The sequence below is a fragment of the Abramis brama genome (genome assembly GCF_963993115.1).
Source record: "Abramis brama genome assembly, chromosome: 1".
In the NCBI taxonomy this organism is placed as follows: Eukaryota; Metazoa; Chordata; class Actinopteri; order Cypriniformes; family Leuciscidae; genus Abramis; species Abramis brama.
This window is the reverse complement of record NC_139963.1, coordinates 22,296,720-22,364,326: the sequence shown is the minus strand read 5'-3', so window position 1 is coordinate 22,364,326 and position 67,607 is coordinate 22,296,720. Positions and strand designations below refer to the sequence as shown.

The window sequence follows — 67,607 nt, the reverse complement described above, 5'->3', positions numbered from 1 at the left end:
GCTAACTTCACAAGAGAGAGTTCAAATGTTAATTTCCTCTCTTCCAGTTTTTCTAGTCTTACAGGTGAAGTATTCCTTTAATAAACACAAATTAAATATAAAAAGAACATTGTTTTTAATGTAGCCTTCTCTTTGAAAGAAAGAAGCAAAAAAGAGAGAGAACAGAATAGCCAGAAAGAGTGAGACTCCTTTCTTACACAACAATTGTGGAGAACAAGGGCACATTAGACACACTCTCTTCTTGTATTCATCTAGGGATGCATGCAGGTTAAAGCAATTTCCTTGGCTGTGATATCACACCTCTGTGCTGCTCTCAGCTGTGAAGAGAATGTGAGAAAAAGACATCATGAACAAAGAAAGTGAGGAAAACGAAAAGAGAGAAAATAAATCAAAAGAAATGACAGCGTGTATGGGTTTCAGATGCCTGAGTCACTTTTGATGAGTTAGTGTGAGTGAGCATCTTTGCTTGAGCGTTATACAAATACACATCTACTTCTCATTTCACATGCACATCATTTGTCTCAATGCATGGATGCTCCCTAACTGCTCCCATGAATCATTTGAAAGTGGCCCTTGCTGGGGGATGGAGACCCAAAATGACATCACCCTGAGAGACAGGGGGCTTTGTTTGGTTGCTGTCACTCAGACAAAGAGCCAGAGGGGGAGACCCCACCTCGGCCATGTGCATCTCTACTACAAAACAATGGATGAGAGAAGAGACACGTTAAATATGCAGAGACTGCCAACTTAAAGCATTAAAAATGCATTGGTGACAAAAGCTCTCAAAGAAGGCTCGCTAATTGTGCAGACTTCATGAGTTTTAAATGTATGTGTATCTTTTTCAAGGTTTTTCTGAGTTGTTCAGTTTGTCTGAATCTTTGAAATCCTAAAGTTTGGGTTCAGTTTAGGGTCATTTTCTCGGGGGTCAAGTTCTTTAGGGTCATTTTCTCGGGGGTCAAGTTCTTCCATGAATACTAATAGGAAAGGTTTCACCCTCATGTAGTTCTAAAACCATGTTTTTTTTCATAAACACAACATGATGATCTATATATCTATCTACACACACACACACACACACACACACACACACACATATACACACTCACATGTACACATACACACATTCACACACATATACACACATATACATATACACATACACACATGTGCTGAAAATAACTCAACATACAGCCATTATTGTCAAAATAGCTGGCAACAAAAGTGAGTACACCATAAGTGAACATGATAAAACTGTGTCCAAAGTGTCAATATTTTGTGTGAGCACTGTTGGTTATCTAGCACTGCCTTAATCCTCCTGGGCATGGAGTTCACCAGAGCTGCACAGGTTGTTGCTGGGATCCTCTTCCACTCCTCCATAAAGACATCATGGAGCTGCTGGATGTTAGACACATGGCGCTTCTCCACCTTCCGCTTGAGGACGCCCCACAGGTGCTCAGTAGGGTTCAGGTCTGGAGACATACTTGGCCACTCCAACTCCATCACCATCACCTTCAGCTTCCTCAGCAAGGCAGTTGTCATCTTGGCTGTATGTTTGGGGCCGTTATCATGCCGTTCGCCCCAGTTTCTGAAGGGAGGACATCATGTTCTGCTTCAGAATGTCACAGCATGTTGCAATCCATGTTTCCAGCATCAGCACTCATCCAGCCCTCATGCAGCCCTAGACCATGATGCTACCACCACCATGCTTAACTGTAGGCAAGACACAATTTTCTTGGTACTCCTTACAGGGCATCGCCACACATGCTGGACACCATCTAACCCAAACAAGTTTATCTTAAGTCTCATCAGGCCACAGCACATGGTTCCAGTAATTCAGGTTCTTGGACAGGTTGCTTTCAGCAAACTGTTTGCGGGCTTTCTTGTGAGTCAGCTTCAGAAGAGGCTTCCTTCTGGGATGATGGCCATGCAAACCAACTTGTTGCAGTGTGCGGCGTATGATCTGAACACTGACAAGCTGACCTTCCGCTTCTACAACATCTAAAGCAATGCTGGCAGCACTCATGCGTCTGTTTTTTGAAACCTGACGCACAGCACGAAGACTCAACTTCTTTGATTGACCCTTGCGAGGCCTGTTCTGAGTGGAACCCATCTTGGAAAACCTCTGTATGACCCTGGCCTGTACTGTAACTCAGTTTCAGGGTGTTACCAATCTTCTTATAGCCTATAGGCCATCTTTGTGGAGAGCAGCAATTCTAATTCTCAAATCCTTAGAGAGTTCTTTGCCATGAGGTGCCATGTTGAACATCCAGTGTTCAGTATGAGAGATTTGTACTCCAAGCACAAATTTTAACTGCTCTAATCCAAGATACACAAATTTGTATGGTCCTGTCAAGCAGGCAAAAACATGAACATGATGAATAGGACATGTGGCTTTGCATGGTTAAACGACATACAGCTTAGAGTGTACTCACTTTTGTTGCCAGCTATTTAGACAATATTGGCTGTATGTTGAGTTATTTTCATAGGACAGTAATACAAGCAGCACATTGACTACTCTAAAATATATCCAAGTTTCATTTCTATAATATTGTCCCTTGAGAAGATAAAATGTCTAAAATGTTTGCTGAAATGTGAGGGGTGTACTCACTTTTGTGAGATACTGCACATATACACACACACACACACACACACATATATTATATATATATATATATATATACTGTAAATATCTATAATACATACACACACATATATATACAGTATATACTTATTGTCTATAATATATACACACATAAACAAACTTAATTTCGGTACCATTCAGTACATTCCAAAATATTTAACCTGTAAATAGATGTTTTGATCTGTAGAAAAATAATAACATATTTAAGCAAATATGGTCCTGCTTAATGTTTACCCCACGACAACTTGGAATGAGTTTCTGCAGGTCATCTGCAGCCTGAAGCCAAAATCAGGCCACGTTTCAGTGAACACAGATGCAGCGTACAAACAAATTCAGCCACATGATCAGCATCATTCATGTGCTGTGGGAAAGCATTGCTGCGAGTGTGTTTGTACACTGCATCAGTCTGGCAGGAAAAATATCAAGGCTTATTGTTTAGCAAAAAAATAAAAAAATAAAATAAAAAGGGAACCCTTCAGAACTTGAGGCCCCATCACATTTGGCTAGTCTGTGCAAGTCACTGCTGACAGAATGAGAGAGATTCCATACATAATAGATGAGGAGAGATGAGGTCAGTCGATAAAGATGTATGCATGTGGGTCGCTGTCAATGAAAGAGTGGGAAACAGGAGGAGAGGGAATATTTTGATCTCTATATGTCTCGGGTATATCTTTCAATGCAAGGCAATATTTTCTGAGAGAGTAGAAGTCATATAAGAGCATTTTTCCTGCTGATCCAACCTGGTTTAAGGTATCACTGAATTTATAGTTAAAGTTTAATACTGGTTTAAAACAAATCCTCATTCTATAATATAAGAAATACTAGTAATACATGCCTTAGTACGTGTAACGCGCGTCGCAGCGAGAGTGCAACCCTCACTCTCAAACAGTGAAATCCGGAAATGAGCGTGAAGGGAGTACACCGTTTCTAGATTTGGACCAGAAGATTAGACTTGCTCAAGAGACGGTGTCAACAACAAGAGGAGAAGTAAATGGTGACAACACTGGCTGCGTGATAAATAAAAATAAAGCAGTGAAATTCAAAACATCATCACCACATAAGACAAAGGAAAATAATGGCCAGGATGGCAGTAAAGACTTGTTCCAAACTAATTAAATGTTACCTTCTTATAACCCTTATTTATATAGATTTATTTTTCCTATTTAGTTTGTAACTATTTTAAATTGTTTCTCTCTTTTTTGACCTATTTAGATTCAAGCTAATAAAGTTAATTGACCCTTACTCTATTAATATGTGTATAAAATGTATTTTTACCTATTTATTCAAATTGTTTCTAGTTGGCTTATTTAATGTAGAGAATAATTTTAAATTTGAATACAATTCTTCCAAATGATAACCCTTTGAAATTCCCTTTTCACTTATGTTCTCCAGAATAAAAAAAGAAATATAAATATATATATAATATGTAAGGGATAATGTAGAGCGAGGCAGTTGTTATAGCGAATACAACCCCGACAGGCTGATCTTGAATCAGCCTGAAGGGGTTGTATTCGCTATAACAACCGCCTCACTCTACATTATCCCGCTTATCAATAATTTGATACAAAATATTGATTTAAAAAGGAGTTTATTGATTTAAAAACGATTGTATTGCTTCCGCTAAAGAAAACAGTCCGTTCCTTCTCTACGGTTAGAATCCTGCGTCCATAGCAACGCTCTGTTTTTCATGGCAACGAACGGTGTGTTATACTTCGCAGCGGTCTACTCTGTTATCAAGAAATAACAGACCGCATTCTACATTGGAATTCAACCAAGCCATGTAATATATATATATGTATATATATATATGTGCCATGATAAGTGGCCTGATTTCACTGATAAAATACAGTAGAATTTGAAAGTAGAAAATAACAGTAGGGAAAAATAAATTCACAATAAATCAAATTTACTGTTCACAATAGCAGTCTCAATATGAATTAGGATTTCATTAAATCTCAGTTCCAGTTCAATGCTGCTTGCACGAGATCCTTCTTCCGCATTCTGAGCAACACAGTTCAGTCAGAAAGGGAGGAAAAACATATAAACAATCCTACCACTCTGTTCATTCCTTGATCCACAAAGCTCGGTCCTTATGGGCATGGCTCGCCAGTTTCTGCTCGCAATCGTTTTCCAATAAAGAAGGGACAGCACACGTTCAAAATCTTCTTCAGAAATCGTCCAGTGTCCAGTAAACGTGCAGCATCCGACTCAGGAAATGATGAAAAATAGAAAAGAAGGGGGAAAAAATGGGAAAAGGGAAAATACCTTAAAAAGCCAAAAATACAATTAGACATTCCTTCCTTACAGCAGTTAATCTGCATATAAACAACATTCAACATCTTTGACTTTCATCTAACTTTAGCACACTGAATTTACATAGATGTGCGAAGAGCATTTTTCAAATGACGCGCTTAGGCCTCATCTGCGCGTATCACATATGCGTCATGATCAGCCACTAGCTCATAGCTCGAATAGGCCTGCATGACCAAAACCATTAAAATAACACTTGTTAACTGCTCAAAGTAACTTTTAACTCTGAAACATTAGTTATTTAACACATTCACGCATAATTCTTCACATTTTAAAACAGAAGATTATTCTTTATGCTGCTTTTACATGATACAGCTGCATATAATACATCAGCATTTAATATCTGAACACCATTTACCAAACATTTACACCCCTCCCCCCTCAAAAACCTCAGTAATAGAGAATTTATTTAGTTCACTTACCAAGAGAATTCTATTTTCAATTATGAAGTTTTCAGAAAGGTAAAACTCCAACTTTAGGCCTGCATTTTCCCCGTAGCATTCGCTCTGACATTCACCCGTAATCAATGACTGATGACATTCAATCCACACTTTTACTTTAAAATCTCTCTGTTATCTCTCTGATACAACTGTTAGTTTGTTAGTTTGTTTTTATTTTTTCTCTTCTTTTCAGGATCGCGCCAGCTGCTTCTCTGTCGCATCGTCTGTGTGTGTCCTGTCTAATTGGACCAATCTTCATCTTATTAAATTAAATGACTATTCTAAATGAGTTTTACGTTTTAATTGAATCTATTCATTTTATCTTATAAAATAAAATAACTGTTTTACATATTCAAGAGTGTTTGTCTTTTTTCTTTTTCTTACATCAACAGGATTTTTAGTGACCTGGGTTACATGCGCTATATTCATACATGCACCTTAGTAAATTAAGAAATCTGGTTGGCCTAACTCAAAACCCTTGACTTCCTGTTTTACCCTTTCAGCAGTGACACTGTCACTCAGCAGCTCACGTTTTGCAGCATGAGCCTAAACACTTCTATAAGTAGGTCAGTGAGACTTTCACTCTTCCTTTCACCTACTGTGCATAATAATCACATTATGATAATTCACAAACACAAGGCAGAAGAGGGTATTTTCTGCTGGGGTGTTACAGTCAAGATGATGCAGCAGCCATATTGCTTCAACCAGTCGGCTCAGCACAATTTGATCGCTTTTAATATAATTGTTGCCCCAAACTGAGTCCCTTAGCAAGTGTGATTTGGTTTAGCGAGGCAGTTGATGGTTTCAGAAAGCAGAGTGTGAATACAGAAGCTCCATGTGAGGTTGACACTCTGGTAAAGGCCATGGGTTATTCAGAAATGTGACTATTTATAGACTTCTAGTGAAGCTGAATCTTGTCAAGCTGATAACTTTCATGTAGAGTACAAGTATCGTTGGTGTTCTTAATTGTTCTTCTTCTTCCACCATGGAAGTCTATGGCAGCCCATAGAACCGTTTGCGGGAAAGTTATGAAATTTGGCACAATGATAGAGGATAGACTGAACTGTCACCATAGCAAATTTGAGTCTTTAACTCAATCCCTTTAGCGCCACCAACTGTCCAAATTTTCCAAAAAATCTTGTTTCATCTGATTCCTTAGCTCAAGCTGATTCGATTGCACAATATGACGTCATTTGGCGTCATGAAACATTTTCCGCCATTTTGAATATTTTAAAAACCTACTTTTTCAAACTCGTCCTAGACGGTTGCTCCAATTTTCACGAAAATTGAACCAGATCATCTTCAGACCATGCTGACAAAAAATTATGGAATTCAAGTTGATTCGTCAAAACATTCTCGAAAACCCCACAAACTAATTTTACATAGCGCTTGCGAAAACAGACTTAAGGCTGTATCTCTGAAACGCTTTATCGTATTCAGACCAAACTTGGTACATCATCACAAGCATGACCTGAGGCGAAATGCTGTGTTTCGGCGCAGCGCCACCTACTGGTCCGGAGATACAAAAATTGGCTATTTTTGCTTATTACTTCTGAACAATTTATCCAAAAATATAACTAAAAGTGGTCTCGTTAGATTCAGGATGTCATGCCGAGTCGACTGATATCCAATTTTCCCATATCGGCCATTTTGGATTTTGTACTAAAATGCTGTATTTTATGAACGCATGAATGTATCGTTATGAATCTCGGTGTGGGTCATCAATACGATGTCCTGAAGGAGCCTGAAAAGTTTCGAACCAGCGCCACCTAGTGGTAAAAATTCAATTTTCAAATGCTTATAACTCTGGGTATGGTTTACTTTTTTTCACTGGAGTCCTCTCCTTACATTCCTGAATCCAACGATACCAAACATGCTAGGTGTCGCCTTACGGTTTGTGTAGCGTTGTGATTTAGCGCTTAAAAAACATTTGCCAATATCTTCGAAACCGTTAGACCGATCAAGACGAAACCACTGTAGGAAGTTAGAAAACATAGGTCATTGGCTTAAAATGCCCAAATTTCAAAATATTAATAGTAAGTAGCATGAAAATGCAAACAAAGTCAGGTGTGGGTCATTTTTTATGCGTTTATACATATAAATGTCTATAACTCCAAAACGAAATTAGATATTTTCAACTTCCTTGAAGGTACTCAAAGTTTCAGGGCAGATCAAACTTTTGGTCAAAAGTTATAATGAAATTTCCAAAAATGCTAATAAATTTTGAATACATTTGCCTATTGCAATGAAACTGGTCTTTATAGATCTATTGGGTCACGCTGAGAACATAGATACCAATTTTGCCATATTTGGCTGAACTTCTTGTCTGCAATCTTGATTTTCATTCAATACCTACTTTTTCGAACTCCTAGACTGTTTGTCCAATTTTCACCAAAATCGAATCGTGTCATCTGCAGACCGTGTCGACTAAAAGTTATGGATTTCGTGTCGAGAGACAAAACAGTTTTCGTATACCGCAGCAGTAAAGTTGAGGCATGATGCCAAAATGACTACTCAGGCTTTATTTTTGCAATGCCTTGAACATTGACAACAAACTTTGTATGTATCATGTATCACACCACATCAATTTCATAACTGCACTACCTTTAGGTCGAAAGTGATAGTCCATTAAATCATATTTTGCATAAAATATGTAATTAGTTATATGTAGTCCACAAGAAAAGAAAAAAAGAAAAAAAGCTGAATTTCTAAAAAAATTACCCTGTTCAAAAGTTTACATAGCCTACCCTTGATTCTTAATACCATGTGTCGTTACCTGGATGATCCATGACTGTTTTTGTTTTATGATGGTTGTTCTTGAGTCCCTTGTTGGGCCTGAGCAGTTAAACTGCCCAATGTTCTTCAGAAAAATCCTTCAGGTCCTGCAAATTCATCAGTTTTCCAGCAGTGACTATGATTTTGAGATCCATCTTTTCATACTGAGGACAATTGAGGGACTCAAACACAACTATTAAAAAAAGTTCAAACATTCACTGATGCATTAAGAGCCAGGGGGATGAAAACTTTTTGAATTTGAAGATCGAGGTAAATTGTACTAAATTTGTCTTCCGGGAAACAAGTATTCTGTTGCTTCCAAAGGGCAGTACTAAAAATATATATATAGGCCTATATATAAACAAAATTAAACAATCATCCTGTTGTACGTAAACTTTTGAGCATGACTGTATATTTTTACTAACTCACATTTACAAAGATCAATAAATGCTTTAAAAATGTATACTCATTGTTAATTCATTTGTAACATTTTACAATAAGGTCTCATTTGTTAACATGAGTTAATACACTAAATAAAATGTAAATTTAATGCAAAGAAGAATATCAAACATACACCAAGAACCCGGCTTTAGATGAATAGATAGTTAGGCTCATTGACAGCAGTGTTATTTTAGTATTGATATTTACACTCATATAGTATTAATATTTTGAATTAGCTTTTATTTTATATAATAATTTTTATATTTATATAAAACTTAAGTTATCATTAATTTTTGCTTTTGTCATTTTTATTCATTTCTTTAAAATATTTCTAGCTTATTTCAGTTTTAGTACTTCAGCTTAATTTGATTTCAGTTAGTTGCTTTTAAAGAGTTAGTTTTTTTTCCCATTTTATATTTATATAATTTCAGCTTTATTTCGAATAATGACAATTTTGAATAGTTTGAGTTTACAATTTCAACTTTCAATTTCATTGACAGGCGGTAGGCTAGGCCTACATTGACTACGCTACCTTAAAACTCACATTTGAGTAGCCTACTAGCCTACATTTGTTAAAACATTCTACAAAATTAATAAATAGAAGTTATATAAGCAAATATATAAAAAGGATTTAAGAGGGGAAAAAAACGTTCAGGCAGCTACTGCAGTATTTATTTTAGGTCTGAAGACTGCTGTGAGTGCGGTTTGTGTGTGGAGAAGTGTGACAGGGCAGCACTGAAGAATAAAGCCATTAGTTCCCTCAAGTGGACATTCTGAAGCACTGACAACGACGCCACTAAACTTTTTCTGTGGGGGAAAAAAACTCTTGGTTTGGTTTCACATTCTTCTGCTCTTGGTCTATGATTAAGTGTTTCTCGTATATTTTAAAAAAAGGCTATGCATGTTTACTGGTGAACACAAACAGTCTAGGCCGTCTGCTTTCGCACAGGCGTTGTTACGGCCTGTGGAAAAAAGACGTTTTATTTTGCATTTCTCTAAATAACATGTTGCAAACGCGACAATGGCAAGTTAAATGCAATAAATCCAAAGGAAAATGTCAAATGAACTCAACGAATATTAAAGTTACGGTCCGACTATTGCGCTCGTGCTGGCTGAAGTGTAATTTTGAGGCGCGCTGTTCTAGAAGAGTTCAAGCGGCAGCAGCATCACTCACACACACTCACTGTCTCACTCACACACTCTTCTCTTGGCAGGGTTGGATGCAGCAGAAGGCGACGCTTCGCTTTTGGCAAAGTCAGAGTTTAGCACACAACCACAGGCGGCAACTCAGACAAACACAGAGTGCACCGTTCTCTGCATTTACAAACTAGAATGTTTATACCACTAATAATATTACTCATATTTGATTTTGGTTACTCTTCATTTTAGGGTGTCATTGTTACACTGTAATTATATATTTAAAGTACGGAGTAATTTTAATTAACTACATGTAGTTAGTAAGGATTAGGGTTTGGTTGAGGGTTAGTTGCATGTAATTATGCGTAATTTACTGTTATTACTATGGTGAGTACATGTAACAAGGACACTAAAATAATGTGTTATCTTGATTTTTAAATGTCTTTGAAAATTTAATGTAAAATGGAGACATTTATCAGATGGGAGAATGTAACAGAAGCTGCATAAAGGAACAATTAAGCAAAACTATGTACATTGATAATTATGGACAAAACAAATAAGCAGATGATAATAAAATTGTAAAATTATTGTCCAAATAAATAAATAAAAATTAACTTTAAAAGTTATTGGTTTCTAATCATTTTCAAATGCTACAAGTGAACTTAAGTATTATACAATTTCAGACACTGCTTAAATTAAACCCTAAAAAACCCAATATGGTATTCAATATATTGTGCATCCCGAGTTACAGAAAATAAATAAATCACGATTAACAAACCAAATAGCAAGGACAAGTTGAATGTTATATTCAGTTCTTGTTTAATTTCATCTCCTGACATTGCTCCACAAAACAAATTTGAAAAAATGAAACACTTAATATTATTCAAACATCTATGAAACATACAAGCCCTCACAGTGTTGTCAGGTCTAATCAAACAAAAACAGATATGTCAAACCAATGAACTCTTTAAGGCATAGAAAGTAATACAACATCTTCTAATAGTCTTTACAAGCCAGGTCTAAACAACGCAGGGAACGACGAGATCTCAGTTATACTGTTAGGTTTAATTTGGGAAACAATCATAAAGGGAACGATTGAAAAAGATGCATCCATAGCACTCCCACAGAGGGGCAAAGAATAACAGCTCACAGCCAAAGTTGCCATCTAGAATTGCTTTCACAAAGAAATATATCTATAAATCCATGCATGCCTGTACAGTGTGCCTCAAAGGAAACAATTGCAAACATAACTATTTATAAAAAAAAACTGAAATGAATAACTGCAAATCCATTTAAAAATGTTTAATTCAAAGTCAAAGAGGCTTGGCTAGGTTTCCCTGCTTGCTTTGTTCATATTGACAGCATTTCGTAAATGACTAGTTCTTAGTATTATTCGTTAAACCACTGGCTTTAATATACTTTAATATGTACACTTACAATAGAAAGCTAATCAAGCGAGTTTCACTGTCAAGTAGGTCAGTATCTGGCAAGGTCAACGGTTCGCTTCGATAGAATTACAGTAATGAATTCAACAGTACAATGTTAAAGATCCAAGGGACAGCCAGACAGACGGGGAAAGAGGAGGTTTGAGGGGTTCAGGCCCATTCTGAAGTGGGACTAGCACCATCACGGCAAGTTAAGCAGTCAGAATGATAACAGCGGTCTTAAACTGACAGACACGCGAAAAGGGATTTGTGCATTTGAAGGTGTACGACAGACGTCCGCTGGCTGATTTCAGACTCTCTTAACCGCTGGTTCAGAATTAAAAACACGGGTCCATCTTTTCACATACTCAAGTTTGTTGTAGTGCTTTTCTCCTTTAATTAAAACATTCGCACAACAGAGCAAAAGGCAATTTAAAAGTAAGAGAACCAACTAAACCACTCGATTCAAAAGTCCAGCCGCCTAGCACAATTTATATTAGCCTGTCAGCAGAGACATCAGGGATACAGGAGCCAATGAAAAATGAAATGTCTCTCCGTTTAAGACTGCATATTTCATTCCTAGCTGAACAACGGTAAAACACTTTGTCGGTTATGAATGGAAGTACAACAGGAAGGAACCACCTGCAAACAGAACCTTGGATGAAGACAGTGAAACTAAGCAAGGCGGAAAAATAACAATAAAACAACTAAAGGTAAAACCTAAATGATGAATTCAATTTATACAAAAGCGGTGCTGGTCCTGACACGTTGCCTCCTCGCCCCCTGGCAGCTAGGAGTGGATTTCCTCAGCGGGATTTCTGCTCTGGTCCTGATGGATGGAACATCAGCTGTTAATATAATACTCTACAGAAATGCAATGTAAACTGGCAACCCTAAGTAATTAATTCATAAATATACATGCATATATAAAATTGTTATTAGTAGTAGTAGTAGTAGTTTATCTTGGTGCAAGCAAACAATTGTATTTTGTGACTGAAATGTACAGTATGAAAGACGTATATTCATTTTAAGTCATCTAAGCAGAGTAATTAATCATTAATTAAATATTCAATACTGAACAAACTATAAAACATACAGCAGGCAACCAATATGGTAGCAATGCACATCATTAGAAATCACCTGATTGAGCTCTCCTTGCTGAATGTAATATGCTGTTACCTCAGGAGGGGGAGGTCTGACTGTAACGGGATGAGAGGAACGTCGCGGCGGCGAGCGTTTGGGTTGAGCTTGCTGCTGCATCGTGTCGTAGTACGTCACACCACCGTAGACCTGTGACTGTGCCTGAAGAGAGAGACGCACAGAAGGAAGTCAAGCATGCAGAGATGCACGACAATCTAGATATTTACTAGGAGTATCACAGGCGGTGACTGATTACATGTAATCAGATTACAAAAGAAAATACTTGTAATTAGTCTACGTTTTAAAATGATCATAAGATGATTTAATATTCACAAATTTAAGTAAATTATTCAGAATTGATTTTATCCCCCAAATTTTTCTGTTTTAATTTTCCCTCTCTATATTTATAAAAAAAAAAAAAAAAAAAAAAAAGTCTATTTATGTTTGAAATGGCACACAGACGGCTATAATTACACAATTGAGAAGCCACAGCATAAATAAAATATTTCCTACTTTTAGTAAAGCATTTTATTTTGATTGTCTTTATTTTAATTTATCATTTGAGATTTCTTTTATTTTAAGATTTATCATCAATTTACAAACCCCCTGCAGTTCCTTCACAAATCCCAGTTTGGGAAACCCTGACATAATTTTGTTTAATACACCTCATGTTGTTAATAAAGAATGGAATAAATGTTCTGTCTCGTATTTTTATATATTACAGTTTTTCTGAAATACTAAAACACATTTCTCAAAACCTTTTAAACACAAAACCAAATCTTCAAACTACATCTGATTCTTCTGGCAAAATAAAACAATTGCCTCAAAACCATTTTATCTGCGCTCAAAATCAAATGATGCTTTCAGTTCTTACACATAGCCAGGCAATATTTAAACACTACAGATCACTCCCTAGACACTACATACAATTTTAGAACAGCATTCAAAGCATGCGGTTACAGGAAAAAAGTATATTGTAACAGTAAACAAATTTTGCAATTTCGTAAAACAGTATAGTAAATCACAACTTACAGTAGTAAGGTTAATAAATTGTATACTGTATGCACTGCAAGTATAGTATTGTACTGAATATTACTGAATGTCTATATTCAGCACTTGCATACTGTAAAAATACAGTAGTCCAACTGCAAAAGTCAAAGTTTAAAAAAAAAAAAAAAAAAAAAAAAAAAACTCTAAATGAAAAGCATGTTACAGTACACTCAAAAGATTTGTGCAACTACAAAATCTAAATCAGCGAGAGATTCATTCTTCCTCAGCATCACGTCTTCATGCTGGGTCCAGCCTGAGGACTTTGTCCACATCACAGGTAATGTTGTCTCTTATCAGGTAAAGGGAAAAACCCTCTGCTGTGTTGGATTAACACCGTCCCACTCTCTCATCCTCTTCCTCCTCTCGTTCTCAGATTGTTTTTATCAACATTCATTGCACCTGTACACTTTGTACAGTTGTTTTGATGGCATCATTAGAAATAAGTGTGAACTATTTTGAGTCGTCGTGTGTAAACGATGACAACTGTTGTAGTAGTTTAACTTTTGCCTGTCTGTTTAACGTTTTGCAACAAGTGCATATCAGTGTGATATGTGTTTTAGTGAGTGAGAATTTAGAGTTTTGCAAAAAGAGTGAATGTGATTTGCAAATGGTGTCTAACTGCCTGAACTTGTTTAAGATTTTACAGAAAGAGTGATTTATTCGACAAATTGATTTAGGCTATTGAGAATTTGGTTCAGAGAATGGTGATTAGCATTTTAGCAATACATAACTGTATTATGGTACAAGATTATCCTATTCAAATTTGTGAGATAAATTAGGTTAAAAGTAATCTAAAATCAATCCAAAAGTAGTCAGATTATATTACCTAAAATGTGTAATAGATTACTACAATTTGTCATCATGTAATTTTTATTCAGTAATGGACTAATTCACCCAGCACTGATCACAGGAAGCAAATAACACTTATTTTATAGTCAAACTGGCTCACCTGGGGGTTGGGGTACATTGGAGGTAGCGTAGCTCCGGCTGGATACGGGTAGTTGGTGTTCCCAAAGGTCATGACACCTGGTGGAGGGTAGAAGGGTGGGGGTAGCAGCTGCTGTGGAGGTGGTTGCCCGGGTGACATAGAAACGGGTGGGGCAGCGTAAAGAGCTGGGTTGGGAATGGGCCCTCCCGACTGGTGCGGATGCAAGCCTGAAACGGAAAATATTTGAAATGTTAATGTTGAAATTATCATATAATATATTCACAAAACATCATAAATATGAATCCTTTTGGGGTATTAAAATCAACACAAATGAGGAATCATACATAAATGACAGAGGCAGACAAATCTAAATTTATGGACTTGGTTATATCCGTTGGTGGTTTGGATGAAGGCAGATCTGAATGCGAGCTTGCTGTCGATTGTAATAAAGGGGCAGGGTTTAAGCAGACAAAATTATTTGAGAAGTCCTGTATACATCACCAGAGAGAAGTCAGTAATTTCAAGATCAAGTTGACATTTTGAATAAAAATGTAATGAATATGCTAATTAGCCCCACCTCCCCTCACTCATACAGGTTCAGAGATTGACTTGCTAGGGCAACTTACTGAGGTAAACGCTACACAATGCTATCGCTCTTTACAACAGAGACATAACGGTAATTAATATGATTAGCCTTTTGCTTGACTTTTCAAACAACTAATAATGTGTTGCTAATGTTACACAAACCATGTTCCCGTTCGCCATCTCAGAGTCAGACAGCTCTAACAATCATCATCCTTAAAAATGCTTTCAACAACTCAGAACGTCAGTGGAGAAAGACATAGTTCATCATAATATATTATACATCATTCACCCGCTATATTGCTAAACAATGGTGTATCGTTGATAAATACCGATACCGTTTTATCGCCCAGCCCTAACTTTAAGTCAAAATTATCAAGAAATAACATGGATGGACGAATTGTTCCCAATAAGATCAGTAACACACATTTAGCAAAGAGTCAACTTTAAGCAGAAGTTCACATCTTTCACCTGGGTGTCCGGGGTGGGTGGGGTGTGGCAGGTGCATTTCAGGTTGAACAAGCATGCCTTGAGGGGGCAGGGCTGCTGGACTGTCCCCATGCGTGTAGATTGGTCCCTGGAAAGACACTGCACGAAGACATGATAGTTATCTTGCATGTATGATCATCATAAAAATAAATCTATTAATATTACTACATTCAGTAGGTGAATTTAGGACACACAAGTGACCCATTTAACTTAGAACTGCCCTCTACAGGCCAAAAGGAGTACTGTACTCACTGGGATCATAATAATGGCCCTCCATGACTCCTATGTGCATGGGCGCAGGCTCAGGAACTGGCCTCTGGCGCTGTGATGAATACCGCTTAGCCCGGCCACCACCAACACCCTGAGAACAAGAAATAATTGATGAAATGCAAGGTTGTAATTTATCTCTCTAATCAGCGTCCTTTGTACATTTCAGCTGTGAATCATTTCCATGTACTTTGAAATTAGTTGCTAAACACATTTGCTGAATTGGCCTTTACTGAGGAAGCTCTAGGATCAGTGTTAAAGTGGTGATGAAATGGAAACCGAGATCGATCTTTTCTTCCGTATTGTGATGTTCATGCCCTAACCCAAATGGACGCAGATAAACGCGACCTTGCAGCTGTGTGGTACGTTTACAAACATTAGAAACACTAAACAAATTGTGAGTTCCCCTCACTCCACAACAAATCCTGTGTACAAAACAGTATTCAGAACTGAATTAACTATAGTGGCATTCATTAAACAAAGCCTAAATACATTTATTTGCATCGAAACAAATCCAACTGTGCACTTTGCACACGTTTTGCGTACTTGACACAAATTATTATACAAGTTTTGGAATGAATGTTGCAGCACCTTTAGATGATAAAAAAACAAAAATGCAACTTATATTCCAGAAAATATGGAACATGGATTTTTAATTCTATTTAGTCTTTGTAGGCAATTATTGATGGACCAGCTGACTCACTATATCCTCCATGTTTCCGTACTGTGGAGGGCCTCCTGCCATGTGCATAGAACCACGGATGCCTGTTAGGGACAAAAATGCAGGAATTGTAGAACCACTCTTCTTAAAAATGGTTGTAAAACATAATTATAGAAAAAGTAATTATTACCTCTCATCTCAGCCTGCAGGTAGGAGGGTGGGCTCTGGGCCCAGTTCTGCCCTGCTAGGCTGAGGCGGGCCAGGTCCTGGTCGAGCCCTGTTAGTCCACCTTGTGTTCCTGCATCACCTTGCTCTTGCCACGACTCGCTCTTCGCTGGCGCTGGGGTTTGCTGGACCGTGGGCGAAGAGTCATCTAACGACGCCTGCTTACTGAGATCAGACGTTCGCGTTCGCGTCGCCCTCCGCCCAAGCGAGTACGATTTCTTCTCCACCGGCCTCTCCTGCGGCGGAGACGATTCTCGCACCTGACCGGCTGCACTGCCCCCGTCCATCGCTGGGCCTGGATCTTGCTTTCGTGGTGACGGAACCCTTTCTCTCTCCGTCTTGTAGTGGTGAGCGGTGTATGTGGTCGTGGCTGTTGGAATCTCACCCTCTTCCTCTTCTTCCTCACTGCGGATGTCCTCCACCACCACGGCTGGGCTACGGTCAGCATGAACAGCATGTGAACCACGGCCCCTGAGCCTCGGGCCCCTTTCACCCTCCACAGGCTGTGGCCGCACACCTCGAGGTGGCGGGCCGTCTAGACTGGGCTTCGGGTATCCTCGACCTTCTGTCCTGTGGGGGGCCGACGAGGCTCGACTGCCCTGGAAGCTGCGCTGCGGAGGTTGAGTCGAGGGTCGCCCGGAGGGTTTGGGTGCTGCTGGGGGAGCAGGAGATGGACCTGACTGTAGGGTAACAGACTGAGGGCTATTGCGGTGGCCAGGTGGAGGCCCCTGCCATGTTGTACGCACAGACTTCTCTCCGTCACGGTAGCGCCTAGGCTCCCGACTGGGTGAACCAGCATATCTGCAAAGAAATATTGTGAAAATATTCATTTAAAACAACTGTTTTTGTATACATTTTAAAATGTAATTTATTCATGTGATGTCAAAGCTGAATTTTCAGTTACATGAAAATGTTTCTGTTACATGATCCTTCAGAAATCATTCTAATATGCTGAAAACAGTTGTATTACTTTTTTTTTTTTTACCCTGATACTTTTTAGGACAGAATAGAAAGTTTAAAAGATCACCTTTGAAATTTGAAATATACATCTTTTAATATTATAAATGTTACTGGCATTTTCCTTGACCAATGTAATGCATACTTAATAGATAAAAGTATTAAGTTACTCAAAAAAAAAAAAAAAAAAGTATAATCTTACTGACCTTTGTATGTACAAATGATATGCATATAAAATTGAAATATTAGTATATAAATATTAGGGGTGTAACGATATTCAAATTGAACCGAAAAAACGCAATGCACCACCCATGGTACGCATCGTGATACTCTCATGTCGTACCAAAATCGCCCAGCCCTGGCCCATTGTTGAGGTTGACCTCACTTATGTCACAAAACTAATTTTTCTTCTTTGACATTATTACTTTTTCGTATCTTGTGTACAAGACGAATACAGTGTTTTAGCCAAACAATAAGAGACATTGTCACTTTTCAAATCATGTAAATTTTAATCACGAAATTCAAGCAAATGCCATTTTTACGCTCTTTAATGTGGCATGACAGATCATATAGGCGCCTTAGTTTAAGCAACACGTGTGGAGCGCATGTGAACGCGATCATCTCTTCCTAATAAACATGAATGAACATCTGAAGGTATGTTGAAAGATACAGTACAACATACTGAAACGTATTATATCTTGTGTAATCGCTCAGTGTTTCAACTGCGGAAAGACATCAGTAAAACAGCTTGTAAACAATATCCCACGCAGCATTATATTAACCTCTGGCAACTCATTCAGTGTCCACAGCTTGTTATTCAGCTATAGAAATGAACTCTTTCGCTAAATATGCACTATATTAGCCCAAATAATTCGATTTTACTTAACCTGTAAGTGATGTCTTTGTTATTAAAATGTACGTTTAAAATATCCGTCATAAAAATGACAGTCAGCGTGTAAATGATAATATTTCAACAACGAATTGGAGTAAAAACAATTAAGTTTAGAAGTTGAACTGCCTTATGTGCAGTTTACACGTTTGCATACAATGTTATTTAAGTGTTGAATTTATCTAAAACTAAATAGCAACTGAAGCAAATAAGATGATATTATATAGGGAGCATAAAGTTTACAGCATTAGCAGAGATAATTTTTTTATCCTTAAACTTTTCATTATAACTGAATTAATTTAAAAGACAGAGACACAATTTGTTCAGGAAACCACTGTTTAATAATAATAAAATAATAAAAAATACCACCAAATACCAAACGGCAAAGAAATAAACATGACCTCACCTGGGTTTTCGGGAGCGGTAAGATCGTCCATCACTCTGCCCTGAGCCGTTGCGGATGTCATAACCGTAAAGAGCGATAAGCTCTTCGCGGGATTTCGGCGCCTGCTCCTCTTCACGGAACTTGTCGTGTTCCCATCGGCCCTCGTCCTTCCACAACTTCCTGTGTCTGCCTTTAGGCCTGGTGACAGATGGGTGCATAGAAAATGAGAGAATTACCAACCATTTGCATCAGATTCAACACTTGAAACTCATCTTAAACTAATTCCGTTCATTAAAATATGATTTTATAGTAGCAAAGATATATTTTCCCTGAAAGATAATCCATCTGGTCTCTCACCTCTCCTCCTCTGTAGCCTGGCCTCTTACGTCATGCTCAAAGAAAAGGCCTTTTCGGGGGATGTAGGCTGGATTCTTCCGGTCCTCATCATCATCCAGCTTCTGGCCTTTACTTCCTGATTTATTCTCAGGGTCTTCTGTGCTTTCCTGTAATCATTTAGGAGTCTTAACTTAAGCATTGGCTTAAAAATAATTTATAATTAAGAACATCAGTGTGATTTAGCATCGTCTTGGTCCAGCCTGTGGCACTGTGTGCAAGAACTGTTTTAATTATTTGTTTCAAACTAAAGGTTCTTGCTAATACAGAGTTTAAATGTCATTCCTGCCACACAAACTGAAACTGGACCCTGCCAGAAATTTAGCTTAGGAAAAGATAGGGCTGGACAACATGACCAAAAAAACGTAAATCTCTATATTATTGTGGTTGATATACGGTATATATATATCTCTATATATATTCTCTAGGGGTGTAATGATGATACTCATGTCATGATTCGATACATATCACGATACTGAACTCACGATACAATATTATTCCAACACTCCAAGACATATGGTAAATGGTTAACAAATTTGTGTTACAGTTGATTAAAATGCTACATTTGGTATTACATTGGGGGTGGAAATGAATAGGCTTGAACTTGGTGATGGAAACCCAATGCACAGGACAATAGTGACACCAGAATAAAAAATATTCATGATTCTGAAGCTGAAAATACAGAATTATTGTAGACGAAAATGCTTGCACTCTGCCATTGACTAGATGTATTTAAAATAATATAAGCCACTTTTTACAGGTAACATAAGACATTTGGCATTATCACAAATATTCCCACATTGCATTATTCTACATTATATATAGTAGTTTAATGTAGTAGTACAGACACTAAAACTCTGTAAACTTGAATTGTTTCCCACACATTCATTTTCATTTTCTCACTATCTACGGTACATATTGTTGCATTTTTGTATTGCTTTTAAATTGTGACACGATATATAGTTACACCCCTAGTATTCTCCTTTTCTAGTATTCGGATTAAAAAAAATCTGCATTTAAAAAAATAAAATAAAAAGTTATGACATTCTGCCCAATATTGTCCTACAAACAAAGTTTATATGGATAGCTATGAAAGCAAATATAGTGAATGTAACCATCTATGCTATGTGCAAAAAAGGGTTAAAATCACATTACATTCTATTTTAACAACATTACAATCTAAAAAAAATAATGCATTTTAAAGCAGAAGTTAGAAACTATACACTAACTATATCTTACGAGTTATTTTGAAGGCCAAATGTTTAGGACAAATTGGATTGTGCACTTTCCCCAAAGCAGCTCACTCTGTGTCCTTCGCTAGGCTACTGTATATTAACATAAACGATATTGCCTCATCCTATATAGTTTATAAAAAATGTAACGTTCTGTTCTTCCATACCTGTCCATCCCCACTCTGTCGTTCCCCGGCTAGATTCTCCTTCTCGTCTGTTTTAACTTCCTTGACCCCTTCTTCTCTCTCCTCCGCTTCAACAAGCTCTTCTGTCGGGGCATCTGCAGCGGGCTTCGGTTCGGCAGCAGGACGTGAGGCTTCGTCGTCACTAAAATGTTCTCCTTCCTCCTCATCCTCTCCTCCCTGAGAGGAACACAAATGCCAAATAACAGCAAATTCCCAGGTCAGGAAAGACAAACCAAAATGCTCACACTGCACATCAATCTCCATTTGAGTGCATTCACAATTTTTAAAACCACAAAGCTATAAAACTACAAGAACAAATGTTAACACTTTTTCACAGTGTGCTTGTTACACGTTACATGTGCTTGCAAGAGAAACAACAGTAAATGATGCATAATTACAAGCAACTAACCCTAAAAAACACATTGACAATTAATATTACTCTGTACTTAGTGCAATTACACCGTAACAAGCGAAACCTTAAAATAAAGTATAACAGAAGAAAAATATCAGCATATTTGAACCAGAAGAAAATAATTCCATTAGAAAAACGAAAACCTATTTAAAATGGTTTTGTTAACTGAACTAGGCTGAAAAAAAAAAAAAAAAAAAAAAAAAAAAAAAAATAGAAATGTTGCCTAATTTGAATATAATGATGCATTTAAAAGTACCAAAATTATTAAAATGGAATAAAAATCTAAATAGAAATGACAAACACAAACCCCCCCCCAAAAAAAATACAAAAACTTAATTATATAAAAATAAAAGCTAAATCCTATAAATAGTATTTAAATAAATGTTTTTTTGAGAAATATTATCATCAGTTGATTTCACTGAATCAGAAATAGGGGTGGACTATATAAATTAAACACTTCACAAACAAAACGTTCTTGATCTCATGCGTTTATTTTCACTATTTATATAGTATCTGCACCACAAGACATGGTATAGCGTATGTTATTACAAAACAAAATCATTCCCAACTTAAAAGAATAAATAAAAACACATTTGTCATGGTTGTTCCAGTTTTGAAATCTCTCCTAAACACAGCGTTCTGAAACCGTGAGCAGTCTGTGTTAGTCTGCAGTGAATGAAAGACAGCTTTACGTAGGTCTGAGCGATCGGGTTGCTAGGACACCAAACAAAGTGGAGTGAACATCAGCATCCAATGGCGCTTTTCCACTGCATGGTACGGCTCGGTTCGGCTCGGTACGGTTCGACTCGACTCGGTACGGCACGGTTCGGTTCGCTTTAGCTCGGTTGCTTTTCCACTGCAGTTAGTACCGCTTCAAAGTGGGTGGGACTGATCGTTATAGTTGCCGTCTCTACTGCCATGACATCATCATATTAAATGCGAATTTTTCATTCCGTGTTTCCCCATCCACTCCTCGGCAACCAACGAGAGGAACGTCTGCACCTCGTCCACTGACCACGATTCAGCCATTTCTTTTTTTGAAGTTTATACTTTTTTTATTTTTTTATTTTTTTTAAAGCAAATACTTTTAAAACAGGCGCTACAGCGCTGGCTGTTGTCTACTGGCTATTTAAATCTAGCGGGTTTAGCGTCTCGTGTCGTAAATACAATGACGCTGGTAGTGATGATTCTGTCTGACCAATCAGTGATCTTCAGTGTTTTCACGTCACATTTTAGTATCGGTACGGTACGCTTGGAACCTCAACAGAGGTGGTACCATTTAAAGCGAGCCGTACCGTACCATGCAGTGGAAATGCGCCATAAGTGAGCCGTACCGAACCGAGCCGTACCGTACCATGCAGTGGAAAAGCGCCCCAAGACAGCCCAGACTGAACCCGATGAGCTGAGATCAACAACCCCATCCAAGTCCACTCGGCAGGTGCCACCACCTCACAACCAATGAACCCGAGCGCTCTCTATATGCCTAAATTGCCTGATGACAAGTCCTGCAATCATCAAAATGCTACTTGCATAAGGAGGAAGAGTAGCAAAAAGTGTGGATGGTGCATCATACTAGGTCTACTAAAATTAGAAGAGGACTACAGATGCACTAACAGCATGGGGTTCGACATTGGCAGTACTCATAATGTCCCGAGAGAGGAGCAAACCACATTTAATGCTTACGAAAACCTCCCCAGCTGAGTCTCTTCTAAATCAGTTCTTTCTAAATCATAAATTAGCCAGGTCCATTTCAAGCTTCACATTTAAAACGACTAAATTAAACCATAATCACACTCTCAAATCCAAATTCTCCTCAAAGAAAGGGTAGTGCTCTCTCACAACGACTGAGCATAAAAACAGATTGCCTGTAATGGAGACATTCTGTACCCCCACACACACCCCAGCAAGCAGTCCGACAGCCCAGTCTGGATCTGTACGGATTCATCGCCGCATTGTCTTTCACAGAACTGATTGAGTCCCCCCCCTAAACTGTGTTGCCATAGAGACTTACCTCCGTGTGCGATCCATTCTCCTCCAGATCAGCACTGTCATAGTCTGATAGCACTGCTGAAGAAAAGAAGTCAGCCATTTCAGCAAGTCTGTTCATTTCTGAGAGCAAATAACATATGACTAGAGAACTAGTCATCAAGAGTGACAGTTAATAACATGGAATCACAGATCCAGACTGAAGTGGTAGCAGTTCATGAACCTATTTGACTACAGGCATAATTTGAAGGCAGATACTTGTGGTCACAAAAAAAAAAAGTGAAAGATATACACTCACCTTCACCAACGCCATCTTCACTTTCCTTAATAGAAAGAGATCAGAATCAAATATCCAGCCAAATAAAGCACACTTAATCAACAAAAGCCTGGTCTACATCTCCAACCCAAGAATAACCAACAACTTGATAGTTCATAACATCCCGTTTAAAAACAATGCTGAACTTCCTCTTCATGGTCAGCAGATATTTCTCTTCTCGTTGCGGAACGGCACAGTCAGAGTGACAGACCAGATCAGAAGACAAATATCTAGGATTCTCAAATGTCATCCGGTTTGCTTATCAAAAACCTAAATGTCTTGTGCAGCATCTTCAAGCCAACCAGATGTATTTGCCATTACACACAAGTAGTAAGTATCAGGTTAGATCAGTGTTTCTCGGGCCTGCTCCTGGAGGTCCTGGACATCTCCTTAACCTGACACACCCAATTCAGTTTAGGGAGCCCTGTTTAGTGAGCCTACTGAGCTGATGAGTTAAGTTAGGGGTATAAGATAGAGGAGAGACATCTAAAACATGCAGGGCAAGGGAACCTCCGGGGCCAGGATGGAGAACCACTGGGTTAAATGATGGAGCGCTAGTCATTTTAAGGTCAAAAGAGATCAGCACTAAGTTTACATTTAAGCAGAACCACAGACACATCAGAAATTGTACAGGATCCCCGTAAAAATCACCAGGAATAGGCGACTGTTACACACTTGAACATCTACATCAAGGGCTGGAGACGAAAACCCCACCTCAGGAAGCGTCTACGTTTATATCACGTCTTAACCCACATTTAAAAGTGTTTAGAGCGGTAGAAACACTACAGCCCGCACACACTCAGATCGGCCCTGATTATAAAAGCAGATTTATAGCCACACACTCACACACTCCGACTCATCGTCTCTTTTGGTGACGACGCGCTCCACTGGCACTTCGACCGGCTCGGGATCTCTTCCGCGAGGCTTCCGGCTGGCCGAGGAAGATCTCCCGCTCTCGGAGCCCGAGGCGGACTCGTCCTCCTCCTCGCTGTCCTGAGAGGCGCGCCGTCTCCGTCGCCGCCGGTCCGCCATCTTAACTCTCAAGGAAGGGAAAGCGGATCTGCGCGGGGAATTGTGGGGCTCGTAAGTTCGTCATATCCTCTTGTGCGTCAGAGGAGGAGACGCGCGCAAGTGGGCAGTTCAGTCAGTCACGTGACGAATGAGAAATTCATTCCTGCGCGGTTTCGTTTGTGTGAACCGTGTATATACTGTCTATGGTGTGAACCCACGGGCTGTGATAACAAACACAATGCAGCTCTAAGTCTAAAACCATGTTACATCACTGTTTTCCTTTCATTATGAAATATGTATTCATTCATTGCGCTTTTTTAGAGGTAAGTACATGATAACAGTAAAGTAACATTTATTTTCAGTCCCTTGAAGTATATCAAGGTCAAAAATTTTGATAATTCAGTACTTTTTTTATTTTCTTTTTTTTTTTATTGTATGTATGTGGAGGCCTTATGGTCTGATATTTATGACTGGCTTTACCCAAAGATACCTCACCTCGAAGACTTCACTGCAAAGGACATTATCTATGGACTTATAATGAACCATAACAAAGATAACTTCCTGGTTAACAATATCCTCATGCTTGGAAAATTTTATGTTCACAAATCAAAATACCTAAAGATGAAACCAATGTTCTGTGCATTTCATGGTGAATTTGTTTCTTATACAAAAGCCCTCAAAGTGATAAAAAAGAAAAACGCAGTTAGTCTTTTTTCCACCATAGAAGAATATGATTTAAAAGAAAAACCTTAGCCCCTTAATTTTATTTATTTCAGTTTTTTTTTGTGTGTGTATTTGTGGTTCTTTCATGCACCTGTTTTGTATGTTTTTTATGTAAAGATTTACTTTATTGCAATATTGTTTGTACATGAATATTTGTTCAATAAAAAAAAGTACCTTTTTTGAGGCAAAAACCCCGAACAAAATACACCACGGCACTGCCTTGATTTGTACTTAAGTACATATAGTTATAGTATAGCTATATATAGTTTAGACATATAGTTCAGTACCCAGCACATTTTAAGTACCATTGTAGCCAGTTTTTTTTTTTAAAGGAAAGATCATAAAATACTATTTGGGAAAGGTGCCATTGTGCTCTCTGAAGTTCATTGGAGCACCACAGTACACAAATACGGATACCATTTAGTATGGTATATTTTATTATGCATCATGGTGGTACTATTTGTTTTTTACATTTACAGAACTTGCCACAGGTCTTTTTGTAAGGAAAAACATACGTCTTATTTCACACATTTCTCACACACGGTATAGGTTAATACTTTTAAAACTGATGACTGCAGTTATGCAATTTGTTTGCATCAGTTTTGCATTTTGAACCAAGACACTGCAGCTGATCATATGAAAAAAGATAATATTTTCTTCTACATAATTTATTGCCTAAAGAACAGCAATCGTTTAAAAATAAATTCAGTGGGTGTCTGGAAGCTCTTAAACTACAAGAATATCTCTAAAAAGAGGAAACCGCATTGCACCCCTTCTGATCTCATTCCACTGGCTTCCATTTGCATCCCATTCCAGTACACTTTGTTCTAGCAAAACATAAAGGTCAATTAGAGTTCTGTAATTTAGCAATCAGAACAATGAGTCATTAAAAACAAAAGACACGAAGACACAGCACATCCATAATATGACATTTTAATATTTGAAATAATTTCTTTAGCTACAAGTATCTTACACATTTTCTTTGAACAAAACCTTATATTACAACAAATGCTTCTTCAGTAACCGGTTTTCACAATTTTTCCCTCTTTCATTCCCTTTATGTGACAGAGAACTCACACACAATCAACAAAAATGCAGCATGTACAGTTTTGATATATTTTTTTATGGCAGCTCCAAACGTTAGGGTAAGCTTTGGTCGTGAATGTGAAACACTGAAGTGTTACATTCAGCATCATGATCATGGGTGTGTGGTTGGGAGAGCTTGTTTCTCAGGCATTATAGAGCAAAACACATTTTCTCATGGATACCAAGCAGGGGATTTTAGGGAGACCTTCAGTCTGCTTCAGAAGATCCAAAGTGCAATCTAGGTGAGTATGAGAGATGAGACCACAAGGGCAAGATTTTGCTTCAGCGCACAGGACGGTACGAATGAAGCAGCTTCCTTGTGATGGTTTCATTTGCGACATGTCCGATGAGGGGTCCGTTTCTTGGTCATCTCTGCTCGACATCGACTACGCTCATCCAACCAGGGCAAGTCAAAGTTTCTGTTGAAATACAGCGAAAGAATTACTTTTATATATTGCAATTAAATCAAGATATCAAAATAAACATCATTAGCATTATGCAAAACAAAAACAATCTGTAACTTACTGCTGTTTCAGGTTGGGAAGAGGTCTTCCAAAAGCCACCACTGGCAAAAATGGTGTCACCATAACAGACTCCACTGAGGAAATACACAAAAAATAAGCACATTAAAAGAGAGGACCAAATACTTTCAAGGCCAGAATCCATCTGCTGACATACCATCTTCAAGGTCTGGATAGAAGGAGAGCAGCTCTGGTTCGCTTTCCTGAATGACCTTCCTCCTGTTCATCCTCTGCTGCAGGCGCTGAAACATCCTCTGCTCCCGAATACGCTGGATATCCCACCTGAAAAAGAGAAATTAGATTTAGGATACATAGATTCACAATGCTCGTCTACTGGGCGCTACACATAAGAACAAAAAAACCAAACAAGCATCACCTCTTCCTCCTCTTCTCATCAAGTTCAAGCTTTGAATGTCTCTTCAGAAAGACGTTATCATCCAGACACTGCACAGAAGAAAGGTATGAGTATTTAGATGCATTACTAGGGCTGAATGATTAATAAAAAAATGAAAACAATATGGCAGTTCATGATTTGGCGTTTTCAGCATCTCACAGAGGATCGGTTCACAGAAAACGCAGCTCCATTTTCATCTGCTCTGAGTTTGGGTTGCTTATAATGTGCATTTGGGAACACAGTGCCACAAACCAAACCGAGTGAAAACATGAACACACTGGAGAGCTGCTTTATAGTGGAAAATGAAGTTGTACTTCTGATCAAATGAGACACTGATTAAAATCAAGCTGCTTTAGCATATTAAACATGAAAAACAATCTATTGTATAAAGTGCTATATAAATAAACATGACTTTACTAGAGTGCTGAATGAAAAAGAACTTTGCGGTGAGTATATCTCAGCCTCAAGGTTTAAAGTCTGAGAATTAAAAATCTGGGACAGCCATACCTATTAGTATTGTAATTTTACAGTTGTGCAGTAAAATATAAAAACTGCTGTAAAAACGCATTATTATATTATTTTTATATATACTTTTATAACACTTGACTTTTTATTTAACATTTAAATAGCATTATTGCAATAGTATTACTTTTGTTTTCTTTTGATATACAGTATATATATACATAACATTTTTATCAAATAGTAGTGATGATGATGATAAATCTTTATTATTTTATAGTTATATTGATATATAATTTAAAAAAAAATCTGGCCAAATTGTGCAGCCCTATAAACAAGTAATTTGATTCCCCCCCCTCCCCAATTTGTGCGGCCCCATGCATCACTGAATGAAACATTGCATATTGGGGTGCTCACAGTTCTTACTAACCTCAGGGATGTCCGACGACTCTTTCTGTCCTAAAGGCTCTAAGATACTCTCCCGCCAGGATGGAACTACATACAGAGAATAATGATCAATTTGAACATCTTAAACATACTTTAATTTCAATATATAATTCAAATCATTCACAGAGATTACATAAATTTCTCCCCACCTGCAACTGTGTCCTCATGTACTGGTGAGGATTCTCGCCACGGCGATGGTGGCGGCTGATGCCAGCAGCAGAGGTACATCTCTGTGGTAGCCAGATAGGGCAGTTCCTCCGAATGAGACAATTCAAGCCCCATCTCTTCCTGGGGTTCCTCCTTCAGATCTGGGCCCTCCTGTGGTGGTGGTGGTGATCGTGATCTGGGCTGCCCACGTCGTGACCTACCCATCCGAGAGTCTTGGAAAAGAAACCTCCTTCAAGAGGGGGAAAAATTAGGATGTATTTAGTTTTATCAATTAATTGCTAAGAACTTCATTAGGTACAGCACATTAGTTTGAACAAATGTTAAAGGAATAGTTCACCCAAAAATGAAAATTCTGTCATCATTTACTCACCCTCATGTAAAATAAGATATTTTGAGTAATATCTCAGTGTTTTTTTGTCCATACAATTGAAGTCAATGGTACCCAAAACTGTTTGGTTACCAATATTCCTCAAAATATCTTCTTTTGTGTTCTGCAGAAGAAAGAAAGTCATACAGGTTTGGAACTTATTAAAATATTTCAACAAAAAAAAATTCATGATCATACCTTTTCAGGTTTTTCCCTCCTCTTCCAAAGTGCATTTGCTTTGAGGTTTGGACCCGCCCCTCAGAATGCTGGACGTCGTCTGAGGAAGTGGCCTCGGCCTCAGGTTCCCTACGACGAGGAGTCTGAGAAGGACGGGATTCTGCTCCATCTTTTTTCACCATCTGCAGCCGGCGCTCCATGCGTTCGATTCGTGCCATTAGCTACAAACACAGGCTGTGTTAGGCTGTGTATTAAGCATTGGGTTTAAGTGAAACAAGTGTTACAAAATAAGAAAAGTGGGAAACTATGAACATGCCCAGTTTAACATTTAAATATGCACATGATTTAAGCTTTTATTTCATAAAAGGAGAAGAAAAAGTGCAATACCATCTCTTTTTCAGCTTTAAGGTCATCAATCTCTTTGCTCTTGTTGTGCAGTTGCTTCTGCTGCTGTTCAATCAATTGCAGTTGCAGCAGCAGGATCTGTCGGATGCAGCTGGTCTGCGTGTCCACAAGGCCTGAGCCTTTCCTCACATTCCTACGCTTCCCATCGGGACTGTTCTCTGGTGAGGGGATCCCCACGACCGCCCCCACTTGCCCTCCATCTCTCCGCTGATTGCTGCCATTTGATTCCATAGGATCCATATTCCCTACGTGGTTGTGTTTGGCCTGACAAAACAGTGATTTGCTCTTGACCGGGGAACCTTCGGCCCCCATCTGCTTGGTTGACGGGAGTGTCAAGGCCTCCGGCTTCTCCCAGTTCTCCTCCTGCCCGAGGTTCCCTGCTGGAGATTGGTCAGGGCAGCTCAACACGCTCTGATGGCTGATCTTTGCTTGGCTGTGTAGGTGATGCTTTTGATTTACACTGTTGTGGATTGTGCTCAGCACGTTGGTGGCGATGTTGCGGCTTTCCTTCTTCAGGCCAGCCAGGGATTCATGGGCTCCAGCTGGTTTCTTGCTGAGGCTTGTGTCCAGTCTGTGTCCTCCACTTGTGAACACAGTGGATTGCATAGTCTTTTCAACTTGCTCCAGTTGGAGATATTTTACCAACAACAAGCTCTACAGATGAGGAGGATTTGTGACAGGCTGGATTTGTGTCTTTGAGGCCCCTTTTCTATAGCCATTCTAGGGGAAAATAACAAAATAAGGTATTTTATTTATAAGGTAAGACATCTTATATTAGATAAGACAAATAGGCTGCAAAGCAAAATGGAAAGATAGGCATACAATGAATGATAAAGGGCTGACGTATTGCTTGAATGTGATTTAATGGTTCTGATAGCTTGACATCCAAGAGTAGAAATGTAATTTAAGAAATATTATGTCTTATCATATTTCCCAAAAAAAAAAATGCATATGGTTAGGATAAGCTATCCTTCTGCACCATCTCTTAAATGTGCATTGGTGCCTATAAATGCATCCCATGCATTAACGTATGTTTACTGTTTCAGGGAGGGCATTGTCCAGCCTCAACTTACATGCAAGCAATTGGGAGTTTTTTATTTATTTTTATCTACAATGAAAAACCAGAGTCATGCATTAGCAATTGTTTGGGCACAGGAACTGTCCACCATTTTAGATCTAACGTTACAGCAAAAAAATGTTTACAATCAATTTAGCAGTTCCCTTCGTCTGCTCTTGAGGGACGATGACGCCATTTTAAGTCATGCAATCATGCTGCATATTTAAATATAGGGAGCATATCGCAACCACCGACCAAATAGTTCCTTATCATTTTGCATCGATGTTATTTTAATTGTCCCGACCCCACCCGAACTCACCTATCGCCTTCCTTTGGCCCACTTTCCGATTTTGTTTGAATGTACGCACGCAGCGCATGCGCGGTGCGTTTGGAATCTGATTGGACGCGTGCAGAACAATATTTCGTGGCGCGCGCGTCTGGCTGGGTTTGAGGGGTTTGCATTATGACATCATGCAGAGATGCACTGCAGATTTACACGCCAGTTGCAAAATTACGGCAAATATGAGTGAAAGTATGAACCGAGAGATTATAATGAATTCACAGACAAAATATAACAAATGTTTTTTTTTATAAGCTCAATGTTAAAATTTCAAACAGTTTAAAAAAATAAAATAAAAAATAAATAAATATATTATATATATATATATATATATATATACACACACACACACACACATATATATATATATATATATTTATATATATACACACACACACACACACACACACACACATATATATATATAGAGAGAGAGAGAGTAGCCTACTACCTGGCTATAAATACTGATGAGTTCTGGGGCTGATTAGCTGACAATACATTCTGGCAAACAGTGTATGCTAAAATACACTGCTGGGTGTTAAGTTGCGTTGCGTATACATGCAGTTATTAAATCACATGCATACTTTTGTAAAACTTACACATATTGTAAAAATACTGAAATATTCAATACTATAACAGACAAAACCTGGGTGTGATAAGAATACAGTGAAAATATTTTTTAAACAAAACAACAACCTTGCAAACCTAAATGAATAATTGAAATGCATGTAATAAATAAATGTAGCTAATTAAAACAACATTCTATTAAAATAAGTCTTATTTTCTTATAATATTTCATCAATGTTCTTCTCTGGATGCTAATGGATGTTCAGGGTGTTTTTTGATTTTTTAAATACTTTTTTTTCCCTTTCAGGTCAGTCAGTTTATCAATACAAAATGTGTCCATTCTGTAAATGTGAACAGATAATGTTGTGCCTCTTCAGATGTCACATCTGCGGTTGTTCTATTGTTTGGTCAGCTGCTGAGGAGGAAAAAAAAAAGAAAAATCACACATTCATAAATGTACATAATTTAACTCACTAATAATAACAAATAAGTAGACTTGAGCAGATCACAACACAAACCTGAAGCTTGTATGTAAATGACCTGCAATATAGAGACATATACAATTATGAAGCATGGCCAGCAGTCAGCAGAGATTATGCCTTATGAATATAATTTTATGTACAAGTGAAACAGTGTCAGTGACTCTGTACCTGCCCATGCTGTGTAGATCTCTTCCTCCATATTTTAAAGGCAACCAGAGCTCCACACAACACACACAGCAAAATTAGTACAGAGGGAACCACAATAACAGGATCAGGACCAGGTTCTGCAATCAATCAATCAATCAATCAGTGTGTGTGTGTTTGTGTAAAAGTTTGCCCTATCAATTTAATACCTATACTGATGTCATGTTTGTTCTCCAGGCCAAGGTGAGTCACAGTACATGTGTAGGTGTGCCTTTCTCCTTGCTCTTTGACACTGAGTTCCACACTCTTCCTCATCTGGTATTTTCCATCAGCATTGGGCAGCAGTTCTCCTCCCGTGATCCTCTCCTCATTAACTGGCTGGCCGTCTTGAAGCAGGGTCAGATTAATGTGACGTGGGTAAAAACCAGTTGCCAGGCAGGTCATCTGAACTACACCTGTCTCACTACAAAAGCGTTTAATCACTCTCACTCTGGGCTTTACTGTCAGGGAAAGAGTGAACACATTAAGCAGGAAACACATAATGCATGTTTTCCAATCCAAATAAATGAAGAGTGCATTTGTGAAAGTTAAATTAACTGCCAGTTACCTCTTGCCATCACATGCTGCTTCTCCTTTTTTAGATATTTCCTAAGCTGGCTAATGCACAAAGGGCGGTAAAAGTGGGCATACAGCCATGCATCATACTCCAGCTGTGCTCTACTCTTTATGACAGGCCAATTCCAGTGAGTGTGTTGGTCTCCCTGAACGTTATAGCGTCGTTCAAAGCCACTCTCACCATTAAAGGCCTCCAGAGTCATCATTTGGCCGGGCTCATCGTGGAGAAGTTCACATCCAACCAGCCTCTGCTGCACATGAAGGCCTTGGAAAGAAATAGTCTCAGATGCACATTGAATTCACAATTCTGGCAACGCTTGTTATGACATTAACACAAAGTTCACAGTGCAAAAAAGCTTTACTTAATTTTGCTGACAACACTATATTTACTGATAGAACAATAAGGTTATCTACCAATCAAAAGTTTAATATTTAAATAATTTGTATTAATGTTTTTGAAAGAAGTCTCATATGCCAACCATGCAAGGCTGAATTGATATGATCAAAAATACAGCTAACAACAGTAATATTGAGAGAAATTATTAAAATTATATATTTTATATATATTCTACCACATTATTTGACCACTTCCACTTTTAATCTGTTTAATACAAGCATGAATAAAAGTAGGTCTTAGGCTCATTGATTAGGCTAAAATCCTACTGACTTCAAACTTTTGAATGGTAGGCTAGTGTATGAACATAATGGACAGATCTGAATGAAAATATTTATTTTCAAGCACTCTCAAGAGAATAGAACACAAGACCATTAGAGAATAATTACCTCTTGTATAATTTAAATAATCAATTAAGCGGTATGCTTTGGTTTTCATGCCCTCGTGTATGCCTTTAAAGACTGTTGATATAGTCGTTTGCTCCGTGACATTAACAGATTCTTGCGCTGATGCCGGGACAAAACTTCTCTCATCTGCGTTATAGTGGCCGATGACAATATCATCCAGCATAGCAACTGCAGTGAACTCTGGGAACGGGACTGAACTGTTTCCAGTCAAAAATGTAGCAAAGACCCACAGCGAATGTGACCCTGTAAGAGAGTAGAGTTAGAGATTTTGGTTTCACTTTAAGGTTACCTTGTTACAGTGTAATTAATATACATTAAAGTACTGAGTAATAATAATTAATTACAAGCAGGCCTATTTACTAAAGGGTTAGTTTGGTTTAGGGTTAGTTGCATTTAATTATGCATAATTTGTAGTTATTACTTTAGCAACATGTAACGTGTCACAAGGACAATGCAAAAAAATTGAAGGCTAAAGTGCAGCGCATGCGAATTAAAAGCTTCAGATGATAATTATTAGACAATATAAGGAACTAGAAAATGTGCTTCTAGTGTAAGTGCTGTAAAACTGTACGAGTGAGCATGCATGCTTACCCGATTCAGAAAACACAGGGGTTGGTAGTATACACGTTGCAAAGATGAAATAAAACATGCCTTTTACAAGGTGTTAAAAAGGGTTAAAGTCCCACTCCGATCATATTTTGAGCTATTTTTAAACATTCTCAGTGGTCTTTAAATGATGATTATGCCGTTTTTAGCCAAAATCACAAAACCTGTGCCGTTTTCTGGGACTTTGCTTCAGCAGAGCGGCAGTAGCTCATTAGCAATTCGCCTCTGCGTTGTGGGCGGAGCCGTTGGCACGGAGACGACCCTCCCCCTCGTTCACACCGCCGCCGACAGCCGACTTGAGCTTCCGAGAAAACGGAGGAGAAGCTGATCATCGCCGTTGCCGGGTTTCCTATCATTATCGGATTAATTGCAGTTTAACCATCGGAGTGAAAGTTTATCATTTGCATGTGTTTTTAAGTCCTGCCAGTTTAACAGGGCGCGCTTGACAGGGCATATAAGAACGCAGAGAGATAGCACAGAGAGAGAGAGCCTCGGCCGCGCGCGCGCACTCACTATTAATAATAATAAATAATAATGTGACCAAAACGGTTATACAAATGCTGTCATTATAAAAGGTTTCTAGTGTCAATGTATTGCTTGTTTATTTTGTTTACTTTTCATGGTGTGACACTTCTCTTCTCCCATGATCGAACATAGAATGCTGCTACGTCAGAGCGGCCAAAGCGTCAACAAGCTTCCTCGTACTTTTTGACAAGCGTCCTTGACAGGGCGGCCAGAGCTTCTTTGCCGCTCAAGTCGGCGGCGGTGTGAACGTACAGTTAGCATTGCAACCAGCTACCGCACATAGGTGTTGATCCGCCATCGTCTTCTCTACTCCTCAGAAACTGAGCCGCGCGGGCGGGGGCGGAGGGGAGTATGAGCTTGTGGCACCGCCCAGTGGAGTTACTACGTCACAACTCCAGTCTATTTTAGCTGGCATTTTAGCGTCTGCTACTGATTCACAGCCATTTGAATGCAGAAATACTCAGAAATACAACTTTGAACTTATTTTTCTCAAGATATGTCCTCTAACATCAGAAAAATGCCACAAGAACATGTTAACACCTAGAAAAACATGATTTTCATCGGAGTGGGTCTTTAAATGTTTTCTTAGATACGTCTAATTCTTCTAATTTTGTCTAATTTTGACTCTTAAAGGCAACATTCGGGTAAATCTATGCTATAATTCAGCACCGTCCCGTACTGACACTTCCTCGTTGTTGTGCAGAGGTTAGTTCATTCACTGGAGGTGTGGTTTAAAAAAAAAAAAAAAAAAAAACTCCGGCCACTAGGGGACGCAAATCAAGTGTCTCTAAACTGAATGTGGAACCTTGGAAAGTAGATTTAAAATATTGACAGTGTAATATGGTTAAAAAGGAGACAGTTAACAGTGCATTAACTGTCTAGGATTGCGGTGTTGTCTTTTACTGTTGTAACGATTATTATTTAGGAGAGGTTGCTTCTCGATTGGGCAGTCAATTTAGCACTCTTGAATCAATTGCTGGTTTTACATGGGTTTGGTGCTTAGACTACTTTTAACTGGTCAGGATGAGAGACAATGTTGCTGATTATTCACTTGGCCAGTTTTGGGGGACAATCTTAAACCAGCTAAGGCGAGACATTTTTGGCTGGTTTGAGCTCAATGGTGTTTTTAGCCCCCAATGGCTCCTTCCAGGCAGCTAACCCTAACCTCAACCTTAAACCTACCCATCCCCTCGCTGCCTGGAAGGCGCCGTTGGAGGCTTAAAACACCAAACACCCTGGTGGGATTGTTTTTTACATTTATTAATTTAGCAGACACTTTTATCCAAAGTGACTTCCAGATGAGGAATACAACAAGCGAGAAGTGCATGTAATACAAAGTTTCAGATATCATTTAGTATAATACAAGCTAGAACAGGGAGAGATTTAGGAAAAGTGAAGGCATAGAGGAAGATTCTTTTTGTGCTGATGGGAGAGATGAGTTTTCAGATGTTTCTTAGTCAGGGATTCACCGATAGGGATGGGAAGATCATTCCACCAGCAAGGAACAGTGAACTAAAATGTTCTGGAAAGTGATTCTGTGCCTCTCAGTGAAGGAACCATGAGGCATCACTCACCTACCGACCTCAGGCTTCTGGAGGGGAGGTAGACTCCTACGAGCTGGTGGAGGGAGAAGGGTGCAGAGCCCTTGTTACGTAGGCCAGTAAGAGCTGTGTATATAAACCTCACTCTCCTGGCCTCAAGAGGAACGCTAGTGACTGACGCTAGAGGCTACGTTCTTTAGCGTCCTTGTTAGCGCGCACACCTCCCATGCCGGAGATAGACGGAGGTGTGATGTGGGCTCACTTGGGCTCATTGGCAACTAGTATTGCTGCTGTGTTGTGGATCATTTGTAGAGGTTTGATTGCATATGATGGACATCCAGCCTAGAAGAGGATTGCAATAGTCCAGCAGCCTAGAAATGACCAGGGCCTGGACGAGAAGTTGTGCAGCATGCTCGGGCCTGATCTTCCTGATGTTGTGCAGTGCAAACCTGCATGACCGTGTTGTCCTGAAATGTGGTATTTTAAGGTGAGCTAGTGATCAAAGATTACCCCAAAAAGTCTGACCGAACTTGATGGGATTATTGTTGATGAACCTAGCTGGCTGGTGTAATTGTGCTGTATAAACAGAGTGGCAGGGAAGACGAGAAGATCTGTCTTTGCTAGGTTGAGCTGTAGGTGATGTATCCATGCCGAGATTTCTGCCAGGCAGTCTGAGATCCGTGCAGCTACCGTTGGGTCATCTGGTTGGACAAAACATGTGCATGTGCTTGTATAATGGGTCCCAGTGATGTAGTGTATATGGAGAAGAGGAGAGGTCCAAGAAATGACCCCTGAGGAACTCCGGAGACCAGTTGATGTGCTTCAGATACCTACTTTCAAGGTCTTTGAAAGACCAACCTGTGAGGTAAGATTCAAACCAGCAAAGTGTGAAGCCCTTGTGATGCCCAGAATGGGGGAATGAACTGGGAATTATAGACTGCATGGGAATAACTGGAAATTATGTCTATAACGTGAATACAGTAAACCGTATACTATATAAATAGTTACAATGTGAACTGGGAGTTCAAGATCTTGATGACAAAAATAGAACTGTAATTATTATTATTCTCCACTAGATCGCACTCTTTGCCAGGTTAATGCTATTGTCATGCACAGTAGGCCTACATCAAGTTCAACACTGAACCTCACACATGTACTCAAGTAGGACTCTTTAATATCATGTAAACAGCAAGATTATGATTCATTAGTGTACAGATTTGTAAACATGTTAATAAACAAGGTGTTTTTGCTTTATATGACAATGTTTTTTTTTTGTAACTTCCCGGAGGGTAATTAAGTAGTGGATAAGAAATCCCCAGAATAGCAGCTACCAGTATATCATGATGATAAGACTTATCAATATTATAATGGTGTATGCAAAACATGCAATAACAAGGCCATATGAGTTCAGTTAGGCCCATGTCATAAAACTAACCTTGGTGAACTACACAGAATATATATATATAATAATAATAATATAGAATACCATTCAGAATTTGATTTCTAAATGTTTGATATATACAAAAATGAATCTCTTATGTCCTCACTCTCTACCCTTTTTCCAGCTTTACAGCACCCTCCAAAACAGCACCCTCCTTTCCACATCCTTCAGTTACTGGATTTTTTTTATTTTTTATAACTTCTTATATTTTGTTTTTAGCCCTTCCTTTGGTACTTTGTTGTATACACAGTAAATACAGCTAGCCTAAATAGTAAGTAGAGCCACTTAAATGTGAAGAACAAGACCACGATTATAATAACTTATAGGCCTAAGTTTAGCCAGTCATAAGTTAGCGAGACCACATATTATGCCGAACAAAAAAGGAAAATCAAGCAGCTGATAGTCAAATGAGTCTATAGTTGTAAAGAAAGGCAACAGGTAAATTAATAGCAGGGTCCACCAAAGAAAAAATATTTTGGGAAAAATGTTCTAGGCTACTAAGGATAGTAGCCTTATTTAAAAAGTCAAATGGATGTCTATAATATCCCTATCTATAGATCCCTATCGTGTCAGTATGAATGCACGTTTAAATAGATTGTTTCCCTCAGACCGCTGAGATGTTTACATGAATGGTTGACCGAGACTACCCGCTTTCCACGAAAACAGAGCGCCGGGTCGACGCCCACTTTACTGTTCCACTTTAGTCGTAACAGCACCCCCCGCACGTGGACCAGCCTGGTGACCGCGCGCATCCGCAGCAGTACATTCGGTGACGACACACCCCTATCACGCTCCTGTGCGTGCAGCGCTGTCCTAAGTGCGGGACAACTCACATGGCACACGGGGACCCTGCGACTGCAGCGAGCAGAAAAACAGGGAAGCATGACTCTATGCGCATCGATGCATTGAAGAGGTTTCGCATATCGTTTAGACATTAGCTTGAGGATTGAACGGTCCAGCGCGTGCGTTTCCATCGTAGCCTACACATGCCAGAGAAGACTGGCGAAGCAAATTACCAGTCGCTATTCGAGTTAAGAGATATAGATGTAACGTTAGTTGCTGTTTGAAGACGTTCCTGTGGCTATTAAACTACTTAAAGTCGTTTAAAGTAGGACTATTAAAAATATGTTTTCATCATGAAATGAAATTTCGTTAGGCTATACGAAATCATTTTTCCTTCAGCCTTAAAATGAGCCTCGTGAGAAAAGGATTAAATCGAACACCGGATCATTTCAAGTGAAGTCATTATTTAGGAGGTTGTGCAACTGTGAGAAAGAGAGCAGTCGCTGGAGCTTTATTGAGTCACGCGGACAGTAGGTTATGAGGCGGCTCGAAGTGACCTACATTCATAACGCTGCAGTTTAGTCTTCGCGTTTTAAAACTTGATTGTAATGATGATATAGCCTTGTTATAGGTATATAAAGTATTTGTTTCCAGTGATTGTATTTATTATTATAATTTTAGGAATTTATAAAAGAACATATATTCATATGATATTCATCTCGCTCAAGCAGGAACACAATCTGGGCCAAACCCAAAATGGCTAAAAACTAAGCTTTTAATTGTCTTATCCACAAATTAGCCTATTGGTCAGGAAATTAGCCAAATTCAAGACATTATAAAGCCATTGTGGTCTCAGAAAAACATCAAAGACAGAATACATTTTCGGGAGATTATGGGTGTGGAGTGATGAATCACAACGAAACGGCATGGATGAAGAGACTGTGTCATTGTGTGGGGAACGTTTTTAGCTGATGTTATGTGTGAGCTATACTTCACTGTGAAAAGTAATTTGATGCTTTGGTTGCAGGAGAATATTGTTGAATGGCTTGCTTCCCACAAATGAAAAGTTATATAGCAATGCTCCTGCCCAAATTGCAAAAACAATTATGAAGTGGTTTGAGAACAAGTCCATCAAGCTCATGTTTTGGCCTGGTCACATTAAACTCAAACGAACTGGGAGGCATTTTCAGCGAACTGTTTGAAGCAATTAACAGTCTGGAACAACAATGACTTTTCTTCCTGTAAAAATCTGTCTGCAATTTGGGGAAGGCTAATCTGTGCTAAGTTAGCCGACTTTATCTACAGTAGCCTAGCCATTTGTGCAATTAATGCTAATTTTCTGATTTGTGATTAAAATGGTTAAGACCATTAAAAGACTAATTTGGCTTGGCCTCCTTTTTTTTTTTGCCCAGGAGTGTATATGCCTATAATGACAGCAGTCTACCTAAAGGCTTTTTCGTTAAATTCCAGTCAGATCCTGAGAGGAGCGCACGAGCAGCCCACTGTTGCTATGGTTACCTCCTCATATGGACCCTTTGGCGAGTATCTGTATACCACGTACGCGTTACTTTGCGAACGTTTGTGGTTATTGAAACGTTTAAAACCCCTGTTAATCTACTTATCTGCAATACAATATATGAAACATAATTTTTTAAGAAATCAAACAGCTCTGTGTCAATAATTCCTATATTGATTAAAACAGCTCTGAATGAATTGGTTGCGTGGCTGATTCGTGTTTGTGTTCTCCGGGTTTGCTCACTCTAAAGACACGCATCAACATTTTACCAACACATTTAGACAGCCTTGGCTCTGCTGCCGCCTTTGGTGTTCCCAGATGGAGGGAAAGAGCAATGTTGAGAGGCTAATGAGTGTGACTTCCTCACGTGGTCGAGCACGAGCATTTGCGCCAGAGTCAGTCAACACAGAGAGGACGAATAGCACAGGGATACAACTACAGTTCCGATTGTGAGGCCAATGATAAGTAGCCTATCATGCAGCATGTTGTAAATCGTCATTGCTAAAAATATGCACGGCTGACAAGGTGTGGTGCTTTCTGGAGAGTCGAGATTATTATTAAGGTTTTGACGGGTCACCATTTTAAAACGAACAGTAGGCAAATAACGAAAATAATGTTCTTATGCATAAATATTATTTCTTTATTTATCACTAGAAATAAATACAATATTAAATAAATATTAGCTAAAGTTAATACTGCAATAGTTTTTGGCAAGCCTATCATTCAATACCACCCATGGGCTTTGAACATCGAATACTATTATTTGAATTTTATAGTAGCAGGTAAACAATGTAAATAGGCCACCACCCTACAAAAAAGTACTGTGACAGACAGTACCAAGCTAATAATATAGCAGGCCTACTGAAATTCATTATCTGTTCTAAAAACTTGGTACGTTACGCATTCAGCACTTAATGCGTTTATCAATTCAGTACCAGAATCAGAATTAGCTTTTTTGCCAAATGTTTACACAGACAGGGGATTTGTCTTGGTGAAAGAAGCTTCCAGTGCACAGACAGAATGACGGCGATAAGACACAGATAATAAAAGTAAAATGTGTATGTGTGAATAAAAGTGAATAAAAATAAATAGACAATATAAATATGTTATATGCAATGCAATGCAATGCAATGAAAATAATAATAATAATAAAAAATTGCTGCCTTAAATTAAGTTTAATCAACTTGGATGTTTAAGTCATTTCAACTTAAATTACGTTAAACTGACTTTTAAAAACTATTGAAATCTTGTATAACTCATAAAAAAGTTGAAAATTGCTTAACTTATTTTGAGAAGTTAAAGCAATGTAAAAACATATGTTGTCATAACTTATTGATCATTATATTGTTTTACAGTGTAGGCTAGATGTGGTACTACAGTAAATAGGCTAAATATGATACAAATGGTAGGTTACAGATCCATGGCTTTGCTATATGATACCATCATTATAGGCCTGCATGTTCATGACTTCATAAAAGCCAAAATCATGATACAACATTTTAAACTGCAGCTAAATCTTTAATTCTGCTGTATTCAAATGCAGTTGGGATCATGCTCAATCAGTTATGGCTTTAAACATTTCAGTTGGGCGTGATATAACTTAATATAACGTGATATAACTAAAATATAACTTTTAAAATTGTACTCAAAATAACTCAATGTTAATTCATACTTTGCATTATGGCACAGCGAAGATCACACAAAAACAATGCTATTGATATGAGAGTTAGACTATTAGCTGGTATCAGGTCAGTTTATTTATTATTATTTTTTAAATCTAGTAGCACTGACCAAGATACAACAGACCTGCTGGTCGGAATATGGTACACCGGTACGTTCCATGTGAGTTGTGTGTGTGCGCGCGCGCACAGAACGGACACGGTGCGCGGATGGAGTGGTTTTGCATGTGAACTCAGCGACTTGTCAAACTCAGTGGTGTCTTTGCTGTGAGACGCGGGAGTCTGCGTGCGCAGCTTTAAGTCCACTCATGCGATTTAAGTGGTGCGCGCGCCCGGTCTCATGGTGTTTGGTGCAGTAACGTGATGTGCAAACGTGACGAAAACTGCATCAACTCGCCTTTGCAGTGGCACTGTTATTATCCTATCTTCTGATATATACAACAACCACAAATATTCAGAAAATTGCCATAAAGATATGGTCCAAAAATAGAAGCAACAGGCGTGGTCAGTTCACTACATCAGGCAACTCTTGGTGCAAACAGCTCTTCGCCAGACCTATGAATCATCTGTTTATGTTTTCCACTTGCTGTGTTGTTTGTCACGTGCAGTGTCACGCGGTGTTGTTATACAGGTGAGAATGATTAATCATACCTGCAATAATGCGCCCGAGAGATTCACGTGAATGCAACAAGTGGCTCGTGCAGTGCCATAAGTGAAGTTACGGATGCGACTCAGCTTATTGCTGCGAAATGGTCTATTTTTAAGTAGCACGATTTTATTCTAAGACACGTGCCTGCCAGAGCCCCGAAAAGAGGATAATGGCCTTCCAAAAGCTGGTCAGTTTTTCCCTAGGGGAGACGCTCTATCTGGGACACAGTGAGAACTTACTTTGGGGGTGAATCGTTGTTTTTGAAAATAAACTTAAAACAGCCTCAAAAGCTGAAAAAGCACAGGAAGTGCCAAAATAAATCTTCTAAATACGACTTTAGACATTATGATCGATCGTGCATCGTAAACGTGGTGAGCACAAGTTAATAATTAGGCTGTAGTATACAGGGGCGGACTGGGACCAAAAAGTGGCCCTGGACTTTCTGGCCCACAGCAGTCCACCACATCCCACATCATAACACATTGGCACAATAATGTGCAGAATAATTTTTAACACCACTTATAGCATAAAAATATAACACAATACAAAAATAAATGCTATTTAAACATTCATTTTAAGTAACAACATATATTAGGTCATATTTGTAAAACAAAGGGAAACAAACAGAAGAACACAACATTATTAATATAAAACTATCAAGACAGAATATCAGCTAGTCAGGGGGAGCTAGAGCTGTCAGAGCCTGCTGAACTGCTACTCTTCGCGCCAAATGTAGGCCTATAATGTTAATTTGAATCTACCTCTAATGCTTTTTTAACACGTAACCTTTCAGCTCCACCTTTTCTTTACTTCCTCTTGTCATCCATGGACAATTATAATAATTATATAAATTATTATAAAATAATGATCTGGTTAGTGAACAAGTCAGTGCACGATAATAATAGCAAAACAGCGAGAAAAGAAGTCAAAACGACACAGATAGAAGGCTGTTTTAATGTCACGTCATGTTACCTGAGTGTTCCTTGGCGAATATTTCAATATTAACATGAGCGGAGTGGAATAAATAAAGTGTTTAGCAGGATTGATATTCAAAACGGTAACGTTAAGCACGCACTGCTTTGTTTACAGTTTGTGTATCTGCAGCCGGCAGCGTCGGTTTCTCTTTTTGAATGATGAATATATCTGCAGAAATAGACCGTTGTCTCATTTACACGCAGACGCAGAACGCGCATTCTAGCTGACAGCCGGCTGTAGTTTTCTCGGTGTGTTCAAGTGCAGCTTTTTTTCCCGCGAGGCGACAACACAGTCGGCTTTCATCAGCGCTAGTTCATCGGCGTCGGCTTGGTGTGTTCCAGGACGTGAAAGGGGGCGTGTTTCAAGATACGCAATGGAGTAGACCAAACTAATTAACAGGGAGGGAGTGCAATCCACTCACAAAACACTTGTCGGTCGCGCCCGCGCGATCGACTCACTCATCCATTTGCGTAGAAAATAAATGTAATGATTTCCGTCATTTAAAAAAAAAAATACATATATATAGGCTAGCCTATATATATATTTGTGTACCGGGTGGGCCGGCCCACTTTGGCCAGCGGCCCACCGGGAAAAGTCCCGGTGCTCCAGATGGCCAGTCCGCCCCTGGTAGTATATATACATTATATAGATAATGTGTGTGAGAGTAGTTTACCCTAAAACTCAATGGTTTAAAACCGTAATTGTTCGTATATGTCCATATGTGTCCACATTTAATTGGTCTCCAGTTAAAATGTTATTCCAGCGTGCCACTCTGTTCCCAGTGTCACCTTCAGTACCTGTTTGAACAGAAACAGAAGTGCGTAAAAGCATATTTTGCGCACAGAAAGCATGTCGCCAAAAACAATCTAATCAGATTTCATGTTTTGACAATTATAAAAGTGAATACATTTGTCACGATAATATTAGGTCTCTTTTCTGATGTTTCTATGTGTGACAGAGGCAAAAAAGTATCCAACTAAGAAAACTGCAGTCCCCTGCACATAACCAGATCCTGGGGCCCTCCTCATCTGAGGCATTTTTCCACTTTCTACTTCTGTAATTAGATGTCCCGGATATACTGTATCTTTATTCACTCTATAGTCTTTGCTTATATGGAATATTGCAATCAAAATACTTTTCAGCAATCAATATACTGATAACTCAAAATACTTTTTTTGCATGGGTGGTAACACCGAGGAATTTTCATATGCCAAATATTAAGATAACATGAGACGTTTAAAAAAGTTATAAATGCAGTTGAGTAGCTATACTTTGTCAGAGTATAGTTTTATTTTGGGAAACTTTTACTTCACTACATTCCAAAGCATGTCGTACTTTTTACTGCACTGCATTTCATAGAAGAAAAAAAACATTTCGAAATGTAGAAATCACCACCCCCTCCGAGAAGCAAGAGCCGAATTCATGAATGCGTTGATTCTTTCCATTATTTCCTGGTTGGTTCACACATCACACTGAACTATTCATTAGACATGTCTGGATTTGAATGTCTACTAAGTTTTGGTAATAAAATAAAAAGTTTGCCTATTTGCAGATTACAAATTAAATGTCTGCACTAATATTTCTTATTAGTGTTGACTAATGCTGGCTAAATAAATTATAAACATTGTTAATCGATCAGTAGCCTATGTAATACAAGTACATTAACTAGCCTACTCTTACTGGAGTAATAATGTATCTGTACTTTTACTGATGTGCGTTTCATCCAACACTGATATTTTGTATTGTCTGAGTAGTGGGAGCAAAGATCTTGAGACAGACAAGAGACTGACACATTCTAAAAAAAATAATAAAAAAGTACAAGTAGTTTAAATCCCTTAAACTGATACCTTCTCCTTATACAAAACCACTTTCACGCGTAAAACGCAAGCAGAAACAGTAATACAAACAATTCCTCTTGACATCTGGCGATTTCAAACTCTTTAACTTGAGGCAGGCACGTGCGCGGGGAGTTTTAAAATTCGTACCGAAATGTTTTCTGGAGAAAGTGTGTCACTGGGCCACGAGGTTTTCGCCAAGGTCACATGGACACATTTCGAGCCTCGTGCAGCGGCGGTGAAGTGGGTGCGCCTGCGCTCGTCTCATCCAAGCATGCTCCTTAGAACGAGGCAGTCTAAGCAAAACCGGGCCGACTTGACAGAACAGTTCAGAGCGACACAGATTGGGCGAGTGACAGGACAGGCGCAGGCTTATGATACATTTTCGTTAAATTATCCACATTTCACTGATGTCTTTGCGCAGCCTTTAACATCTTTTATCAGCATATAGCAGACGCGCACCTATTTTATGCGATTTAAGGAAAGCCATTATTGGCAGTTATGACTTTATCGTAAAGAGGAACTGAGAAGAAAAACAGAAGTGCATCTAAAGAGAGTGCATCTCCACTCTGGGTATCGCATTGGAGATTGTCAAAAACTTGCATGACTTTACTGGACCTCAACATGACGACAGCAGTAGACACAAACAACACAGGTAAGACTCTCTGGATGCTTTAAGAATCAGTCTTGTTGATCATTCTGGTTCAGCGATTTGTTTCACCTCTCTGCTTAATCATTATCAACTTGCATGTTCATAAATTTGTTGCATTATACGCACCATTGACTGTTGGGCAAACGGTCCACAAACTAAATGTAGGCTATAATCATTGCTTGGTGCGGTGAAACGTAACAGCTATCTATAGGCTATAATATTTCTTTAAAGTAGTAAATCGATGTATCACGGTTCGCCAAATTATCTCGTTTTTAGATTGCATGGTTCTGAAACAAACAATCACGAAGGTATATGTTTAATGACATGAAACATATTTCGAATGTGTAGATATTTAATTATTCCTTGATAAAAGTATCCTTCATATGTGTGATACGACTGTTTAGGTATGCGTATTTTTCTAGCGTGAGAAAAGTTATAGAATAGATATAGATAGAATGTAAATGTCAGACGAAGGCAAGGACATCTCGGGTTAAGACACAGTGTTCTCGTGAATTTCGGGGAACTAGGTCATAACTGAAAAGTCAGGTGTACGGACATCCCTGTGATGCAGGCGAGCGTCGAATATCCTCACTCGATTCACATGGACCGCCGAGCCTAGCCATGTGCTTTTTGTTTTCATTCTTCTCTCTCCGCCTACAGCTATTGGTAAGCGTAGTCGCTCATTACATAATTCCGCCTTGCGATGCGTGTCTGCCCTCCAAGAGCGAACTCGTGTGTGACGCTGCAGTGTGAGCCATGTGCGCGCTGCGATTGGCCCGAAGAGTGAGACGCGGGGGTGGGCATCACGTTAACAACGTGTTCACTTCAAAACTGGGACATGAAATTGATCCAGTTTAACATAACAGTTTCCCCCCCTTTGCTCTGACATGAATACGTCACAAAATATCCCCGTGACTACCTATTTCCTCGAATTAGCCTAGTGTTTAAACATCTTTATTAGATTTATCTTTGATTATTAACAGAATATTATGGCTGACTTTTGTTCATGATACAACAAGAGGAAAATGTGTCAGCGTATTTTTTTAATTGGTTTTATATGTCGCTATGATTGGGATGTTTCGTCTCTAATCCAGATTAATTTAATCCATGATTCGAAGACGTTCGATAAAATGCTGATAAACGTCTGACTGCAATTTCTTACTTAATACGTTTCTGGAATACTCGATTGTGATTGGTCAGTCGTTCATTCAGAAGTCAAATATTCATTGATAATGACTGTTGCCCATAGCAACACTGTTTATATGTATATGCTTATCCTACATAGCTGTACTTGCGTTCTTTTTCTCGTATGACTCCCAAGTAAACCTGTAACAATTGTTTATATATCACAAATAGTAACTATTTATAATAATTCATAGCTGTGTTGGAAGGGGTAACGTTAAGTGGGGGGAAATTCCGGTTCGAATCTTACTCTCACCCTTTACCTGTCGTAAATTCACTGCAACGCCCAGTTTTGAGCTTAAGAGACAAATATAATGAACCCAATGTAAACACTGACAGCAGTATTAATGTAGAGCAAAAAAGCTTGCTCATTGCATGTAGGCGTGAATGAATGGTGAAGCATTTAAAAAAGCGGCGCGGGTGTGTTTTGAGAGGCGTGCCTAATGAACGGAGTCTCGTTGAAGGGCTGTCCTTGTGTGGCGCACGTGGAGGGGAGGCGTGCTCCCCCAATGATACGCCTGAACAGCTCACACGCGCCCCTGTTGTGCTTACACAAGTATTTCCTTTGACAGGCGTTTAGGAAAGTCTTAAGTGTTTTGATTCAAAAACAATTAGGAGCCAGAGGAAGCACGTTTTTGAACATAAGCAGGGTGAAGATCCAAAACCACTGTTGCCATGTAACTATAACAGAAACATCCACAATGAACTCACTAAGTTAAAGTCTAAAACAGTCCAGTGGATCTAATCTAATTTAATTTGTGACAGGAGCGTTTCCATGTTGTTGCTCCACCTGACACAGTGACTTGTTGAACTTTTGTGCAAGTGCACACTTGTTATGTAACTTCTAATTGGTTTGCCTTTGACATTTAAAATGCTGTAAAGATTAAACTTGCAAAACACTTTGATATCCATAACTTAACACTAAAATAAGAGCACTTTACGGAGTGCTTAACTCTTGCATTGTCAATACAAGATCTTGACCAAAAATTGATGCACCTCTTTCTGGAAATAAATGTGATGTTATTTCCATCAAGAGGTGCATCAATTTTTGGTCAAGATCTAGCATTGACAATGCAAGAGTCAAGCACTCTGTAAAGTCTCCACCAGCACATCCCAAAGACTTTCACTGAAAAAAAGGTCTGGACTCAGAGGTGCCAATTCATGAGTGAAAATGATTCTCCATGCTCCCTCCCAACCATTCACAGTTTGAACCTGATGAATCTTGACATTGTCATCATGGAATATGGCCATGATGTGTCTTCCTACATGTGGTTTCCTAAAATGTAGTTTCCATCAAGTGCAGTGATTTGGTGTGCAGGAGGAAACAGTAAAACATGAGTGATGGAACTGAGTTTAACTTCAGGGGACCAAAGGTTAGGAAAGGCAGGAAGTATTGGACTCTAGGGAATAGTATACAAGGCAATGCCAATGTGTAAACTCTAACACACTGCACAGTTCTTCAAGAGCAAAGTTGACTAATCTTATCTGATTTGAGCTGATGATTTAAACTAATGAGCAGGATATAAGTCAAACAAAAACAGAGTTGTAAATGTTATTTATCAATGCACATGTCTGGGCATGTGCAACCAACACATCATGCAGAGTTGTGCATTTGATACACAGAAATGTCATGAGTCAAATGTGGCTGGCTCACATGGTTTACTGGTGCCAATGAAACTATAAACCAAAAAAAAAAGGCCCTCTGAGACACAAGCTCAGGAAAAAAGGGAGTGGCCGCTGGAATTTTTTAATGTCCCCATCCAGTTTACAATAACAATTCCTAGAAAGTATCCCTATTTTCCACCAGGACAGATTCTCTCAGCTTCCCCATTTCCTCAGCACCATCTGTTTCAGTGAAACTCCATGTGTAATGGAGAGAAATATTTATAGGAACATTTTTACGAGGATGTACCCACAAGACTGTTTTAGGGAGGAGAAAAAAATACCTGAGAACATTTTCAACTCCCTCTCGGTGGGCCTCTCTCACTTTTTGTTTTCGCACTGTGCAGCGAACAGGGAGCAGTCTAGTAAGTGCGCTTTTCTTTTTCATCGCCAGGTGGGGTGATATCATACATCGGATCGTGTGGAGGCTCTCCCAACCGCACCAGCCCCGTGTCCATGTACAGTGAGAATTCCAACAGCAGCCTGCAGTCCTTTACGCAACCCTGCTTTGGCTCTTCATTCCCACCATCCCCCAATGGATCCCATGATTCCTCACGGATGTACACCAGCAGCAGCAGCAGCTCGAGTTCTGGATCAGGAGAGGAGGGAAGCTCATCATGCTCTGGTGGATCCCCAAGAGGCCGTGATGATGTTGGAAGTGCACGCAATTCACCCAACAAATCAGTTGCCACCCTTACTAGTAAGTGATAAGAACCATGCTTTACCTGATCAATGGACAGTATGGTGTCCAGGAGAACGACTATAACATCTGACTTTCCTTCCAGAGCTGAATGGAATGGTATTGCTGTGCAAAGTGTGTGGCGATGTGGCTTCTGGTTTTCACTATGGGGTCCATGCCTGTGAGGGCTGCAAGGTAAGAAAATAGTATCTGTTTACATATACAAAACTTTAAGAAACATTGCACTTTTAATTAGAGCTTTTGTTTAAACAAAAAATTAACATTATCTGCATGGTCCACAGGGATTCTTTCGACGCAGCATCCAGCAGAACATCCAGTACAAAAAGTGCCTCAAGAATGAAACTTGTACCATTATGAGGATCAACCGGAACCGGTGCCAGCAGTGCCGTTTTAAAAAGTGTCTGTCCGTGGGAATGTCCCGAGACGGTGAGTATCTAGACAACCAAGCTTGGAGAAATACAGAAAAATTTAGGGATGCACTGATATTAATTCTGACTGTTATTACATTTTTAAATGGGTGGAAATGAGCATATCCAATTTCAGCAGATATCGATAAATTAAAAAAATATAAAATAAACGCCCAATATCAGATATAGTACCAATACTTCCTACATACATCCGTCGAAAAGTTTCTAAATAGAACATTGGTATACATCCATCAATATGACATTTTCTGTACTTTCTTTAACCCCCAGCTGTTCGTTTTGGTCGTATCCCAAAACGCGAGAAGCAGCGTATGCTGGCCGAGATGCAGAACGCCATGAACAACATGGTGAACAACCAGCTTCAGAATGAATTCCAGCTGGCGAGCATCACATCAAACCCCCCCTGCTCTTCTTCGTCCCCATCCACCACTTCCTCATCTCCTTGCCCAGGCCTTACAGTGGGGCCGCAACCCCAGCCCCCCGCAGTGGCCGTAGAACCAACCTCATCCCCCCCGGCCCCAACAACCCCATCGGTGCAACCGGCTCAGAGCCCCCCACCTCTTACCTCTTCTCCACCACTGTGCTCCAGCCCAGGTGTAGACAAAACCATCGCCGCCATAACCCAGGCACACCGCGAGACCTTCGTCTACGCTCATGATAAGTTAGGTTCAGCGCTGCTGCCTCACAACGGCGAGCTGGACAACCGAAGCAGCAACCGCTGCATGGCTGGATACCACCTCAATGGCCACAACACCATCTACCACCATGATAATAATGTCGCTCATCATTGCAACAACTTTGAGGTGCCACCAGAAAACGGCCTCCATTTTCAAGCCTCCCAAGCACCTGGACAACATCAGCAGCACAATAACAACGGCCAGCGATCTCCAAACAGTAACCTCTACGCCGTAAGCCACAGTCAGGAGTTAAACAGCAGCTCACAGGGTCAGAACTGTCCGTGGAAAAAACGCAAGGAGATTCTGCTGGTAAGACCTTTGGTATTCTAACGATATGTTCTTCTTAGTACCAAGTAAAGAAGTCTTGGACTTTTGATTTTGAACGGATTTCTTTTTTCCAGGCTTGTCCAATGAACATGCATCCTTACTCGGACCCTAACAAAACACCCCAGGAAATTTGGGAAGACTTCTCTCTTAGCTTCACCCCAGCGGTGCGAGAGGTGGTGGAGTTCGCCAAACACATCCCAGGGTTTAGCACTCTATCCCAAAACGACCAGGTCACTTTGCTGAAGGCCGGAACATTTGAGGTAAGTCAATGATATTTAATTTAAAACATCAGACTTTCGTCAAATGTAAAAAAGTATGCCACAATGCCAAATTAGGTTTTACTAAGTATGTTTTATTTTTGAATCTCTCCTGCAGGTCCTCATGGTACGCTTCTCCTCGCTGTTTAACGTAAAAGAGAAGACTGTTACGTTCATCTCAGGCGCCACCTACAGATTGGAGGCCCTGAAAAGCATGGGCATGGGTGATTTGCTGGGAACCATGTTTGACTTCAGTGAGAAACTCAACGCATTAGAGCTCTCAGCAGAAGAACTGGGACTCTTCACTGCAGTGGTGCTGGTTTCTGCAGGTAGGTTGCATATTAGTGTGAAAGGGATAATTCACTCAGAAATGAAAATTCTGTTATCATTTACCCAACCTTACGTTGTTTCAAACAAATTAGACTTCACTTAATCTTATAATGAAAAATTAAGATATTTTTAATGAAACCTAAGAGGTTTCACTCCCTCTACTGGAAGTCCAGGTAGAATATCCAAAAAGGTCATGAAGGTGTTATAAAACTAATCCATAGGAATCAAGCTGTGAAGAGATTGGATCACTTCATATGATGATTTATCTTTATTAAGTTTTGGTTAAACTTGCACTGCATGACTTGCTTTCTTCTGTGTAAAAAAAAGAAGAAAATGTTTTGAAAGATTGTTTGTACAATCAAAGTCAATGGTGCCCAAAACAACATCGGACCCCATTGTCTTTCACTGTATGAACATAAACACCAAGGCGTTTTTAAAAACATCTTCCACAGAAGAAAGAAATGCATAAACGATGACAGAATGTTCATTTTTGGGTCAACCATCCCTTTAATGGCTTGACACTACATATATATCATATAGTAAGTACGTTAGTTTGATCCACTACTTAATTTGGTCTCTCATCGTTTGTTTCTGTTGTACAGACCGTTCTGGGATTGAAAATGTGAATTCAGTGGAGATGCTTCAGGAAAGTCTAATCCGGGCTCTCCGAACCCTCGTCAGCAAGAGCGCCCCTTGCGACGCCTCCCGATTCACCAAGCTGCTGCTCAAACTTCCTGACCTGCGCACGCTGAATAACATGCACTCGGAGAAACTGCTCTCTTTCCGCATTGACGTCTGAGGTTGCAAACCACTGCCATGAGAAGCCAGTTAAAGTGGGTCACCGCTGGTTGACTGCAAGACAAAAAAAAAAGGGTACAAACATTAGAACCCGTTCCAAGAGAACAAACCAATGCATTTGGCACTTAAAAGGACTTGATGACACATTTGAAGGGATGCTTTGGTGTCTAATGATCGGTCAGTAGCCTTTATGGCTAGCTAACCATATTTAGGGCAGTTAAAAGGGTCTTTTGAGATGCCATTGCTTACTTGAAATGGGTGATATAATGAAGCAGACAAAAACACTCACATTCAGACTGCATCTGCATAGGGAACAATTGCAAAATGTCTCTTGCAAGGCTTCACCAGCCAGGCCAGAAGGATCTCCAGGCCACTTCCAGAAAGGAGACGACAGCAGCAGATCAGAGCGTCTCCTCATACCCAGGCCTGGGTTCCTGCTACACCCACACTCAGAGATTAAATCATCATTTTAGCTATGATGCAAATGAAAAGCTATACATGGTATGAACCTTCATGCATATTCACATCCCTGTGACACTGTAAAATATTTGTAAATATGATATACATACTTTAAATGTTTTCAAATGTATAATATATATTTTTTTGTAAAGTTCACATGCTCAACGCAGATGATATATAAATATATGAGCACAGACATATAAGTAGGGTGTATGCATATTATAGAACTTCCGACATGTATTTCAATTGTCTTTTACTTCATAAAGCCATTTTATGAAACAAGAGTGCTGCATGTTGTCTTTTTTCAAGAGGAAAAATCTCATTTGTGTTGAATAAATCTTTAAAAACGTTTATTGTAAAAGAATAAAAATGTATAAAAACAAATGAAATTATATAATATATAAATTATATCTACAGTATTTATATATATATAATATAAAGTATTATATATAGTATACTACTATACATACTAAGTTGCTTTTCAGTATCAAGAGAGTAATACGCAGAATGTATCATTTCTGTCCTCAATAGTAAATTTAAAGGCAGTGTCCTCTAGTGGGAGCTGCGACCGGTTGCATAAACATAGCCATAATGTGAAGACAGTGTCTTAAGTTCTAGTATGACCAACTAGCAGTTAGTCAGGGGCAGTCAGTCTTAGTTTTCGGTATCAAAGTAGGCTTATCTACGTTTTTATGTAACTGACTTAAAAAAGCTATGAACCGTCTTAAAGAAAATAAATTGATGTCTAACTTGTAAGACTAGTTTTAGAGGTTTATGCAACCGGCCCCTGGTGTGTGAACAAATATAGATGACAGGAAATTATGCCAATTCTTTTCCATAAGTGCTGCAATTGAGTAGGACAGTAGAGTTCTCTGACAATAGGTAATTAAATTAGTACAATATGCGCTGTTCAAAAGTTTGGGGTTAGTAGGACTTTAAAAAAAATAAATGAATACATTTATTCAGCTAGGATGCATTAAATTAATCAAAAGGGACAGTAAAGACATTTCTAATGTTACAAAAGATTTCCATTTCACATAAATGCTGTTCTTTTGAACTTCCCATTCAAAGAATCCTGGAAAAAGTATAATGGTATAATCAACAAAAATATTAAGCAGCACAACTGTTTTCAACATTAATTATAATAATATTTGTTTGAACACCAAATGATTTCTGAAGGATCATGTGACACTGAAGACTGGAGTAATGATGCTCAAAATTTAGCTTTGACATCACAGGAATAAATTACATTTAAAAAAAATATTTTAAAATGTTATAATATTTCACAATATTACAGTCTTTACTGTATTTTTGATTAAATAAATTCCTCCTTGGTGAGCATATGAGACTTGCGTTCAAACAGCAATTAAATAAATAATGGAATAACATTGAAAATATTAAATACTGGAAATTTACAACAACGAATGGGTCATTTAATAATACTGCAACCCTAACAGACAATGGAATTAAAATAGCTAAAGCATCTAAAAGTTCTTGCAAATGGTTATTATAATATTAAAATATTTACTTAGTTAATCAACACAGGTAAGTAGAAAATGATAAGCAAGTGGGAAAAAATACAATACCTACCTCATTCATTGTAAATATATATCAACGTAGTACACTAACGTGAATTAAATTTAACAATAAATCATATTTTTAACATATGAAAGAATATGGAAATAATGAGGGGAAGTATGGTTCACCTAGCTAGGTTGGTAGGTTGCTACGTTGTACTACGTTGTCAATGTACTACGTTGATTGCAAGCAAATACCACTGACAAGATCTTTGTCATTATTTGCCAAGACCCGTCTTAGTTTTCCCTGTTAGACATGGAGTCTGATCTACAAAGCACAGCATAGAGTCCAGGCCCCATCTCATTACAGACAGCAGAATGAGCAGAGAATATGTGGAGTGCTCTCCACACACATGGACCCAGAACTGGGTCATTGTGCCCTCATAATCAGTTTCACAGCTCCCTATTGGCCAAATCCAGAACAAACCTCACATCTGATTTGGCCAATAAGAGCAGCTCCTGTTGTGTAGCGCCAGAGGGCGGATAACTGGTACAGAAAGTGGAGTCATGCTCTAAGTGCCAAGTAGAGTATATAAAAAAAAAAAGACTGAATTTGATCTCGTTTCATAACAAGCTCGGGGGTGGCCAGAGGCCAATGTGATAGGAGCTTTACATGTCTGAGGTGGAAATGTGCGACACTTTAAAAGTATCCAACTCTGTGTAGTAAAAAAGGGAGGATTACATATCCAGGCAGCAGAAGAACAAGCCTGAGTCTAACCTGTTACCTAACCTGTTATGTCAGACAACAGCATATGGAACGTGCATGTGGTGCTACTTACATAAAGTGCTGCCCTCTAGTGTTAAAAACAAGAGTAGAAGTGCAAAAGTCAAACTAGATGCCATTTAATACATTTTAGATTCATTTTATTTAAAAGCTCAATCCTTTGATACGGGTGAAGAGCAATTTTATACAAAATAATTATAAAAGTACTGACAGTCTGGGTTGGTTAGATAAAGACTGAAAGCACTTTATAACTCACAATAAGTACACAGACACAATACAAACATTCATTTATATATCAACAATGCAACTAGAACTGTACAATGCAGAGAGTGTACGTGTTATGTAATAGACTCTGACTCAGGACATGACATACGTGGTGGAGATCTGCCTTTCTGAGTCAGGGCAGGAGTACATTTTGACGTTCACATCAGATGTTCGGATTGGAGGAGAGAAACTCAAGCCACTCTGTCAGGACAGGATGTTGCTCTGCGGGCTGAAAAGAGGCACTTATGAATAACAAACTCAACTCAGAAATGACTTAGGAAAAAACATGTTGCAAGGATAATAGTGGATTTACCAGTTACTTGCTTGGGGGACACATTTAGAAAATGCAATTCATACATACAATGACTTCAATGTATCTCTTCTATGATGAGCAAATGATATATTAAAGTCTATTTTGATATTGTTTGGGGGAGCATAAAGTTAAAAAATCTCAGGATGATACAATTGTTCTGATATCACAATACAACTATAAAAATAAAAAAAATTCAAAAAAATTCTACAACACGGTTAAATTAAGGAAATTAATATAAACAATATTAAGTAGTTGTAAAATGTCATGTGGTGCGACTCCCCAAAAGTGTAATGATATCCATTAATTAAAAATTCATGATATTTAAAACAAAAAATATAGATATATAATACACTTGAAACCCTTTAAAAAAAAAAAAAAGTGTACAATCAAACGCTTTCAAAGTGTAAGGAAAATGTTACGCGAGATGGTGGTCATTAAATTTAAACAACAGTTTTTCAAAACCATATCAAGCCAACATGAACACAAAGAGTACACTTCTAAGAACATGGCACAATATTTATAAAGTTTGAATATGGTGCAAACATAAGGTCACTATGCAGCAAAAAGCAATGACAGATATTTGCATATCTTGATGCTTTGCATTGCAATTATTAAAAAACAACATGGATCAGCAAATTGAAACCAAACCTTTTCACTCTTCCTTACCTGTAGATTGGTGATATCAAACAGATTGCCGTCTTTTCTCACAGACAGAAGAGTAGCTCGACCGTGTGATGGGTAACCCTCCTCAACCCTCAGGTGACAAACGGTGGTCGCAGTCTTGAGAAAGATCAGAAGCTTTTCAGCAGGACACCAATCAATCGCAAACCTGATGAAACAAATGTAAAATTGCAAATGAGATACAGGGAGTAAAATTATTCATCATGTAAGACGAGTTTCCCCTTTTATTGCTGTAAAGTAGCAATGCTGAGTTCCGGTGTTGTGTAAGGGTGGTTTCACTACAGGGGTTCAGGCTGCAGGACTGCCGAATGACTAAAGAAACATTATCAGCAAGATGGAAAAATGAACATTTCTTGTCCATTACCACCCACTGCTACTTATACCAACGATGGAAATAAGTGCAGGTATAATAGCAAAATATGTGGGAGAGCATTGCTATAGTTTGACGATATTGTATTGCAATAGATAGCACATTAATGTTAATACCAAATCAAAGCTATTTAAAACTTTTGTAATTTGAAAGGGTTTTGTAAGTAAAAATTTGTAAGTGAAAGGGTTTAACGACAATATCTGGTTACGGTTACACTTAAAATAGATGTATGAGATGAATAAATCTTATACCATTAATCATACCCAGCATTTATGCAGAATGAGAGAGAGAGAGAGAGAGAGAGAGAGAGACACTAGGAGGAGAGCCACAAGACTAAAGCTAGAGAAAGAGATCCAAAGAGCAGGCCCCAAGAAAAGAGGACCCAGAAGAAGAAGAGCCAGGGCAAGTTACAATCTTCCTTTATCCCTTCCTTGACCATGTGACTGAAACCCAAATGTGAGACATTCAAACTGACCAATCAGAAGATGACAACTTCCCCCACATACTAAAGGTGTGACAATTAGCAGACCCTCGATGTAAACACATCTTGGCCTACAGGCCTTGATCACTGTCAGCACCTCTTTGCCTTTAGGAATTCCAAATGGACCCTGGAGGGGGTTGGAATGGGAAAGCAAAAGTCTTTGTTGATTTTCATCCTTACAGTTGTTACCTTAAATTAGAACATTCCGCAGCAGCTGAGATTCAATAAAACCAAAAATAATCATAAATCAGAGCAAAGGTCGCGCTAACTGAATATTTTCCATCATTGACTCAATGTTTTTAGCAGTGACAAAAAATCTTTTTGCCAGATTACACTGAGGGTGATCTATTGTAACGTGTAACTGTAATACCCACCCTGCGAGTGCGCTCCAGTGTGGCAGCAGAGGGTGGGTTCAACCTCTAGAACAAAATGAAAACTGCTGCGAGTCGTCTGTCTGAGGCAAAGATGAAAAATCTAACGACAATTGCCTCTGTATCAGTCAACCTTGATGCGTCTTATTTATTATTACACACAGGAGAGCACCCAGTTTAAGTCGATGTGGACCATGAGGAAGATATGAGTTGATGAGTCGACTGAGTTTAGGTCAGTTCATTTCAATCGTAATTGTATTTTATAATATGGCACAGTTCATATTAGCCAGTTCAGGCTACATCGTTCTGTTTATTCTAAGCGTGTGCTTGTCTGTCACTTTAAATGCACAAGCTTGTTACAGAAGGATGGATTCTGATTGGCTGTCAATGTTTTTATCGTTTATCAGCTGGATAAAATCCTTCTGAAAGTGATTCCAATGATATCTTTCTCTGTGCCGTTATCGTTACAGCTGTGGTGTGGACTATTTATTATTAAGAACGATTTTAAAGCTAGGCAATATCTTTATCATTATCATCCTTGGAGTGAATGGGACTTTAGTGGCACTCCGCTGTCAAACAAACATTCATCTGCTTCCTGTGGTGTTGAGCATGAAAAGTGACTCACAGTCTCTGCTCTCTTCATAAGTAAATAAATGTATAATCTAGCCTATATGCTTGTCCTGTCAGTTCACGATTAAAAATGAAAATGTGAACAAAAACAAAAGCTATTAAACATCTTATTATCATTAAAATATGAAAATTAAATGACGTTTACGACCCTGTTCGTCAAATAGTGTGTTTATCAGTATTAGGACACTTGTATTTTGAGCAAAATTTTTCAAAACATGCTGAATGAAGACAAGACTATGCAGCTGTCACACATTTCACTTGTTACAGTAAGAAGATTTTCATTTTGAGGATGAGTTGTATGATGTCTTTGGGTTTTTATGAACCTTCTTCTTTATCAGCGTTTGATATGATTGAATATACTTTAAGAAAATGTACCTGGAGTGAAGAGCCTGAATCTCAGACAGCATCTCTCCTTGACTTGTGTACCGCTCCATCACCTCCACAAGGGCGGCGCTCACTTGCCTAAGCGGGCCGTTCACCGTCTCCTCTACCAGGCCAGCGGTTCCCTGAAACACCTACAGACAGGAAAAAGATACGTTCACAATAATATAATGAAACAAAATGAAAACCAGGTAAAACTTAAAATAAATGTAGTTCTAGAGGAATATTAGCTCTAAACACTGACAAACTGACAAATTGTATTACCACCATATGATCACTACCATTCAAAAGTTTTTCATTAGTTATCTCAAACAGTAACAAATGTTAACATCTTTCTTGATTATTATTAAAAAATGTTTTATTTATAATGACTTAAATACAATCTTGGTGAATAAAAGCCTTAAATTGCCTTAGCGTTTCCACACTTAAAAAAAAAAAAGTTTTAGTATTGTACTGTACATTTGCATTTTTTTTACAACAGTACAAATTCTAGTATATTCATAACAATGCGAGTAAAAAGTTTGAATTGAATCTCAAATTTCTATATTGTATGCATGTACTTATGTATGTATATATATATATATATATATATATATATATATATGTGTGTGTGTGTGTGTGTGTGTGTGTGTGTGTGTGTGTTTTTACTTTCGAACTTTTACACATTTATAATGATATATTAACTAGAACAAGAATACAAAAAAAAAGTATCTTCTGAACTACGTATGAGTGCATGAACAAAGTCTATATGTTTTATGATAAGAAGCATGTTCCCCTTTTGAAATCAGGCAGCTCATCCCTTAATTCACATTTCACCGCTTTCAGCATCACTTAAAGGAAATATTTGCTGAGACACAGTACCTGAAGTTGGAACTCGTCACTGGCTGTCATGGTGATGGAGACACGCAGAGGTTCAAGTGATTTTTCGGCAGCACGAGGCAAGAGCTCAAGGCACAGCTCAGAGGGACTGACTGAGAGCAGCCTATACTGCATATTTCTCTGAGTCAATGTGACCAAGGTTTGCAGCCTGAGAGACAAAGAAAATAAAACAAAGAAAAAGGTTTATTGTGATTATACATAACTTCAGTGTAATCAGTCACAACAATCTTTAGAATCTTTGATACATTTAAAAAGAACATAATTTAATCGAAATAGAAACCTTTTTGATCAATTTAATGCATTCTTGCTGAATAATATTATTAATTTCTGTAATAAAAAAAACCTGACCCCAACCTGTTCAACAGTAGTGTATATACAGACTCACTTGTTTCTTAAAAGAGTCCAGTCACTAATTCGAGCCTGCTGTCTTTCAAACTCATCCTTGAGCTTAGACAGATGCACATCACACACATTCAAGGCGTTCTGGGCTGCCTGGAGGGAATCTTCCAACTGAAAACTGATTTGTTTCTGTGCGTGAGAGAAAGGAATGAAAATGTAATCAATTTGATTCAACCAGTTTGTCCCACAGCTTCATTTTGGTGAAGAAAAGTTGAGCCAAACCAAGAAGTATAAAGTAAATGGATGTCTTACCTCAGCTCTCTGATTCTGTTTAGCTGTGATTCTTTCCTTCTCTTTGCACTCGTCCTTCTGAACGAGAACGAGATTTAATGTACAATACAACTGTATGAGAATGCAAGTATCCATGGAAGCTCCATGTATAGCTGCATAAAACCACATCATAAAAGTGGTCTGTCATTCTATCATTGTTGGAGTTTTTTAAGGGCAACAACAATCAGCCAAAAAAATGGCTTTTTATCAGATTAATCTAAAACATAAATCAAATTAGTTTGATCAATCGGATAACATTTTTTTTTTCTTCATGATGTATCAGAAAGAAGCCCGATTACCTTTATCTGCAGAGTGGACAGTAGAGTCTCCAGTTTCTGCCGTTTACTCTGAAGCTCTTCCATGCGGACCTGGAAAGCACTGATCAGCCCTTCCACCTCCTGAACTCTCTCCTGATATTCTGCTTTTAAAGCCTTCCATGCAGAACGAGCTTCATTACCTGTGCACCCAAATCAAGGCATCATTTCACTGCTTTGTTTAGCAATGAACAGTCATGTACAATAATCCATGATGTGTGAGTTACCTGGGTTTTGGGGACATGGCTCATTCAGCAGCTGATCCACTGACTCCAGACCTGCCAGCAGCTGGATCATGTCATACAACACACACAGCTGCCTGAATATATGCTTCTGTTTTCGCCTGCAGTCCTACGCACAGAAACAAATGCCTTAAAGTCGGCATGAAACGCAAGTTGCGACAGTGTTTTCAGAGTGATAAGGCAAGAAAACAAGAAAAATTTAGGGTGAGACTTGATTTTGTCCATCTGGAATTGATGGGATGGTTGTAGTTTATTGCTGTGATGTCATGTGAGTGACAGGTTGCCCCGCCCTCACGCCAGTAAACACATCATCAGAGAAAAGAGATGTCATTGCAAGAGGAAGTTGTTTTGATTAAAGATTACAGGGGCAGATGAATTTAACAAAATAACGATGTGCATGAGTAAATCATTTATAAAAAAAATAAAAGAATTGTCTACTGATTTCATGGTGACTTTAAAACATCTATATTTTATTACATAATTTGAAGGAAATCCTATATTATGTAAGGGATAATGTATAGCGATGCGGTTGTTATAGCGAATAACAACCCCGACAGGCTGAACGGGAGCCTGTCTTGAATCAGCCTGAAGGGGTTGTTATTCGCTATAATAACCGCATCGCTATACATTATCCCGCTTATTACATGGCTACCTACAAAAAAATATATAATTTGACACAAATTATTGATTTAAAAAGGAGTTTATTGATTTAAAAACGATTGTATTGCTTCCGCTAAAGAAAATAGTCCGTTCCGCGTCCATAGCAACGCTCTGTTTTTCATGGCAACGGTGTGAAATAACAGACCGCATTCTACATTGGAATTCAACCAAGCCATGTAATAATGTTTCATAATAGTGTGTTTTTAAAGGGACATCGTTGTTATAAACTGCAGTTACATACATAACAAAACTCAAAATGTACCATCAAATAAGGAGCCATAATTTCTCCCTCTCCTGTTTCCTGCAGTTCGGTGGTGTTCCATGATTTCAAGAAGGAAGAGTCAGTCCTTTCCAGAAGTCTGAAATCAGAGACTATTATTTAGTGTTTATTTATTCATATACTCTGTCTTTAAAAACTACCATGGTAAAAAAAAGGCTTTCAGAATCTTCAGATCACCCTCTGATATGCATGAATTAGTAAATCCCAAAGGAAACTTTACTTTAAAACAAAATGAAAACAATCCCTGTATATACAATTATCAATTAACTGAAGTGGATATGCATTTAGGGTTGTCACACTCACGTGCACATCTATTGTCTTACATAATGAAGGAAATTATTTAATTCATCAAATGACCATGTGAAAGTTCCTCAGTGTATTTCAAATAAGTGACGTAGCCAGAATTTACGCTGTCACAAACATAGATGATTTATACAGTTATGTGAACGGGTGGTTTGGATGCAACACCAAACCCTGAATGGTTAACAGTGATTTAAATATGCACGTAATGACGGCAGCGGCTACTAAACGACCAACGTTTCACTGTAACAAAAATACCTGAAAACTACTTTGTAAGAAAGACACATTTTCAGGCCTTTGTACTACTTTCACCACACACATAAAAAAACATTTTCAAGTGAACCCTTGATTCTTATAGCATCAGCGTAATTTAAAAAAGTATAAAACACGGTAACATTAGTTCTAATAAACGCCGCTTTCCTTATAGTTTTTTAGATTATACTTACGCTTCGCCTCTCACCGTCGCCATTTGTATTTTGAAACTTACCCGCCTAACGCTGATTGGTCAGAACTGCGAGGCCTTCGTCACAAACGTCAACCAATCATTGTCCATGAATGAAACACGTACTTGAATTTACCATAGATATGTATCTATGGAATGTACAGCCAAAAAACAATACATGATTAGTGTATTTTACAATATATTCATAACATGAACTAAATATTTTTCATTTTGTACATTATATTTAATCTATTTGTTTTAATAATCAGTAAAAAAAAAAAAAAAAAAAACGTTTCTGGGTTGTGTTACGTCTTTTAGATTGATTTAGCCTATTTAAATAAGACTTTAAGAAATACAATTGTAATGCTTATAGCAATATGTAGAATATATAAAAAGCGTTGTCATTTAGTAGCTAAAGAAAGTTAAGCAGTTCTATTTCAGTTGCTCATCATTACGATTTTTTAGCTGAATAAAACTTGAAAAATGTATAGGCTTACATGTATAGATGCTGGAAAAAAATGTATACCCTTTAGTTTCAATAATGAACTTTACTCCACGATTAAACCGGGGGAGAGCACATTTCCGTTATTACTGGATTAAGGCTCAAGTCTTAACTGCAAAACTTTCAAAAGGTATTAAGATTATTATTATTATTATGAAGAATATTAGCCTATAAGTTTTCTATCGTCAATGCATGTCTCATTTTTCAAATGGAGAACATAGCTGTCAGACTCCTAAAAGTGGGAACCCGTTAGCTTTTCAGCAACATTTATATAATACAATTCATTCAAAACATAAAAAGTTATGAAAAATGCAATAAATTTAACAAATGTTATTATTATTTTAAATATCACAATTTCTCCTGATTTCCAAAAAAAAAAGAAAGAAAAAAATCCTTATTCTAAGAACACTTCAGTATAAATCTGTGTTGTCTCTATTATGTTAAGATACTTACTCAACTATGAAAAAAAACCCCATGATATTGTAGTTTGGATGCCAGAATTCTGTCAAATTTATCTATAAGAGCTTTTTAAAAATAAAATACAAAATCATAGAGAAACTTTGTGCAATTGGACCAACAATAGATTAATTACAATAAATCATGGTTTAAATCATTTAAATTGATTCTGAGATGACCCAATTTCTGAGAAAAATTAGCTGCATTTATGTCAATTCTATAATTAGCATTAACATTAATTGTAAAATGTCTGTTTTTTTTGTATTGTGTTCCTCTATAAATTTAAGTGTCAAACTGTAATTTAAATATTTTATGGACAAAACTGTCTCTACAGTCCATTCAGCTTTATAACATACTTTATATCAAACAGTATGTTTTTATAAAATATGACAGACAAAGCTAGATGTGCCACAAACGCACACAAACACACAACCCAGACACAAGAGGACACCAGTTTACTCATCTTTTATTGTCACATTCATATCTATGCTCTGTATTTTTTTTTACAAGGAGTTCAAAACAATAGTGGATGAGAATCAAAGAAAATCAGGCAGGCAGAGGGCTGAAAGTCCCGATAATGTCTGTGGCACCTGCTGTGAGAAGGGTGAAGGGATAAAGGCAGTCTGAAAGGTAGTCTACTTCCTCTCTCATCCTCCTAAAATGTGCCCTATTTAATTCAACCAACCTTCACTCTCCTGTTGCATTATTACAGGTGAAATGAAACAATAAAAATGAAAACGATTTCAACATCATGCTGCTCTGTGTGGCCTGAAAAGATACTATGTTGCGGTTCACAGAGAAAAAGAGAGCAGATTCTATTGCAAACATAAGAGATACAATCCTATGTCATTTCTTAAAAAGCCATCAGAAATATAAATCAAATAGAAAGATGAAGAATTTGTAAGTTAAAAAAAAAGAAGAGACTGGATAGTGAAATTGACATATTTTTATGTTATTTCCCCTCCCACATATCTATTCCATTTCCAAATTCATCCTGAACAATTTCAAAAACATCTGAAGAAAAATCATCTTTGGAAGTAAAAGACTCCTATCAGTATATGGAGATGTTGCTACCCAGTTGCTGTAGTCATTTATTATTAATATTATTATTATTATTGATTCATTAAGCCTAACATTTTCAAAATTAACTTTTTGTGTCCCTTTTTTTTTTTTTTTTTGATTTATGTCATGTCCTATCTGTTTGTCTTTATTCTAAGAGGTAGATCAACCAAAAAAAGAAATTAAAAACACATGGTTACAGGCCTTTTGATTCAGGCCGTGAAATCATAAAATGATTAGGACAGAAAGTTAGTAGAAGCTCCGGGCAGAATTGCCGTTTTATTGCTGATTTAAATCTAGTTTCAGCAAAAAAAAGAAAGTGAAGCCGTTTTTAAGACCAGCGAGAAAAGGGCTTTTAAACAGGAAGGATTGTTCTTGGGGACAAGGCTGCATGGCGTGGAGGTAGTGGTGGTGCCATTGAGGTGGGAAAGGACACAGAGAAGATAGCGCAACAGGCACGATTGTGTGTATCCTCAGTCACTCTACGAATGCTGGCCCGAGTTACATCTGTGCCATGATGTGGGGAGAATTCTAATTGAGCTTAATTGTGCACTAACCGAATTTCACAGGTTCCTCCTCCTCCTCCCGTGCAAACCATCACAACCACACATCCGTTTCCCGTCCTGCCACCTCGCCCAACTCGAAGCTGGAGTAGTAGGCTATTCTATCCAAACGTCTACAGAAATGAAGAGCTAAAAATAAATTAAAACTCAAAAGTAAAATGTAACATGCACTTTCGCTCTCGTCTGCTTGATAAAAACAATCTTATGGCTAAGTCTTGAGGTAGCGTTCCTAGTTATGTGAGGTTTGAGTCGTCATTTGTAGCACCCAAATGTTTTCCTTAAGGAGAGGCCAGAAACTAGCACGGTGAGATACAACAGTGGCATGCAACGTCGATATGATAATCACACCCAACTATAAGCTGCGCTTCAACCTGTGGTCTACGTGTAAATCTATGCACTGCAATGCAACTTTTCCCAGTGGACACTTAACAGTCCGTGTGACAAACGACAGCCATTCGTTTGACTCGTCACAGAATTGCATAAGTTAAACAACATACTATCTTTTTTTCCCAAGCTCAAGTATGCTAGCGAAACGGTTCTACTGCTTGTTCAAGCCCTCGCCACCAACAACACCAACGTGTGGAGGACCTCGAAATAAAAAGGATAGAAGAAAACATTTCCAAGTGCCAAACAGGAAGTCGACTCGCGGTACTCAGGGAACCGTGTATCTAATATATAGCACTGCATCCGTTCCTGACTGCGCACAGTCTTAATTAGTTCCTTTTTTCTGGAGTACAACAACAAAACACAAAGAGAATCCCAGTTTGGCACAGGTATTACATGAAGAATGAATCATTTGTTAGTATTTCAAATGAAGTAGTAGCAGTGTAGGTGTCTGCATAAAGAACTCTGATCGAGAAGAAACCTAGCTATAGTCCAAACTACATAAATGGAGACAATTTGAGAGAAGAAAAACGAATGAGTAAAAATAAATTGCAAAGAAATTCAACATCAAACGACTGAACTGAACAGAGAAAACAGTCACAAACGAGGCCAGCGTGAGAGAGGGCGTTCTATTCCAGAACTAATGTTTTTGAATCGGATACCACTAACGCAAAACAAAAATGAGCGGATGAAGGTAGGATAGCGAGTGGTGGGTGGGGGTGGGGGTGGGGGTTGAAGAAGAAGGGGACAAATGTGACATCTAAAACCTTTACAAAATGTCCACTGAATCTGTCCAGGGCATCTCCATCTCATCGCTTATACCTTTCACCCAAATAATAATAAAAAATAAAAATAAAAAAAAAGACAAAATAATCAAAATGCAATTACAATAACATATCTACTATTTCGTTGTTGTTTTTTTAAACTATGTTAGTTCTTGGAGATCTGCGGTTATGTTAATAATTCTCGCTCACATATATTTTTTTTTTTTGTCTTTTATTGATGAAACAGTTCGCAACCAGATGTCATGTCCAAATAAAGCTTGCTGTCTAAAAGAAAAACAAAAAGGTAAAAACAAAAAGGCTGCTGCAGTCTGAACAGAGCAGAAGTGTGTGAGTGTGTCTTGGTGTCTGACAGAAATCTATGGGCTGGAACAGGACAGACGCTTCTTTCCTGCCTGAAGAGCAGTATGCATTGACAAGTCATTGACAAGTTCAATCCTCAAGCAGAAATCAGACGACTAGTGTGAAAAAGGGAAGCTTTTGTAAAACAAAAACTAAAAACTAAATTAAAGACCTTGATCTGTTAAAGCACATGAACATGCTGGCAAACCCTTCGCAGATGTCTGAATGGAACCTGAAAGAACGCGGTCTGGCAGTGTCCATCCATCTTTAACGGCTAAAAGTCTTTCCTTCCTTTATCCAATTAGTATTTTATTCTAAAAAAATACAAACAATTATTCCCCCGCCCCCGATTGTTCCGTTGAACAAATTTATTTACAGGTTTAAATTTGAGAGATGTGAATGCTTTCATTTTATTGATTTCTTTTTTTTTTTTTTATATATATATTTTTTGGCTCCCGTTTTTCAAAAGGTACCTTTTGTTCTCAGTCAGTTTTAAAAAAATGAGTATGACCGAGGCCATAGAGTGTTTTTTCTATGTTTCTGCCTTTTTAAAACACCCAAACCACTTCCCCAACAAAAAAAGATTTAACACTCAAACTCAATTAGTAAACGCACTCACGCACACTTGCACAGGACAATGGAGAAGGACGAGACTCCATCCAAAAGAAAAAAGAAAGATGTTAAATGGTTCACATTCAGTGTCTTCGGGCCGATGATGGTCGACATGCTTTCGTTTTTTTAAGCATGACGAGTAAGTCGAGCCCTTTCAAGTAAGCCAACCAATGATGTCAAAGTCCTTTAGTGCAGAATGAACAAGATCACACCACAGGTGCAAAAGAAAAATGGCACAAGTTAGGAAAAAGGCCATTGTTTTGTTTTCTACAGTCAGCTTGTACAACAAACATACGCATTAGCGCCAAAATTTAATTCCTGTGGTTTGGCAACGTTCATTATGCACCAGTAAGAGATGGTAAGATCCGTCCTACGTCCCATTGGCCAGTGATTTCAAGTGTGACTCTTCAAGGACCCCCAGGCTGGCCTAAAGGCTGCGAGACCCACAAAACAATTCATCATTTTTCCTAGGAGTCCTTCTGAGCTCAGGTGAGGAAAAAAAAACCTCGATTACACTCTCCCAAACACGCATACCAAAAAAGAAAAATAATGGGAAAAAATTAAAAATATTTCTTCCTTAAAAAAATAAAATATTCAAGACTATCAGCTTTTATATAAAACACCAGCAAGCAAAAAAGGGGGTGGGGGGGGAGAAATCAAAAAGAAAAAGAAAAGAAGAACGAAATTAGGAATACTGAGGTAACAATACCCTGAGGTAGTTTTTTTGTTTTTTCTTAATTCATTTTATCTAATCTGTTCTAGGTTCAGTGAGAAAAGCCAGGACCCTGGCAACCTCATCGGCAAATGTCGAACAAAGTGGGCGAGAGAGAGAGAGAGCACAGAAACCATATTGCTGTCCCCTATTCTTGACCTTTGACCTAAAGGCAGGTTCGTGGAGGCTGTACCCTGTCAATCAAACCTGGCATTCAGGACGACTGTCCTCAGTTAATTCGGTCTCGGCATATTTTTAAAGTATATTTATTCTCAGGAAAAACAGAACACCACGTCTGAAGGCCAGGTTTAGAGATAAAAAAGCGAACACGTAAATCACACATTCCTAAAAGCGAATACGCTTTTAAAAAAGATGCTCTAAGTCTCGTTTTCTGAAATTACGGTACGCTCCATTTCATCGTCTGCCTGCTCCAATGCAATGAGGGGCCAGGTTAACTCACATATCATATATATATAATATATATAAAATATGCCGTTTGGGTGTGGGCGGCGCTGCAGCGATCATCGCTGGCGTGGTTAAGGCGGGATTGTTGGGCATCCGCACATCAA

General features: G+C 38.5%; 5 protein-coding genes across 8 annotated transcripts; 1 reads left to right on the top strand and 4 right to left on the bottom strand.

Annotated features, from left to right (window-relative positions):
* Window positions 1-10,546: 10,546 nt before the first annotated feature.
* casc3 (casc3 exon junction complex subunit) lies at window positions 10,547-24,319 on the bottom strand. 3 transcript variants are annotated; one of them, XM_084086853.1, is made up of 13 exons: window positions 24,112-24,319; window positions 23,248-23,272; window positions 22,975-23,030; window positions 20,534-20,728; window positions 19,099-19,244; window positions 18,763-18,939; window positions 16,476-17,311; window positions 16,328-16,389; window positions 15,610-15,718; window positions 15,340-15,456; window positions 14,308-14,513; window positions 12,309-12,470; window positions 10,547-11,997 (listed from the first exon to the last, which is right to left on the bottom strand). In XM_084086853.1, exons 1-13 carry the CDS (start codon window positions 24,295-24,297, stop codon window positions 11,959-11,961), a joined length of 2,316 nt encoding a protein of 771 aa, XP_083942979.1. In that variant the 5' UTR covers window positions 24,298-24,319; the 3' UTR covers window positions 10,547-11,958. The 3 variants fall into 3 exon arrangements, with proteins under 3 accessions (XP_083942979.1, XP_083942981.1, XP_083942980.1); XM_084086855.1 differs by having other exon boundaries at window positions 12,348-12,470; XM_084086854.1 differs by having other exon boundaries at window positions 22,975-23,027.
* Window positions 24,320-25,918: 1,599 nt separating this feature from the next.
* Window positions 25,919-30,521, bottom strand: msl1a (MSL complex subunit 1a). The gene is made up of 9 exons (XM_084123795.1): window positions 30,400-30,521; window positions 29,006-29,743; window positions 28,640-28,839; window positions 28,056-28,303; window positions 27,890-27,954; window positions 26,983-27,050; window positions 26,764-26,888; window positions 26,611-26,683; window positions 25,919-26,504 (listed from the first exon to the last, which is right to left on the bottom strand). Exons 2-9 carry the CDS (start codon window positions 29,627-29,629, stop codon window positions 26,414-26,416), a joined length of 1,494 nt encoding a protein of 497 aa, XP_083979921.1. The 5' UTR covers window positions 29,630-29,743; window positions 30,400-30,521; the 3' UTR covers window positions 25,919-26,413.
* Window positions 30,522-30,681: 160 nt separating this feature from the next.
* Window positions 30,682-34,873, bottom strand: LOC311089315 (major histocompatibility complex class I-related gene protein). Of its 2 annotated transcripts, none has more exons than XM_084123914.1 (8): window positions 34,739-34,873; window positions 33,621-33,708; window positions 33,012-33,272; window positions 32,221-32,493; window positions 31,823-32,113; window positions 31,638-31,753; window positions 31,506-31,527; window positions 30,682-31,402 (listed from the first exon to the last, which is right to left on the bottom strand). In XM_084123914.1, the coding sequence occupies exons 2-8, from the start codon at window positions 33,676-33,678 to the stop codon at window positions 31,368-31,370; spliced, it is 1,056 nt and encodes a 351-aa protein (XP_083980040.1). In that variant the 5' UTR covers window positions 33,679-33,708; window positions 34,739-34,873; the 3' UTR covers window positions 30,682-31,367. The 2 variants fall into 2 exon arrangements, with proteins under 2 accessions (XP_083980040.1, XP_083980041.1); XM_084123915.1 differs by having other exon boundaries at window positions 30,682-31,399.
* A 9,933-nt stretch (window positions 34,874-44,806) lies between these two features.
* On the top strand, window positions 44,807-52,332 carry nr1d1 (nuclear receptor subfamily 1, group d, member 1). The gene is made up of 8 exons (XM_084110569.1): window positions 44,807-45,234; window positions 48,470-48,775; window positions 48,861-48,949; window positions 49,057-49,201; window positions 49,471-50,186; window positions 50,279-50,464; window positions 50,580-50,790; window positions 51,394-52,332. The coding sequence occupies exons 1-8, from the start codon at window positions 45,183-45,185 to the stop codon at window positions 51,588-51,590; spliced, it is 1,902 nt and encodes a 633-aa protein (XP_083966695.1). The 5' UTR covers window positions 44,807-45,182; the 3' UTR covers window positions 51,591-52,332.
* A 2,120-nt stretch (window positions 52,333-54,452) lies between these two features.
* LOC311067275 (uncharacterized protein) lies at window positions 54,453-61,681 on the bottom strand. Its single transcript, XM_084089018.1, has 10 exons — window positions 61,631-61,681; window positions 60,867-60,963; window positions 59,930-60,053; window positions 59,688-59,845; window positions 59,371-59,427; window positions 59,105-59,247; window positions 58,702-58,867; window positions 57,835-57,974; window positions 55,593-55,755; window positions 54,453-54,842 (listed from the first exon to the last, which is right to left on the bottom strand). Exons 1-10 carry the CDS (start codon window positions 61,651-61,653, stop codon window positions 54,777-54,779), a joined length of 1,137 nt encoding a protein of 378 aa, XP_083945144.1. The 5' UTR covers window positions 61,654-61,681; the 3' UTR covers window positions 54,453-54,776.
* Window positions 61,682-67,607: the final 5,926 nt, after the last annotated feature.

Excerpts from the sequence above, each read along its gene's own strand:
- LOC311067275 (XM_084089018.1), bottom strand. The coding sequence starts at position 61,653 with ATGGCGACGGTGAGAGGCGAAGC. Across the intron at positions 59,248-59,370 it reads AACAGAATCAGAGAGCTGAG|AAACAAATCAGTTTTCAGTT; the intron begins GTAAGACATCCA and ends TCTCACGCACAG. Across the intron at positions 57,975-58,701 it reads GTGACGAGTTCCAACTTCAG|GTGTTTCAGGGAACCGCTGG; the intron begins GTACTGTGTCTC and ends TCCTGTCTGTAG.
- nr1d1 (XM_084110569.1), top strand. The coding sequence starts at position 45,183 with ATGACTTTACTGGACCTCAACATGACGACAGCAGTAGACACAAACAAC. Across the intron at positions 48,950-49,056 it reads ATGCCTGTGAGGGCTGCAAG|GGATTCTTTCGACGCAGCAT; the intron begins GTAAGAAAATAG and ends CATGGTCCACAG. Across the intron at positions 50,187-50,278 it reads AACGCAAGGAGATTCTGCTG|GCTTGTCCAATGAACATGCA; the intron begins GTAAGACCTTTG and ends TCTTTTTTCCAG.
- msl1a (XM_084123795.1), bottom strand. The coding sequence starts at position 29,629 with ATGCAATCCACTGTGTTCACAAGTGGAGGACACAGACTGGACACAAGC. Across the intron at positions 28,840-29,005 it reads TTAAAGCTGAAAAAGAGATG|CTAATGGCACGAATCGAACG; the intron begins GTATTGCACTTT and ends CTGTGTTTGTAG. Across the intron at positions 26,889-26,982 it reads GATGAGAAGAGGAGGAAGAG|GTGGGATATCCAGCGTATTC; the intron begins GTGATGCTTGTT and ends TCTCTTTTTCAG.
- LOC311089315 (XM_084123914.1), bottom strand. The coding sequence starts at position 33,678 with ATGTTTTATTTCATCTTTGCAACGTGTATACTACCAACCCCTGTGTTT. Across the intron at positions 32,114-32,220 it reads GCAGCATGTGATGGCAAGAG|TAAAGCCCAGAGTGAGAGTG; the intron begins GTAACTGGCAGT and ends TTTCCCTGACAG. Across the intron at positions 31,754-31,822 it reads CAAACATGACATCAGTATAG|AACCTGGTCCTGATCCTGTT; the intron begins GTATTAAATTGA and ends GATTGATTGCAG.
- casc3 (XM_084086853.1), bottom strand. The coding sequence starts at position 24,297 with ATGGCGGACCGGCGGCGACGGAGACGGCGCGCCTCTCAGGACAGCGAG. Across the intron at positions 23,031-23,247 it reads TGAAGATGGCGTTGGTGAAG|CAGTGCTATCAGACTATGAC; the intron begins GTGAGTGTATAT and ends TCTTTTCTTCAG. Across the intron at positions 20,729-22,974 it reads AGAATGGATCGCACACGGAG|GGAGGAGAGGATGAGGAGGA; the intron begins GTAAGTCTCTAT and ends TGTTCCTCTCAG.